Below are 63,345 nucleotides of genomic sequence, written 5' to 3' on the forward strand. Positions count from 1 at the left end.
ATGTTATGGGACTCTATGATGCCAAACCGCACGACGGGAGAAGCCAGCAGAAATCTACTGCCACAAAATGAATGAAATTAATAAATTATACTTCCGCACTAATTATGTTATTTATGTTACTTGCCTCTTTCAAACTGGACAAAAGTGTCATCAAACAACTAGAAATTTGAACACTGTAGAGAACTTCGAGCATGGATGCGTCCTGCTGTTTTGCACTTAGTCCACGCGGAGGGTTATATATGAGTTATGGCGTTACGCCCTTGATTCCCATGTGAATGATCGTTGCACGGTTGACCAAATCGCACCGACAGCTCTTTGTCATGCTCTGTTAGATTAGTATGAAGGAGGATGGTGTTTTGGTATCTAACAACAAAGGACATTTTATGGATATTTGGTAAATAGCTTAGGGCTGTATTTTTTGCAGATCGATTATACACAGCCCTCGTTTTTTTTTTGTTTTTTTTTATCACAGATAGAATTATTGGAGTGATATTAACCGACAAAAAAAATATGCTTACGCTCATTTTTTGGTTCAGTCTTTTTTCCTTTGTAAGCCCTCATGACACGTGATCACTCATCGAGTGTCGTCTGCTGACCATGATTCAGAATGGCGGCTGTCAGTTGCTTGCTTTATTTTTCGAATACTCTGTGAGGCCAACTCCCTTATCATACAAAGTAACTGGTTTCAACTTTCTTACCATAATTAGTACAACCAACTGCGTTTATATAATCTTGTTTCAAAAACCTGTGTTATTGCTTTGTCCTTTTCAATGCACAGCACATTGTATTTAGCGTGCAACTTGCCAGAAAATTTTTGATCAGTTCAAGGCCAAATTTTAGCCCGTCAGTTCACCAAGAACAAAAATGTTTAACCTCAGATTGACGCTTTCAGATAATTAGATATAATTACGCATAAGTAAATAAAGGGAAACTCAGGACATCCCTTTCCTCCTGTAACAAAGCGGATTAATGCTGTTTTTTGGGGGTTTTCTTTTTTTTTTTTTTTGTTTTTTTTGGGGGGGTGGGGGGTGGGGGTGTACTGCAAGGATAGAAAAGAAAACGAAGTATTTTTACAGACGTTTGCACGGAACGATATTTGTAGCTCTTCAGAGCTATAAGTTAATTTGGCATAACTTCTTGCATATATGATGAAAGTATTTAGTTCGCACTTGGTCGCAATGTAGCCAGACAATCGACCACATAATTTCTTTGTTAATATATGATTTCTTTCTGTATATATGATTTATATCTAAATTATACATAATTTCTTTCTATATATATGCTAAAAGTATTGACTTCGGACATTTCCTGTGTAGATAGACACTCAGCCTCAGAAACCAGCAACCATACTCCCACCAGCGATTGAGTCTCTCACTACGCTTTATTTACATCAATGTGTCTACTAGATAAGATTGACCTTTGTAGCCTGTGTAACACACGTAGGCTTAGCCTCACCACTGATGTCCTGGGGCCGACAGAATCAGTATTCGTCAATAAAATTGTTTCGTATGTCTGTTAAAATAGATAATATGCATAGATAATATTTAAATTTGGTTTAAATAAAAACAAATGCTGTAACAGAATGTCTGTGTCTTCCGACATCACTTCCTGCCTCATCACCATGACCCCAGTGATCTCGGAGTTGTTCAAGATCTCTGCACAATATTTCCCATATGGTGGAAGCAGTGATGTATACCCAACGTAGAGATTGGCGCATGCGCTGTAAGTACGATGACTAGCAGCCTGAAGAATTGATTTCAACCAGTGTCCCCCATGTTTAATTGCCTAACGCATGGGTATCCACACGTTCTTTGTCATGTTTGGATAAGACAGTTTTAATTTGAACCCAGAAAATAAGCCGCCTGATATAACCCGTTCTTAATCTCAAAACTCCCACAGCGAAATGATATGGCTGTTTGATGTCCGTGAGCTCTTAAATCTTAAGTTGTATTTACGTAGAAATTTGAACCCAAGTAAATATTGTAAGCAATTTTAATAAGTCGAATGTTGATTCCTTTTGTTGCGACTTGCTCGTGTGAAACGAACATTTTTACGACGAACTGTACTTGATCTCGTCAGTGATGACGTCATACAAATCACGCTTGTAATGCTCAAATGTTTTCAAAGCTCTACCATTAAATGTTGGGACTATGTAACAAAAGTATAAAAAGTGAAAAAATTAATCTGTTAAATTTAAAAGAAAGTCTGTTGTCTAAGTGATGTTAGATAATTAATATACTTATTAAATATTCTATTAAATAGAACACACGTATTCTGTTCCTCCAACAAAAGGATTCTCTCATACTAAAAGGAGAGTAAGTTGAATATGACAGAATATTGTGTTATAATAACAGAATACATTCTAGCATCACTCGGACAACAGACTTTCTATTAAAATTCACAGATTACCTTTTTGCCATTATTAAGCCACATCAGAATACGCAGAGGACATGCATTCATATTTTGATATGACCCAACGGTAACCAACATCTCTGGACAAGCTTCGTAACTATCCAAAGTACTTTTATATGTTTATGGCTTTGGGTGAGAACAGCGGATAATATTTGATCAGAGCATACAAGTGCGTACCATTCAAAGCTCATGTACACAGAGCCATGCGGAATACACCTCGTGCAGGCACGTGGGAACTCGGTTACTGTCTAGGTCAAAGACGATGCGAACTTACGCCTTTCACGGTAAACAGTTGATAACAAAGGTGGAGAGACAACTTCTTCTCGTATGGAAGCCTTTTGCGGACATTCCTTTTTCTAGACCTCTGTATCAAATAAAACGCTTGAAAACATAGAGAAATCAAAACTAAAGGTTATAAAGACATCTAAGTACATGGTAGTGTCGCTGTCCACGCCCAGAAGAAATCCCCAGTAGTTTAGAAAAAGCAGTGATACACTGCGAAGATTTCCGTAATCTCCCTTTCTGCAGTTTCATATGACAACTCCCTATTTAGTGTTATTCTGGCGCAGTTTATCAAACATCTTATGAGATGGAGTTTGGTTTGAAAGCCGATTTTTTTTCCCGATAATCGCATACGGATCGTTCATATTATAGGTCCACAACACATGATCAGTTATTTATTTTTATTCCCTAGGATTTTCATACAATAACAGATTGTTTATAAAGTACACCGTAATAAATGAGTTGATTCAATTTAGGAATCAATTTCAGCGTAAAATTTAAAGCTAATTAAAGCAGTGCCGGTAGTTAAAAACTCATCTCGTGTTACAGAATTACAGATTGCCATCATTTCATGGATATAAATTGGGAGTTTCAAACAGTTCTTGTAGCCTATATTGTTTGTTTCGCTTGCGCTCTGTTCATATACAGAAGATAATAAACAATATGAGCGACCACACAAATGATTCGATAGTATCTTGTCTTGTCCAACATGTTAGACATACAATATAAATAAATAAATAAATAAATAAATAAATACATACATAAATAAATAAATAAAATACACAACAAAAGAAACATAGAAATGAGTACTTAGTCTATATATCTTGCGGTGATACAGCTGAACAAGTAACAAACATGACGTTTAAGACCAAAGCCAACAAAAGCAATTCCATGCCATGCAGCCATAGCTCTTTAGAGACGACAGAGTAGATGTATTTCGATGTGTGTATTTTCCATTTCATCTTTCTTGTACATACAATGTATTTTTGGTAAAGGAAATATACCGGATTACATGTACGGAGAGCGTTTTCAGTAGTGTTGTATTATTTTCCATAGAATTTGTGCATTATATTTCTCATGGGTGTAGTCCCGTTTTTATATATGTATCTACGTATATGAAAAAAGAATACAATGAAGCTGACAAGGATTAGATTTGCATATCACAAGGCTGAAAACTTCTTACTATGTTTGGTGGAATCCGGACAGTGCATAACAAAGGGACATACGTGCTTTCAAATCGGGTTAAATTGCAATACAGAGTTATTATTAAGGTGAGATGTTGACTGAAGGCGTTTCTGTGGGTAAGGTAGACCATAAAAAAAGCAAAAAGCAAATCTATAATATACATCAGACACAAGCAGACAAACACCATCCTTACAAAATCATATTCAGCCTGACATACTTCAAATAAAATGGGATTACCTCTTTTTCTAAAGTTGACCCTTTTTGCAGCTGCAGGGTGAAGCGGTAGAGCTAGGACAGCAGCGTGGGAGTAAATACATACAGTTCATGTGGAGCGCTGTAGGCGTTTGCAGGAAAGCAAACTTCAAAGCTAGCGAGGTGGATAACAGCAGATTAGGTTGTGGAACAGTGTGTTAGTTTGCTCGCTAACGTCGGTCACAAAAGTAAAGTTAACTGCTTGTAGCAGACACATATCAGCATTGACACATTTTAACACAAGGTGGTCATGTGAGTCTTGATTCAGTCACAGCAGACTGACACTGGGCACATGATTATTTGGCCCTTCTTTCTGACATAGATCCCCGGGCGTAGAAATACCAAGAATTGCCAACTTTATGCTGAGCTTTAGTCATAGTTGAATTCGAATCAAAGTCTCACGAGGCGAAGAATATAAGCTCTTGGCCATGGCTATGATGGTACATCTTATCGTTTCAATTTTGACATTGTAAATTATCCTTACTTGGACAGGAATATACCGAAGGGCCCTGCATGTGGCGTGTAAATATCTCGACTTGTAGCATTTGTTAGAACCCGTGTGTTGTGTGTCCATTGTAATCAACGTCACAAGTTATTACTGCAAAATCTAGTATGTCCAGGTTATGATATCAAACGCCTTCACTTCAAGCTTGTCAGCTTTTACGATGAGTGTATTTCTCTTGTAAGTAAATATGGACAGATTGTCCAGAGTCTCTGGCACTCTGCTTCACTATTGTGTCTAATTCCGCTTAACTCTACGGGGCTTTAAATTCATCGTGTTGAATTAGGTCGCGATCTGAATACTGATTTCACTCATACCTAGCGCTTCTCCAACGTCAGTGAAAACTGCTGACTGCTCCTCTTTGCATGATTCCGCCCTGATTTCGTACTGTATATACTTTCTTACCTCTTTGCATGTTTAACGTCGGCATTGGCAGTGCAGATGAATACTACTATATCGGTATCAGCAGACAACGTTTCATTAGAAAACTTTCATTAATTAGTTTTTGTTTCAAATTTTTGTCGCAATGGAGTTAAATTTAGGAAAGTTACTTAGTATACACCACGGGAGAGGTTATATGGCGGCTAGCCGGGTACGTATATTTTTACTAAGTGACCGTCTTTTAACATATTATAGTAGATCTTCATTATGATATCCGAGAAACTGTGTAGGTTTGCTCTCAAAAGGGCATCTTTCAATATTCGCCCCACCTGTAAAGTGTGACCACATTACCCAGACCGACAGAGCGCACCTTAAACTGTATTACATGACCCCTTCGTCGGCTCTAAACGAGAAAAAAAAACGAAGAAGAATAAGCGTTCATCTTTAAACCAAGGGACACAACTCTTGTCATGAGATAACCAGTAGCCATCGCTTAATCAAAAAAAAAATATAAAAACATGGCCACTTTTAGCCTCAGAGTATTTGTTGGACTTAACGGGGACAAGTTTACCTTTGAACAAACGGGCACCTGTCGGTTTGAATAGAGAAAGCGGAAACTACTGTCAGTAAACTTTTCAGCAAACTGGATGGTCTCATTTAACACAAGCTCACGAACTGCATGAGCTGTGCAATATTGGTCTACAATACAGACAGGCAAGTTCATCTGTGGCGTACACGTAAGTTGTCTTTAATTCTATTTAAACCTTACCCCAGTAATGATTTTTATATCATTTTTTCAACATACTGGTTTCCAACGTTTTCACTGTTGATACTGCGGTTTAAGAGGTTTTTAAGCATAGACATTTAGGGATTTAGCACGTCAACACGGCACAATGACTCAGGAGCCTCTCACCAATGCGGTCCCTGTGAGTTCAAGTCCAGCTCATGTTGCTTTCCTCCAGTCGTAAGTGGGAACGTATCTGAGCAACCTATGGATGGTCGTGGTTTTCTGTCAGGTTTCCCCCCATCATAATGCTGGCCGCCGTTGTGTAAGTGAAATATTCTTGAGTACGGCGTAAAACACTAATCATTGTACTACTAGTACAAACGAATACCACTAGTTAAATAGCGCATGCTGATTTTACCTTTACTCCATGAAGTGTAGAGTGTACATGTACACTGTACATAGGCCTGTCATAGTAGAGATCATTAGCGATCGTTTCCTTTATGTTAAAGAGTTGAGCCCGATCCTAGAAAACATATAAACTAAACAACATTTTATGTTAGCTTCATTTATAGAAATAAATGCAATTAACTAAAAATCATCAAGCTTTAAAAATTGGACAAAAATGGGCAAATTTTAATTCCACTTTTGATTAGGCCATTGGCTAGGATACCGACAGTTCAGCAAACTCTGAAAACTGCGATTTGTGTCTATTGCCTACGCTTCACGTGTAGCCTTAGCCAAGTCTTCACTCGGATAGTCTTTCCGTTTAGACCCGATTTAGGATGGTCGAATTATTATCACCGAAGTCTGATTTTTAAAGAACTCCCGCCTACAATCAGGTTATGTGCGCCGTAAACGTTAGTGCCTCACATCCGTGAAATGCTGTTTTACAAGCCCGCACACATGTATCTATCCATAGCGAGCGACTCTATAACCCTAACATCCAGTCTATTGTATCGTGACAAATATGTTGATGTTAACAAGAAGAAAAAAAGGGTGTGTCGAAGCGGGAAGGATCTAGAAGGCTTGGCTCTATGTTTGTAGCGGGTCTTTGTCAACACGTGTAGGCCTTAACTTGCTTGTCATTGTATGACGCCGGCCTCAGTGGTGCCGGACTGTCATTATGTAATGTAAACAAGGGACTCAAGGGAGATAACTCTAAACGATAAAAATGCATTGTAGATGATAAAGCACGACCAACAGAGCAATAAATCGTATCGAAGCTATCTTTTTTTTTACCTATTTTTTTGTTTGTTTATTATTTTTTAGTACCACTGTCAAAATCACCGTCGTGTTATAGCCATACTGGTACTGTATCCACTGTATTTAACTTCTAAACAAGTTGTCTGCAATCTTTTCAAGAGAGGTCGCACACTTTCCAATTTTTTAACATCGGATGCTCACATTGATCCCGCGAGAGACAGATACGTGCAGGGGAAGGGATATTCATCGATCCCACGAGAGACAGATACGTGCAGGGGAAGGGATATTCATTGATCCCGCGAGAGACAGATACGTGCAGGGGAATGGATATTCATTGATCCCGCGAGAGACAGATACGTGCAGGGGAAGGGATATTCATTGATCCCGCGAGAGACAGATACGTGCAGGGGAAGGGATATTCATTGATCCCGCGAGAGACAGATATGTGCAGGGGAAGGGATATTCATTGATCCCGCGAGAGACAGATACGTGCAGGGGAAGGGATATTATTCCCACTTTTTTTGTTTGTTTGTTTGTTTGTTTTTGTTTTGATTTTTTTTTTGCGGTTGTTGTTGTTTTGTTTTGTTGTTGTTTTGTTGGGGTTTTTTCTTGTTTTTTTTTTTCAAGTCCAGCTCAACCTAGCTTCCTCTTCGGCCGTACGTGGGAAGGTCTGTCAGCAACCTGCGGATGGTCATGAGGTTTCCGCCGGGCTCTGCCCGGTTTCCTCCCACCATAATGCTGGCCTCCGTCGTATAAGTGAAATATTCTAGAGTACGGCGTAAAACACCAATCAACTAAATAAATAAATTAATTAATTCGCAATTACTGAAAATATCATAATTTCGCAGACATTAAAGCCTAACGGAATGTTAAATATGTATACGGCGTCAGAGGAACATACATGTATATGCATTTTACTCTGTGTTTCTACACGTACCTAAGGCAGATTGTCACTGGCTATGTCATCACAAAGGTTGATATTTCTTTTGTGACTTATGGTAAAAATGTATATCGAATAGGATCTGTTTTTTTGTTATGAGTTAAAACTTGTTTGCAGAATTTAATGTTGTCTTTTTCCAGCTGTGCGGGTGAAAAGGAGTTTTCCACAGGCCGAGAAACACCTGACCCGACATATATTTTTATTAACAAGATTTCAGGTTTTGATACAAAACTGACAGATTGTTCGGGTCTAGATCTGGCCAGGATCTGACATACTTGTGTAGAATACCTCAATAGTATTGTGATAGGCACATAGATGACGCTCTGGGATCATTTCTCATCTCAACAAAGTGGCCATAGTTAGCCTTATCAAGTATAATATGCAGCACACAGTAAACTCACTGTTCAGGCTTATCTGGGCGTAAAATGAAACACCGGTACACCAAAGGTTCTGTCACTAGGGATGGGATTAGCAGTTTCTCGTATAGAAAGAAGGCCAAAAGCGTGGTTTTCTTGAGCAACAAGTTGTGTATACAACAATTCTATGATCCCTTGGTATGTTTTTTTTTGTGATTTCATTGAAAGAAATGAGCTGGACTCACAGCGACCGCATTGGTGAGAGACTCCTGTATCATTATGCCGCGCTATGGCGCTAACCTCGGAGGTCCCAATTGCGAATTAAGATTTGTTACGTGTGTACATATTGTCAGTAGTAAGTGATAAAGGTGTGAAACCTCTAAGAATTTTTTAAAAGTAATACCAGAATTCGGGAACACAATAGGAAATACGACGATGCAGACACTGCTACGAAAATTTAGACTTTAGGACGAAAATTCCTAGCAGATGTCTTTTAACTTGTAAACATTCGCCACATACGAAAATCTTAGCTTTTACATATTTCAACATAATCAGAGTATTTCCACCTAACAGGCCTTCGCTTATTTATTTATTTTTCTATTTATTTTGGAGTTTTACGCCGTAGTCAAGAATGTTTCAGCGGAATGGTGGGATAAAACCGGGCAGAACCCGGAGGAAACCCTCGGCCATCCATAGATATCTGGCAAACCTTCCCACCTACGACCTGAGAGGAAGCCAGTATGAGGTGCATCGTTTTGAACTCACAGCGATCGAACTGATGAGAGGCTCTTGAGATAACCTCTAAGCCACGGGGCTCCATAATAGGCCTTCTTGTTTACGCTAGCTTTAATAAATCCTTGCAGGGCTTAATAGCTGAACTCCGTCTGGGTTATGCAGTTCAGTCTTACTTTATACATTATGCAACACGTACGCCTCATGGCTTCAGAAACAATCCAATTGAGAAAAGGGTCCCTGGGTGTCCAGACCCTAAGCTAGGTCTGAGGCCTAGCAAACCCTGTGGCTGTTAGGCATTTCCTTCCTGATAAGGGGAACTTGAGTAAAGATTTACCTACCTTGGTCTATGGTTGACATTATACGTCGGCTCTTATTTACTTACTCTCTATATATTAGTCCTTGACTTCCAGCTTATATCAATAGCAAAGGTATGGTATATAGTACATATACGGTATGTATACATAAAACAGGGGTAATATACTAAAGTAAATAGTAGCCTTTTTAGGTTTATTAAACTCCGAAGAGGACATCAGAAACTTTTTCAAGTGTAAGTCAAAAGTCACTTTGACCAACAGTGTTCACACACTTAGATTGCTGGTTATTTTAAATGTGGGTGCCACTATAGCTTCAAAGGAATACGTGTATGTAGTTTTATACTGAGCTATTGTATTGGTTCTGATCGACAATTCTGTGCGGGCAAGACAATGTTTTGCAATGCTATTCCTACATCCTAACATTCATTGTGATATTTGCCAAGTGACAAGGCAGCAGCTAACAGATTAGTTAGTTAATTTGCACACGTGATACACGTATATGAGCGGGACGATTGTGTTCTATCACCATGCCTTAACGTGCATATACATGTTATACACATTAAAAGCGAACAAAAACTAAGTGAATCAATTTGCTCTTGGGTGCAGTTATCATGCAAGCAGGTGTTTTCAGGTGAAGTTGTATTATGGATGATAATGTAACAGCAATTTTTCTCTGCGAAGAAAAAATGTGGGCTGCTCTTGCCGTGACGGCTTTTAACAGCGATGTACAGGTCTATACGAAGATCGCGTTATCGTTCTTTTTGTGGTTGTTGCTGTTATGGATGGCTTCCTCTTGGGTGGGTGTATTTTTTTTAATGGGCATTCACGTAGTTCGTGACAACTTAGGCCTCATTTCACCAAATTCCAATAACAGCCCACTGCGCTCAAGTTTGTTCATTTTACGATGAATATTTGTTTGTATGTTTTTACATAAAGTGAGAAGATGATGTGCTCAATATTCATTTTAATTTGAAATTTGCACAAATGTATTTGGATTACAGGACTAAAGGCGTAAGTTTTGAATATATATGGGTTTTTTTATTGCAGACTGCAGTATAATTTTGGATATCAGCTTGCATAAATCTACAACACACCAACACGTACAGAAGGTCGGCGCGGAGCTGCTTAAAATCAGGTAGGATTTTTTTTATGTAATTTCTAAGCGCCTCAGATCTCCAGTCATCCATGGTTTGATAAGATCCTATTTAGAAGCGTACGTCACGTTTCTGGTCATTGTACCACCACTATAAGCTCTGAGTTTCCTTGTTGAGTAAGCCTATGTTGCCTTGGGTCCTCTCTGCATAATGCAATCAGGGTGGTGCTGGTGTGTGGAGGGCACTGGTGGGGGGTTGGGGTTGGGGTGGGGGGTTGGGGTGGGGGGCGGGCGTAGTGGAAGGTGTATTGAAGACTTGCCTTGGGGTTAGGAGGCAAGATTCCGTCGGGGCGCAATAGGTAGATGTATAGGACACGCTTGAAGTGTGATAGCATAATGCTGGCTCGATAACTGAGTTTGTTTATGCAGGTATTCATGGTTAGAATGAATACGCATACTGTATATAGTATGCACCGCAGTGCAATAGTATACAGGCACATCTCTCAGCGTAGGTAACATCATACAAACTGTACACACTCGACCCAAATTCGCACCTTCGGAACAATCAAGGACATATTCGCGTTTCACAGCAATAACCTTTATCTCATGGACGTCTTGTTTACCTCCCTTGTTATATTGAGAGTATCGACCCAGCAGTATCACCTGTGTGGCCGACATTTTACCTGTGTTAAGGCGTGCAACCCGGTATATAGGTGTGACGGCCATGTGAGACATGATGATCTAGTACGTCTCATCTACTATGCTTACTATACGCTTTGTAATTAACTGGGCATAGCTTTTTTTTCACAAGACAACCGGAGATAGATCGTATTGTGTCACGGTCATTATATATCTCCACGGAACAGCGATCACCGTTGACATCGTCATACAACAATTAAACAGTGCACCGCGGAAGAAGACCAAAAAAAAAATGACGTTGAAACAAATTGAACGGCTTTTCTTTACCTTGTCAGCGTGTGATTTATCAAATCACAGGTTAACTGATCGCCGTGCATGTCAGTGAGCACGACTGAACTACCTTTACAACGATTACAACGATATTTCACGGACAAAATGATCGTATCTTTCTGGATTATCTTCCTTCATGTTCGAGATAAATTCTACGAACTGGCGGTTGGGAAAAGACACAAGAAATACGTAAGTGGTATATATGTCGTGTGTAATAATTTGAGATATAACAATAGTTAGTTAGCCATATTTGAGGTGAAAATAGCACAATAAAACTGCAGAAATAAGGTCATATATAAACTTCTATTATTATTATTATTATTATTATTATTATTATTATTATTATTATTATTATTATTATTATTATTATTATTAGAGATATTGTTTATGTCATTGCTGGGTATCTCAAGTGCCATAAAAATATAATTTTGTAGATGGAAAGGTAAGATGCACGTTGACCCCATTCCTGTCATTAAACTGGAACTGTCATTTGACTGGAACTGTCATTTGACTGAAACTGTTAGATGGTTGCAAGTGTCACATGACTGGAAGTGTCAGTTGGCAGGAAATATCAGTTGGTAGGCGATATCAGTTGAATAGAACTATCATCTGACTGGAGATGTCAGATGACTGGCATTGTCAGAAGATTAGAGATATTAGTTGAATGGATCTGTCACTTGGCTAGAACTGCCGTTTGACTGGAAATATCATTTGACTGGAAATATCATTTGACTGGAAATATCATTTGACTGGAACTATCAGTTTGATGGATCTCCCATTTGACTGGAACTGTCATTTGACTTTAAATGTCATCATTTGACTTGAACTGTCATTTGACTTTAAATATCATCATTTGACTTGAACTGTCATTTGACTGAAACTGTCATTTAGAACTGTCACAGAGTTGGTTCGATCGGCCCACATACTCGAAACACGAAATTTTCGTCCAGAATATTAAATTTTTTTCTACATTTCTGTTGTCATCTGTAATTTTGGAGCTATTATTCCAAGAAAAAAATTTGACCATGGAACTGTCTTTATTGAGAAACTAACACGGTCGAAATTATTGTTTTGCCATTTCCTGCCTGTGTACAATGCCATTTATAGGCATTGTACACAGGCAATGTCGCTTCATTTCTACTAATAGGTATAGATATTGTACAACATGAACGCAGCTGTCAATAAAGGATGCGAACCAGTAGTGATCCCAGAGGCCTGGCAAAATATCAATCACTTTTAACAGATCTATGGTAAACTTGTTTTCTACCTCCCTGTGCAAGGAGCTCGAAAAGTTAGAAACTACCGCCTAAGTGTAATAATATATATATAGAAAACTAAGAAAGTGTTTTTGCTCTCCTTAATCCACGCGTCTGTTGCAGATGTCGAATGACCCTCGAAACGATCCGTTGCAAAAACCATTTTCTCCCTGTTGCTACAGGTAGAGCCGCGTCTACTGTTTTTTCTTTTCTTTTTTCTTTTATTGTTATGTGACAATGTTTTGCATTTATATTCGAAAATGGCTAGAATTTGCGCAATTGTAATATGAAGATCCAAACAGACAAGAAATGTTATCTAGCAAGTGCTAGCAAGGCTCTGCATCATTGCTGCCTAGACCATGCTGATGTTTGATGGTTTAGAGAAGTTTATGATTTCGAAGCCAAGCCGTTTTGCACGGCATGTAAACATTTTACTACACATTAAAGGTATAAATATCCACAGAATTTATTACCACAACATTCATTTCCTTTATTTTGTCTTATAAAGGCAGACTTTTTTTCTCTTTGTAAATTTTCTTGTTACCTGGGAAAATTTTATTTATTATGTAATTGAAAAAATGAATTTCAAATCAGGTGATCTATTCTTAGCATCTTTGTAGGTCACATATATTGCGATCGTTTTGTTCTGATATTCAATCCGTACGTGGGCATTGTGAACACTGTATGGAATACTGGGTATGGGAAGATATTTGTCTCGTAGGCCGATAGCAGTTGTCTTTTTGAAATCTACGAAAGTCGCAAGTATGAACAAAGCACTTAAAACCTTATCGAAGAATTTCCGGAATTGGTTATGTAGTGTATAGATCTGTATATTAGGATGTTTAAACAACTGGACGGCAATCATATATACATGTAGACAGCGAACCATGACTGGTTTACAGTGCAAGCTTGGGATGGCCTTATACATATTGTACTTGAAAACACCATAAGGTACAGAATTTGTAGTCGGAATATGGTGATGTAGAAAGTAGAAAAGGGGATCCTTTATTTCTGCATTAATAGTTATACAGCTTACAACCTACAGATATGCATGTGTCGCTTAGTCATAACTGTTGTAGAGGCGCAAATACATTTATTCAACTGCTGCTGAGGTTCACACATATATATGTTTGTGATTTACCGTTGTTGGATTGTAAACACGTAACCGTCAGTTATTTAAATTGCTGTTGGGGTACATACATGTACGTCAGTTATTTAACTGCTGCTGAGGTACACACCTATATGTGTCAGTTGTTTAACTGCTGCTGATGTACACACATATGTGTCAGTTGTTTAACAGCAGGTGAGGTACACACATATATGTATCAATTATTTAACTGCTGTTGAGGTACACACATACATGTCATTTATTTAACTGCTGCTGACGGGCACACATATATGTGTCAATCGTTTAATCGCTGCAGATGTAAACACATATATGTATCAGTTATTTAGCTGCTGCCGACGGACACACATATATATATATGTCTGCGATTTACCTGTTGTTGGGTTCCACACACGTAACCGTCAGTCATTTAAATGCTATTTGGGTACATACATATACGTCAGTTATTTAACTGCTGCTCAGTTACACACATATATATGTCAGTGATTTGCCCTATTTGTATATGTTCAGCTGAAAAAAAAATGTCATAAAGTGCAGGGATCACAATTACACCAATGCATAATAAAGACATTGCTAATTTTTCTGACACTGTTCATTAGTCCAGCATATTTTTTGCATTCAGGCAGTATTCTCCACGTAGAAAAACTATGTATATATTTCACGCAGCTGATACAAGTCGAGTTTTTTTGCCAGAAATTTTTGATTGGGTGATAATTGAAGGAGACGCCTAACATGTAACGAGAACCGTGTTTATATTTTACAGCATAGCAACTGCACAATGCGGCAAGCAAGAATCAATAGTCTGTATAAAGATCGATAATTTGGAACTAAAGAGCTAAACGAAACCTTTAACTAAGAACAAATCGATGATTAATTGCAACGTAACATTTACCGCCAAACCATAGCTACAGGTAAACAATCCAAGATGTTCGGAAGCATTTAACGTTTTATTTTAGAAGTATTTTCTCCTGTTCAGTTAGCTACCGCTTTGGCACCCCTAGTCGATTTAACTGGATTCGCTATTTGCATTATTTGCAATTTTGATGTCGCGTATTGCAATGTGGGCAAAAGATGTATAAAACGAATCAATCACTACATTGGGGTTATGTCAAACAATGTAAATAAACACACATCTGAGTTGAATCAGACAGTGTTTCTGTTTGTTCCACTATATTTTGGTGTTATTCTCTAGACGCTGTAAAAATGAAACATATGTGTTTTATTTACTTAATTAGTTATTTTTTTGTTATTTGAAAGAGGTTTCACGGCGTACTCAAAAATATTTCACATATACAATAGCGGCCAGTATTGTGATTACAGGGAACCGGAACGTTCGTATACTAGCCGTCAAGCAAAATGTACATTCCAGGTCAATAATCACAATGCCAATTCCCAAAAAGACTAATCACACAGAAAAGCGTTTTATTTTTCGCAGAATGGGGCGTTTTAATGTAGAAGTTACATTAGAGTTATCTGCCCCTATTCTGCAGCTAATATTCATTTAGCTTCCAGTTGGTGAATATTACACTAGTTGACCACATGCAACACTGTGACCTTTTAAAACAAGGCGCTTCTCTTATCACATCTAAACGAAGGTTGGACAATATCCGGTATAACATTAGGCTAGCCTCGGCACTAATTTTACCATTATCTAGGTAATCTGGAAGTGTACACCCATAGTATATAGCCAAAAATGTGCATGGACCTGGCAAATTTCAAATGACTTACCTTTCATTTACCATTGCTAAAATGTGCATACCATAAGTTTTCAATTAACTGCACCACAAGTATAATGCATATTTCGGGCACATCAGTTATTTCTGACAGATTATTTAACCTTTTCTGATAAGTCATTATGTGCCCCAGCTTGAGTAATACAGTCGTGCGTTCAAATTCGCAACAATGTGTTTTAATGGCGTGCTTAGTTACATACTAATGAGAGAAAATCAAAAATAGTATCACTTTCTACAGAATTGAAGAGTTCTGAAAGAGAGCTCACGTGATAAAAGGAATCTCGTGCAGGAGCAAAGTCGCCACAGTCAAGCAATATGTGCTTGACTGTGAACCGTTGATCACAAGCAAAGCAATGAGGAGCATCTTCTCCTTTCAACAAATACCCATGCGTAGCACGTGTGTGACCGATACGACACCTCCTCAAAATGCAAGGGCGGAGACGATGCCGTGAAAGGACCAACCAACTGACGAATATCATGCAGTTTGTTGGTTGTCTGGTCATCCCATTGAGCCTGAAACAAGCGCTTGATATAGGAGCAAATAAGTGAACGCAAGTTCGAATATGGAACGTCAGTTTGGGTAGTAACGGAATGCAGAGCCGCCTTTGCGGCTTCATCTGCAGCAGTATTCCCAGGGATACCCATATGCCCGGGCACCCAACAAAAGACAATGATAAAATCTTCATTAAGTCGTTTAAACATCTCCATGATAGACAGAATGTCTGGATGTACAGGCGAACTAGCCCATGTACATACATACACACACACACACACACACACACACACACATACACACACACACACACATATATACATACATACATACATAACACTTTTTGTCACTCAGACCCTGCACAAAGATAACAACACAGGTCCGGTCATATAGCCGAGCCACACTCTTCCCTTATTATCACATTTAACAATTGGAATAGGAAATTGGAAGGCGGGTAAATTGGCAATGCAAGATCATCTGTTGATAACATTGTGTCGCTTGTCAGCCCAAAGTTGCCAGAGTACGTGAGAAGAAAAAAAAACGGGAATGATGGGAAGCCGGTGGACATACCCTAAATCGTCAACATAATCAACCTGAAATGTAAACATTTCACTCAACTGTAAGCCATAATTCTCAAAATTTTGGAGATTAACATGTTTTTGTTCAAAAATAATAGAACCTAAGGATTTTGTTAAAGTCATAAGCTCAATAACAACCCTCTAAAATGTCAGAAAGTGAACAATCTGAGATTCGCACTAAAACGTACATTTACAGAAACAAATAAGTCACAAAATGTTAGTTTTGGTGCTCAAAACTACATGCTTCCAACTGGATATCATCCTACCTTCGAAACAAAACTTAAAACACATTTTTAAGACCAACTCTCAGAATCAGGCGAAATTTCATGTCAGATGTATTGTTAAATTTGTCGGAGATTTACGGTAACTTTGTGTTCAGCCACTAGTTATGAAAGGTTAACAAAACAGGTGACGACATTGCAGCTGTTGTCATCACTTTCTGGACCATCAGTCAAGTGCAACCAGTCTATATTGTTAGCCCTGTCAGACGCCTTATCGCCAATGTTCACATGAAATCACGATAATGGACTCTTCCACTGCACATGCATAGTTTCACAAGAATTAGACAAAAACAGGCATACCACTACAGTTGTCAGTGTCATTCGATTTTCACAGCACATCAGGTAAGGTTGGTGTTTTACTTTTATATATATATATATATATATATATATATATATATATATATATATATATATATATATATATATATATATATATATGTATGCGTAAATTTGACGACAGCATTTATCAAAGTCTCTTAATTCAAAGTGATTCGTATTTAAGATGAACGATATGAGTAGCAAGTCGAAGTTAAAATTGAGAATACCAGTTTAAATTCCAGAATACCAATTCGTGTTTCGTAATTGTGTTTACGTAATGCAGATTCAGCTTTTTATCCGCAAGAAAAGCAGAAAATATTTTGATACTCTATATGTAGCTGTATAAAGCACTAACAAAATACAATGTAAAACGAAAGCATTTGCGAGAGTGCATTGTTGGCAAACAGTCACACGTAATTGGTAAAATACCGACCTCTTGTCAATTTACCTCAGATATTTATTTATGTATTTATTTAATTGGCGTTTTACGCCGTACTCAAGAATATTTGACTTATACCACGGCGGCCAGCATTATGGTGGGAGGAAACCGGTCAGAGCTTGGGAAAAGCCACGACCATCCGCAGGTAGCTGAAGTCCTTCCCACGTACGGCCGGAAAGGAAGCCAGTATGAGCTGGATTTGAACTCGCAGCGACTGCATTGGTGAGAGTACCTCAGATATGGTTTTACTTTAAATGTTAATCTAAATACTTAAATAGGAGCAAATCATCCCTCAGAACACCCACCCAGCCTCTGGAAAATGCAGTGATGTTAGTTGCATTTTATAAGACGTCACTGGGCTAGAATTACTCCAAATGCTGTGTTGATATCGCATTTAATAAACATATTACGTGACAGTGTCAGCCCGACTGTTTCCATTGTTTTACTCCCTCGTTTGTCCTTCTGACTGAGGACTCGGCGTGCTCAGGAAAATCCCCAGTGACAAACTATTGTCCCAATGTTCCAATTCCTGTTTTGTTACGTAAACAGTCTGACAGTAGGTCTGGATATGTTCTAGCACTGTCCTGAAGAGTGTTTGAAGGAGTTTTCAAAAAGTGTTGATGTAAAAATGGGCCATGTTAAGATGATACCTAAACTAGCGGGGACTAAACAGTTACGTACATGTATTTTAATGCACTGTAAACAATCCATTTGTAGGAAGTGTGTAGATCAACGGACTATTTTCATGTATACTGTTCATGATGGTATGTCATAGCGATTGCATGACATCAACCTGCGAATGGTCATGGGTTTCCGCACGGGCTCTGTACGATTTTCTCTCACCACAATGCTGGTCGTCGTCGTATAGATAAAATATACAATCAAATAAATAAATATTGTTACACCAACACTGAGAGCTGGAGAATCTGCAAATTCGCTGTTTAAGTCTAGGTTTGAACACGCACCCTTTATATCAGTTACATGTGAAGTACCCACGATAAGCATTCCTGTATTCCGATAAGATGTCCTGGTTAAGGTTACCTTTCCTACTTTGTACGCATTTCAAGTCCGTCTTTCGATAAAAAAAGGCCTGGGTATGGAGTTTAACCATAATTGAATAAATGAACCAATAAATAAATGTGGTTCATTTCAATTTTCCTAAAAATTTCTTATGCGTTGTTTGCCTTGTTTTTATGTTACTGTTTATTAAATGTGATGGCAGCACATTGGACATTGGACCAGTAATCCTGGACCAGTGACATCGAAGAAATAGCAGTTATCGTCACTGTATTTATATTACATAATTCTGTTTAATTCGTGAAGCTAGGGTTGGGGGGTTGTAAGTTGTTACCATTCACGCATTTACATGAATAGAATACACCCCTAGCTGACGTAAACTGACAAGGGCCAAGTTGTTTGAAAGTGTATTAGCTAAAATTGGTATTAATTCAATTTTATAATTACATTTTTTAGACAAATTCAGCAACCAATACAGCTGACCAATGTCTAAAGTATAACAGCAGGAGTCTTAGTTCATATTTAATATACCGTTATGCAATTGTTTTTGGGTTAAGTACAAAACTGAAAACTTGGTTTAAAGTTAAATCCGGTATTAAGTCTTCAAACAGTTTTGAACAACCGCGCCCAGAGGTCGTGTTTCACCGGTTACGTGTGACCATTTGCCAACTTCCACACTGTCGTCACTGCACTGGTTATTCGCACATGTTGTAGTGCTAGGTTGTTTAGCATATCAGGACGCCTCGCTAGCTCTTCTGTTGTCATCTCTCTATCATGGTGCGTATGGATGAAAGCAAAACAAATGCATGTACAGTTTTAGGTCTCTCAAAAATATGGTCCGAACAACCGGTTGGAAACATTGCCTTGTGTAGAAGAATAAATGCCATATGAAGTCTTATGCATTTTATTAAAAAGCATATTTTTGCAACCTTTATTGGTGCACTTGGTTTCCTTCATTATTAAAGTGACTTTCTAGAAAAGTTTATAGTAGAATTATATACGTGAGCACATTCTCGATCAGGTTTGATTAAGCTGCCAATAATTTCCTAACTACATGATCAAAATTATAAAATCAAGGTACGCTGTCCGTCATTTGTTTAAATGTACTCGTACAGTTGCCTTTATAATTTGAGTAAAGCGGAGCAGGAAAAACCTCCAAACTATTAGGATGACTACGGTTAGGAAGCATTCTGGGCATGCGTCAAGTCGCTTTGGCACAAAAACCGGGCTGTTCAAATATTTGAGTGAACACCTTCGCAAAATTCCACTGTCGGGCAGTGGCGTATCCAGCAAAACCAGTATTTATATGTCTTTGTGTGTGGCTGGACATAGACAACTGGCTTGACCTACCTATAGGCTAGGTGGACACAAAAAGACAGGCTGATTGTAAACAATGTATAGCTTACTTGTTCCTGTCACCGAGGCCAGTATGTCAAGCGAACTAAAACCTTTATTGGAATACGAGGATTAGTCTCAATATTTGATAAGCCTGACCACCTACCATTGCTTCTGTACTTCTACAGCATGGGTCTACATGTTGTTAATAAAGCGTGCATGGCTCATGAGATGGTGTGCAATAGACCTTTCTGTCGATCAAGAACATGCAATTACGTCTACCGACACAATGCGTACAAATAGTTAGTCTTTCTGTGACGTCATGACGTCACAATTGCTTGCACCGGGAATGGATAAAAAAGTAAAGTTGTCACGAGAAGGGGTGGAGGGACATCGGGTGTGTTTGATGCATTCACACAGAGGTCGTTTAGATAAAGACCCGCTCATTTCTGGTTATTCTGTATACCTAGTTTAACTTTAGCACTTTTTCTCACTTGGGATGTAGATGGTTGCCGTTTAGTCATTGGTACACAAGTCCATTGGTACACAGGACCATGCTAGTAATTATGTGGTTGTTTTCTGAAACTTTTTTTTAATAATGGATTTTCGAACAAATTATATACATGACACATTACAATATATGTCATCAGAACGTAGCAGAACATACCAAAACACTATTTCTACATGTTTTAAATATTTTGTTTTTTGTTAGACTGTATATGCTACTGCACATATCGAAGAGGTTTGGACATCATATGTAACATATCTGTGTAATTTGAGTCAGAGGCATATGAGCGGGGGAGGGGGGGGGGGAGGGGGTGTAATTTGATTTGCTCTGAAACTTATTTCTGATAACCTAATTAATCGTAATTCGCAGTACACTGACATCAGCTTTTACTGATATCCTAAGGAAAGAGAAAGACTTTCCAATCTATGAGATCAAATGGAAGAAGATGGCGCCCTTTACTATAGAAGATTGTCTCTCAGCTTCCCTTGCAAGTTTTAAAGACTATACAGAATAACCTACAAGACATTTTCCTGCAAATGTCACTTTTGCTGCTTGACATTTACCTGGACTCTGCAGTAGTTCTGTGACATGAAACGTGCGCAGAAAAAGGGTATTTCACCGCTGACAATATATATGTATCCTCGTCTACTGTTCTCGTGTCATGTTCGCCTTCACGCATATTTGCATACCAACAACTTTCGCTCTCGTTGCTGCTGGAATCTTAGTGACAATAAGCAATCGACGTCACTCGTGTGACCATTTGGACAGTTGACGTCATTCGTATGGCCATTTGGACAGTCGATGTCACTCGTCTTCCTCCAGTATGCTGTTCATATCTGTACGTCGAGTATAGCGTTAAGTAACCAACATATAAATGAATAAATTAATTAATAGAGAGATAAACAGAAGCATCTATACCTGTGCGTCCAAGTGGTAAAGTCGTCTGGTGACTGAGAAGTTCCCGTTAACAAGGTCAGTCCGTGTGGTCCATTGCGGGACATTGCCAATCTAAACAATATAAATTACCTCAACGTGTAAATAAATCTGTAACTGCGTATATAACACGCTCCATAATATGCACCTTAACACAGTTTCGACAGCGTAGGATTTAATAAATCACCAAGAAAAAATCCATCCACCGATAAATAAGTCATTGCTTGTGGCCTATGTATAATTTATTGCATAATACATATTACAACTGTGTTGTTTTAACATCACAGGGTCTAGTAAACCGCCGTATATCTGCAAAAAAGTAAGACAACCCTGGCTTCTACAGTGTGTCTCTTTAAAAAGCCACCTTTCCAGTTCAGCATTTCATACATCAAAGTATTAATATATACATGTGTAACTGACGGCCTAAATGAATAGGTTTATTTTTAAAGTTTATTTGACAATATTTATTTAACAACGACTGGGCTAAAGAGGAGCCTTGCCGCCCCATTTAACCTGCAGGTCTCTCACTATTCCTATGCTATTTATTGCCTCTGGGATTACAGCACGGAATGTGGATGGGCAGTGTTGTTAAGACAACGTAGGCATTTCCCCACTCCCTACCTTTGATCTTTAAGTGTGTACTGAGGGCTCCCTAAGCACTGTACCATAACACATATCTTAATGATAAATGTAATTTTGCTTCCACCTGTACCAAAATACCTTCAACATCATTATTTCTCTTCCAGAGATTTGAAAAGATACAGTGGCATGATAGCATCAGTGATCTTAATAAAACTGATACAGAACAGAGCAAATGTCTCTTTAAAATTTTGTTATAAAAATAAAAATAAAAATGTAACTAACATTTCCTGTTTAAAGGGAGGAACGTAGCTTATTCTCATGGCTAACCTATTTATAACTCAGACATTTAAAACTACTACATGTGTAGGTATTTTGGGTGAAGTCAACCATGCTCGACAGGGTTTCAGTGACCCAGGGCAAAAAATAGATGGTATATTCTCATGGACTCGTACATTTACTGTACGTTCTGAATCCGCAATACCTGTACTTGCATATGGCCCTGTCCAATGTACGGTTACATTAAGCCCTTAATTATATTATCTTTGCGTCAAACGCTTCTATTCCTTTTACCTTCAACTGTAGTACCACACACATATGATTTACATTCGTCACGAGTAGTGTAACTCCAAAAAACGAATACTTCATTGTGCCTCAGTACTGTGGAACTTTGCTCATCAAGTTTTCATTTTTAGGAGTTCATACTTACTATATTCACTGTGTAAAGATGATATCTTTTGGCTTCACAAACACGTTCCGTTATGCAAACGAAGCATTCATGGAGATAGTTACGTCGCCTTTACTGTGTTACACGTACGCTTACGTAACTGTATATGAGTTTTTGTGAAACGGGTCCCTTTAATAATTCGTAGGTAAAGTACCCAGTAATATAAGATAATCATGACATAACTGGCTTTAATAAATGCGGTAACACTTTCATTTACACCTGTTATTTTTGATGTATGATGGCTGGTTCGTGTGTTGTTGTTTTTTTTTTTGTTTTTTTTTTGGTTCTTTTTACACGTTTATTCATGACAATATCAGATTTAGTGGCACATATATTTCCCTAACAACATAGTGCGGAAATTGCTGCCAGCCAATTTTCTCTCCATTGCCTTTTTAAGCAGGTTGACATTTGACAGGCCCAATTTGCTGACAGTTACCCTACATGTCAACTGCCTTAAAGGGAATAATAGAGTTCGTAAAGTGACTCAAGCGAGAAAAATGTTTTGAAGCCAAATCATCTGAGGCGAGTTCGATTTTATACCATATAGAGTCATAGCCATTGTCAAAGTTGACCTATGCTTGCTAAATTAAAAACATTGTCCGCGTACTTCCATTGAAGCCATCGACCTGACTTGTTATTGAAAGCTTGTTAACAGGAAGTCTCTCGAACAAATTCTGTCAAAGATATTTTTCATAGGTCGCCATGTATGTCATTCAGGTGAAATATTTATAGAGAAGATCCGTGTACAATTGTGCACACCTCGACCTGTGTGTGTTTACCAGAGGCCTTTAGTTGTTAGACTAGAAAGGCGGGGCATTCCTCCACGGTCAATGATGCGTGGCGACTCAAACCTTCTCCGCTCCTCGACGGACCATGTCCTGTGGAATGCTCACAGCTGGTGATCCGTTGACCTGTCAAACTGGACCGTTATACGAAAGACATTGACGAGGACACTTCGAGAATAATCGCATAAGAATTGGAAAAAAAACCAGTAACAAGCCCTGTCAGCAGTGATAAAGATCGAATAGGCCTGGTTTGTGGACGAGTTACGGGCTAGTCTCTTTTTCTAGGAGCCCACGTGAGTAAACAAGCCTTGTGGCGAGGCTCATTTAGTCGTGCGCGGACCGCTCACTGAGTTGACGAGGAGCGAAGAGGCAGGACATTTTACCGCCACTTTAACACTCTGCGTTGTCGTGAAGGACTATTAACAACCCTCCTGTTAACCAGACTGTCACGAGGTTTTGTCCGTCCTTCATTGTCTCGTGGAGACAGTGGTACCTGCCCATGGGCATTTTAGTGAACGTGTGATTTCTTGTGATTTAACGAATTGCCAGCCTTGTGTGGGAAACGTACCAAGGCTCCACGTTTTGCCAGATCCAACATGAATCGCTCAACGAAACCAACCATGAATGGGCTACATATCGAAGTCAGTAGTTCCCTGGTAGAACCGGGGTACCGCAAGAGTCAAGTCCGCCAGGTACGCTGAAAAAATTTATGAATAACCACAATATGTTTATGATGTAATTAATTAATAATTGTACTTGTACCAAGGTGACGTGGAAAACGGTGTATTTTGAAAGCTCAGTCGTTTATAGGTGTGTATATCGGCATCTTGAGATACACATATATTCAGCTAAGTTCTTTCGTACTCGCGTTGTCTCATGTGTTATTGCACCGAACGTGTTAAGAATATAACGGAATATTTTACTTACAGCTCAACTTTATATATTTAGGCCCGTTTTATAAGACTTTAATAGGCACAATAAACAAAAGAATAGCTAGGTCTGCATCATCAATGTGGAGAGCTTATGGTAGCCAAATGGGGTTTGTGCACAGCATTAGGGCATTGATCACTTTGTGAAAAGTGCAAAAGGTATGCATACATACAATGTTGGTTAAAGGGATCTTTGCTTGTAAACTGTAGGCCCAAACAACATATTGCAAGACTGTACTACAGCAAACTATATAGTTGAGACCTAAGCTAATATATATTCATTATGCATGAGCAACGCCTATACATTCCTACACATGCTTGCTTCTGAAGCAACTTTTCGCCAGAGCGTCATATATTTGCCCATACTTATTCTCGACCTTATTTGATATGTCGAGATCTTTGTACAGTCATGCAGTATGGAGAATCGTTGATTAGAATCTACGCCTTTAGTCTTCCAACGTTAAATGATTTAGACTGATCACTATCCAAAGATTCTGGGACGTGCTAGCCATGCTAAAAACCATATCACCAATTCTTGCTGTACGTCATTTGTAGAGGATACTTAAATATGCGATACTGGATTTGTATGACCGTATGTTCATTTGTAGATGATAGCGTTACACATGATCTGATGATGATTTCAGATGTGGAGAATATGTGTTAAGATGAACAATATCTGTAGCCATAAGGCGGCGTATGGGTATTGCCGTTGTCGCTAGTCTATGCGCCTATCTACTTTCTTTCGACGATGTAGTAATGAGGTCAAATGTGAGGAATGTGTGGTAAGTCCGTAAAGGTGCGACAGATGCCCCCAAGGGTATTACAAGCCCCTCACCACGCGAAGTTTTCTGTACTATAGGTATATCATCTTTTCCTAAAAAAAAAAAACACAAAAAACAATTAACAGAATAATTGAATGCAGAATCAAATTACGTGGCATAAAATCCTCAGTTGAACTCAAGTGGGACGGTAGATATACCTATATCTGATTTGTAACGCCGCCACATGAATGTCTTATACTCCAATAAGCAATTAAGTCAAGGGTGAATTCAGGTACATGTATAGCTGTAGCTCAGGTATTTCGTGCTCCTAGTGACATACAGGTATAGGTTAACACAGCCTGGAGTCTTATCGCTGTTCACCACGCACTGTAAGGCTGGCAAGTTTTGCATAATAGCTCTGTCCAGATTGCATGCATACCATATTGCCCTGAAATGTAACACAATACCGCCCGGAAGATCAGCTCATTAAGTTAACCTTAATGTTGATCAGTCTTATTATTAATGGATGACGGCGAGGGGATATGTTACACAAACAGGCGTAGTTCTAGCGAGCAATATAAGGTAACCGTTAACCGACGATGTCTCATATTGTTTAAACGTAAATCAATTAACAGCTGTTAATTAACTAAAACATGTGCATTGGTAATGTGTTCAGGAAGGTTTTTGTTCCGAAGACAACCAACTCAGAGCTTTAATCGTTTCAGGAAAACAGGCATAATGAATTTATGATAAGGCGTCTTCATTCGATATCATTTTCAGTATTCCACATGCATCCGGGCTGCGTGGCCGAGGGATATAACGCGCTTCAGTTTAAACCATGAGTATTTATAACCAACAGTATGGTGTTCTAATCCAGCTGCCAGTGGCTAACTAACGCCATGGGACATTTCTCAAGCTGATCGTGATGACGAGAACAGTGTACCTTTATGAATTAGCCGGGGTACAATCTTGTACCTTCAACAAAGAAAATAGCAATCCAACGCGACCTACCACCTTAAATGTCAGGGACGGAGGAATTTCGGATGGCTCTGTTATATAAGAGAGTTTGACGAAGTGAGCGAACTGGTTTAGCAAGCTTCCCCGAACACAGCTATATAAACGACTCTATATGCCAGTCGGATCTGAAAAGACTGGGATCGTCTTTATCATGAGTTGATCACACTATTTTGCATACATGTATATATCAACATACGGAGGCGTGAGGGATATAGAGGCATACAACATTATATCCCTGTAGACCTGTACGATGTGTATAACCTACATGTCACACAGGTGCGCTGATTTTACTTACTATTTATGTAGTAAATTTGTCGACTTCAAAACCTCAGATATATATGCCCTCACTTTCGCATGGTACAATGCTATACCACCACATGCAACTTGCACTTTTCTGTATAACATATCACAGTGAAGTGACAGCATTTTGTTACGTTGGTTACGGGAAGGGAAGTAACACTGGCAAAAAAGTTTTCAGTTCTATCTAAAACAGACAAATTTCGGATATGTTTTAACTAGGTGCAAACTAACAGTCCAGAAATTTATAGTGCATCAACAACCTAAAATGTCCGTGTGGCAATATTGCCCAATCAGTGCTCTTTCACACCTCAGTACGGAGGCATATCTTGAACTCAATTACATGTGTAACCTACAGTCTAGACTATTATAGTCCCAGCTTCAGTGTACTGGTACTGCGGGGGTTATGTTGTTCAAATACTGGTTTTAAGGTCACTTCCTTTGTGGATACTTCATCGCGTCAAACCGGCGCTCACGCCATATTTCATCGGCATTTTTTTATTTTTTTTTCTGCCGTTAAGATGCCTTGATTTTCTGTTTACCTATGCACAAGTATGCATTTCTGTAACAACATATAGCAGTTAATGAGTCTTACAGATTCTAGTACTGAGTTGTAATGTAGTATAAAACTCTGTGGTTTAGAAATGGCTACAAGAAAGTAAAAAGAATGTGTAGAGAAACAAAAATAACAAAAAATTTTCCCTTGCTTCCTTCTCTGCGACGATGCAGTCTAATACTACCAGTTCAGTGGCTGATGACCGAAGGATTTGCATTATAGGCCTAAAACTATGTCAACGTACACACACAAGTGATGGGTTGGAATCCATAGACAGTCACTCAAGAATACGCCCGTCCTGTAATTATTGAGGAAGAGGAAGGGTGGGGTACAATGGGCACACAGGGCGCATAACTCTTTTTTTTTTATTTCTTTTGCCCCGACCCGCTTGGTGAAACACACCTGTATGGTGCCCCCGCCAGACTTGTACAATACAATGCCAGCACGTTATCGAAGTGTACCGACTTGCTAAGGTCTACGATATATCGACTGAATATCCGCGTACAAAATAAAAACCAAAAGATTTGGGGTTAAATTTACGATGACCTATATATATATATATATATATATATATATGGTGAACTGTGATTGAAGTTGGGAGGATGGGAGGTAGTGTGTAGGTACAGGAAAGGGCAATCTGTCACTATTCCCCTAGATAATGCGCTTCCCGCTAAAAGGCGTCTTGGTTTTGCCGTGAATTCTATATGGTCCCTGAGTTTTGTGTAACAGGTGCCGTGTTACGTGTATATGTTCCCCAATTTATTTTGATCTCGATGTGGACAAGTGACAAAGTGTTGATCGTGTTTAAATATGTGCATAAAATATAGATTTGGTCTGTGTGAAGACTTGAACAGCAGGCTTGTGCAGTTTTGTACACATATGTAGGTAGTGCCTCCGTATATGTGTATATAAAAGGCATATCCAGAGACGAAAATGTACATGTCCTCATATTTGTACCAGGCCTATCCAAAACAGGTAATGTGTTTTTAACCATGACAGGCACATCTACAGTAAAGACTGTATACAGATCTTTACAGGACAGGTAATGTGTTTTTAACCATGACAGGCGCATCTACAGTAAAGACTGTATACAGATCTTTACAAGGCCTATCCAAAACAGGTTATGTGTTTTTATCCATGACAGGCACATCTGCAGTAAAGACTGTATACAGATCTTTACAAGGCCTATCCAAAACAAGTTATGTGTTTTTATCCATGACAGGCATGTCTACAGTAAAGACTGTATACAGATCTTTACAAGGCCTATCCAAAACAGGTAATGTGTTTATATATATATATGTACAACAAGCTTATCCACCATGAACATTACCAACAGGCTTTGTGTCCTCTATCCACTACTGGATATGTGTACACTACATCCGCATCTTATTCAATCCATGTTGCATTTATGGGTTTTAGACTAAACTGCATATACCTGCACATATAGTTGAAATCCGCCGAACAACTGGTCGATTCTTACTGTAATTTTATTGATAACAGGTTGTACCCATTAGGCCACCCTTGTGAACTATGTATTAAATAAACTGTTCAAAGTTGTATTCGTTCCGTATATATCCTTAAATGGAATGTCTCAACATGTCCTCAACAGGCCTATTCGAAACAATCAGTGTCCAAATCCTCTATAGGCTATTTCAGCACATGCAGGCAATGTGCCCATGTCCAATGCAGGCCTATTCAAAACAAGCCGCATTGTGATCGTATCCATTTTAGGCTCTTTCAAAACAAGCAATACATTATAGGTTTATTCAAAACAAGCAATGTGTTCATATGTATTATATGCTCATTTAAAACAAGCATTATGCCCATAGCTATTTTAGGCTTATTCAAAACACAGCAATGTGCCCGTATCCATTATAGGTGTATTCAAAATAAGCAATGTGACCATAACTATTATAAGCATATTCAAAGCAAGCAAGGTGTTCTTATCTATTACTGATTTATCAAAATCAGGGAAATGTGTCTAAATATATCACATAATGTGCAAAAAATGGTGTTTCCTTCTGCTATAGTGGCATTAAAACAATATAATGTGTAAATAACAACCTGCGTGATAACAATTTACATACTAATTTGATAAGTTTACAACTGACAATATGTAAAAGGTTGGGTATTCGAAATCCAGGACATGCTCTTATGACACCTGTTCATCTTTATCATTTTTCACCTTAAACCATCTTTGTTAAATCGCCTCTGGTCCCTACTAGAGCAGTAATTAGGAGGAGAAAAAATTAGGAAGAAAAACTACTTAGAACGAAATATGTTAACACATTAGTCTTGCAACTCTTTTTTGCACACTCATTGTCTCGACGTTTTATTGCTTTCGTGCTTTTGTGAAAACTGTAATGTTCTCTTCCAGATCGTAGCAGTGTGCATTCCGTTTAGCAAATCAGTAGATTTATTAATTGATATTAAAAATACCGCATGGCGCGATCTACACTTAGCTATCAACAAGGTGTGAATACCGAACCGCACCTTATGGCGCTTTTACTAAGAAATATCTGACGATGCGATCACCATAAGATAACGAAATCCGACACATTACTGTCAGAATGCCAGAACGGCTGTATGGATCAGTGATTTGCTATAAAACACACCTATCCTGACAATCCATGCTGAGTACCGAAGTGACAGTACAAGCACCCTGCCACGAAAAAGGTAAACGCTGCTGTTAAAACGTACTTAGTCAGTAGCATAATGGCTCAGATTTTTTGGCGTCTGTTATGTATTGTGTTCTTGGAACAGTTCCAGATCTTTCACTAGGACACGTTTTCACAGAACGCCGCCGGCAGTTAGGTGATGACGTCATAACGCGAAATCTATTCTTAACGCAGTGCTTTGTTAGAGTTTTTCTCCAATTTTAGCGTAGTATACCATGTTCTTGCTACAGCCAGACGTATACAGTCTATACCTTGATTGAAATCTTCTGCCAACACTGTTTGTTATTTGAGTATTTAATAGTCAAACATCAAAGACTTAGAAGTCTCCTTTACGCCGCCATTTTATCAGATTACATATGTCATAGTGCTTAGCTTTGTCCAGTAGCTCTTCAGGGCATGACATTCCAGACACATTTTGGTACACACAGCCACGCATGTAGGCATCCCGAACTCCTCCTTTTTAAAGTTGTCTGTCATAGACCTTAAAATCCACGATTCTCACGATATAAATGTATTTAGCTGAAATGCACGTTAATCATATAGTTGGAGTGAAACCCTGACGTCACAATGAGTATTCAAGAGTGGGAAAGGAGGCTTTTCATTAAACAAGGGTACAACATGGCGAGACTTTCAATCTGCCTCGAATTAGGTGAATTTTGTAGAAAAAAGACTATTTTTATAACCGTTTTTCTCTCTAACGCAAAATTTAGAGAACCTGAAAAAAAAAGACTTCCATACAGTTTGTATAGCTCTTTCATTTGTAGTATAGGTTGTATATCTATATGTGCTCGTTAGATTTTTGCTTTACGCCGTCCTGGTCGTAACTCAACTCGCGTGACAGTGATTGTGTTTGTTGGTGAGGATATTCAAACAGACCCCTAAATGGGAATGTATTTGGGCGTGTTCGCTCAATATTTCTAACCTACGCAACATGTTCCAAGCTGCTACATCTACGCTACAGTGATTGTGAATTACATGTACTTATATGTTTTCTTTACGAAGGCAACGATACGGAAACTGCGACGTGTTAGAGAAAAGAACAAAGTTCAGTGTGTCTATTTTCCCGTCCCACAACGTAATGCCTACACCAGATTTGAACACTCGTCCTTACCGACCAGAAGCTAGTACTGATCTCTAAAATGCACTCGGTCAGCGTGGAGATCTCGCAACATAAGAAGAGTACTTATGGTAATAGATCTACCTACAGGGTACATATACTGACGTTAAACCCTTAGGCCTAACTTACGTTTAGTGGCCCAGTTTACCTGTCACCCGACGCCGCTTTTTGTGTGCGTAGACTGGTGTTGACATATACATGTCGCCCAAATGGCATGGAGAGATCATCTTGGGTTCAGGAGTTGAGATGTTGACATGAAACAGTTATACGATACGTCGACGCAGAAACATCATTAAATGTGAACTGCGTTGGACAATGTCAGTAATTCGAAAAAGGTATATGTATCGTATGCATGACTAACGCATTGCTTTAAATAATTGAAAAGCAGGACATTTTGTTTGGTCGTCGGCAAAGCATCCATTATATAGTTTAAAACTGTATGTTTATCCCAGTAATTGAACAAGGCAACGGAGCAAACGAGAATGAGTTGAAACATCGATGTTATCACAATGCTCATGTTGGATAATAATGAGGTAATTATGATAATGCACCGGTGTCAGATGAGTGTTGCTATAATGCTATAATTGCTTGTGGGTAGCTATTGAGGAAACAGCCACAAACCAGTATCATCGACTTTATACGTTGTTAGAGTAAATCCAGACCGGTAGTTCAAAAGTGTATTGAAAATTAAGTCAGACTTATACCTTAATACCAGTCTTGGCCAATTAAACAAAGCCATTTCTGACTTTAGTAAAAATTTGAAATACGATCTGAAAGGCTTGCATTTGGGCTTTAAGAATGAAAATTTTTGTTCCCCTCATCAGTGTTATTTTAAGACACATGTATGCAAATTTCAACTTCTAGTACCAAAAAACTATGTGTCGTACAGAGTTATTAAATTTTGGCTCAAGTCAAATAGAGCTTTGTGGAATCGGCCTCAGGTCTCCGAGATGTTTTGTGCTTAGTACACCCGGCAGAACCTCGGTCTGTCCAAGAATGCTGCCAAGACTTCACACTTCACCTTTATGGTGCAATGAAATATCAGGACAGCCTTCATATAAGAAGAAGAATTTCAGGGTATGAAGTTTTCGATGAGAGACGCAGAAGCTCTGTCAAGTGTGCACATGTTTTACACTGGTGTGGCCCGTGTGTAAATCAATTGAAAAACGGCCTTTATGATATCGAGACTGTCGTATCCTGACAGTGTAATTCAATCTGTACAAACGGAAGACATGGAAGAGTTAGTTTATGAACCGGCTTCGCTACTCAACCGTGCAAACGTCAGTTAAATTAAATGTAAGACGAATGGCGTTTCTGCCCTACCAGTACAATAAATAATCCACTAACGGTACATCAGTATCGTTGATCTGCACAGACACCAGTGAAAATGTTAATGAAGTCAAGTACAAGAAGGGGTCACCAGTAAAGGTCGAATCTTGGTTAACGTGCACTCATTAAGACAGCTTTTTTGAGTGCTACATTTCAGCCTGTTGTAGCCACGTTCCACTTGTGCCGTGAGCTAGAACCCAAGTTCGGGGTTGTATCATGAAATGTATCACGAATGAAGCTGTGTGCTTTGTGTGTGGGGGGTGGGGAGGGGGGGGACCATCCATAAACCTATAATCACGCTGTCAATCACGGCGTACAATGCTAATCAAAGTATCATATAGATGAATTAAATGTTTTGTAAATAGCTCAGCGACGACGTTGGCGAGAGGCTTCTGACTATGTGGCGCTAGCAGACTAACCACTCCGCCACAGAAGCCGCCTGATGCTTTATTGTCACAGGGGCAACTGATGTGGAGACAGTACGTCGTAAATACCGTGTCACATATTAAAAGAGTTTCCATGAGTACTGTTATTAACAATTGTGCATCAGCTTCTAAGAGGTCGACATACTGTCTAGCTCTTATCATAGAGATCTTGGGCGTTTGTTTACATGTCATTCGCAGCTGCTTTTAAAAGCAAAAAAAACAAAAAACGATTGCAAATGTTATACAATCGCTTCGATTGAAACGTATATCTCCAAAACATTTTCATTTATGGATTTTCTCTCTGTATGAAATGCATTTGGATGTAACATTTCTAAGGCTCAGTATTAACCCCGATCAAACGGACCAGTATTAGCAATATGAACTCTGATGTCAGGATGCCACAGGAATTTATTTTACCGTCTCATGATAACATTGAAATGTACTCAAATCTTCTTAAGAAGAACGCCCATTTCAATACTATCAATAAAATTTTCCCTACACTTAAAATGTTTGCCGGTATTAATTATGGTAAACCACATGACGTCAGAAGATGATTTACTTGATTTTATCTACATAATAATGTGTTTATAATTATTTGTTAATTATAGCAGAAAGTCTTTGGCTAAGTGATGCTAGAATGTATTCTGTTATTATAACATAATACTTGTCATATTCAATCTAATATCCTGTTAGTCTAATAGAATCTTTGTTTTGAATTAATAGAATATGTTTGTTATTTTTAACAGAATTATCTGCTGCAATAACAGATGATACTCTAGCCTCACTCGGACAACAGAATTTCTGCTCAAATTAACGGTTTAATTTTTTTGCGTGTACATACATGGCTGTTCTTTGTTAATGGTGTCTAACTTCAAGGAGCATAGATATGTGAATGTGCAAGTGATTAACACGTGGAAATAACTTTTTAAGGGAATTAACACATATCACAACTCTGAGCCAGCATGACACAACGTGATTTTGTACCGTTATCACCAATTACATCTCCGTTTATAATCGGAATATTTGACTAGCACAATTACAATCTCACCTCCAGCACTGTATGTATTATAAGGAAAATTTGCCCAGTACTCAAAAACGTCAGTGGTATTGTTACGGTATCTCGATGATCATAGTGTCATCGTGTTTAGAATGCTAACTCATTAAAGCATGCATGCCAGTCGACAAAAACCGACATCACATACCCATTTATCAAGTAACCTATAGTAGTTACAACCCTTGCTTTCGTCAGAGCACTGAAGCACTGAAGAACACCGATATGTATTGGTTGCCTCTTCATTGTTTTGACCAAAGCAGTTTTAAGTGCCCCAAATGACAGTATCTCGTATGAAAAAAAAAAACAAATTGAGGCAGAATAACATGTGAAATGAAAGACTCTAAATAACTTGCAGGCCTTGCATTGATTTTTGTCAAAACATTACCATACACCTTGAGTATATTCAACCATGTATCTCCATACTTAAATAGACTTAGGCCGTTCAAATAAAACAGCGCTGTTGTACTAGGCTAACTGCCTGTGTAACCACATGATAAACGTGGTGTACGTCAAGGGTCATGTCTCGTCTCATTTGTTTACCTGTTTTCTGGTTCAAGCATACACGGATGAGCAGCTATCACATTGTCATACCCCCAAACTCGTCTAACTTGGTTGACTTGACTTGCCCTCTTCACAGAGAGATTAAAGGGATGTATATTAGCACGTGCCCACGCGCATTAATTACACAACAATGCTGCAGGGCATGACGTTGCGTCACTGACGGGCCAGCTTATTTATTTGATGTGGTTGTGAAGGGAGTTTCATCTATTGTTTTGCGTGATTTATGTGTGGCAGAGGCCGAGGTGAAGCTGTTTAGTCATGACTGTGAACTTGATAAACTATAGATACACATTGTAAGATTGGCGTGTTAATGAAATCATAGGATGGGTTAACGAGTGAGTAAAGTACCACTTTAAACCCTTTCCTTGTTAAGTTAAATGGTTAATGAACACCGGCGATTCTAAAATGATTATGTAATCTGTTACAGATGTTCACATAGTTTTGTGTATGAGTGTTATCACATCTCAATGTGAGGTTCGATGTGTTTGAGTTGCCATGGTTGTGTACATATTCTTGATAAGTGACAAGGACTCGTGAGCGCCCCCCACCCCCCACCCCCCTGAATTTCATACATTTTATTTATTTATTTATTTGATTGGTGTTTTACGCCGTACTCAAGAATGTTTCACTTATACGACGACGGCCAGCATTATGGTGGGAGGATCATACACTGTGCGTGGGAAGGTCTGCCAGCAACATGCGGATGGTCGTGGGTTTCCCCCGGGCTCTGCCCAGTTTCCTGCCACCATAATGCTGGCCGCCGTCGTATAAGTCAAATATTCTTGAGTACGTCGTAAAACACCAATCAAATAAACAAATTACTAAAAGATGTGTTTACAACTGAAACACATTCCTTTCGCCAAAAAAAATGTAGACATTTTGACATAAAGAATGTAGGTCTTTATTGCATGAGGCCCAAAACAATCCGCATGGATCATTGAGTTCAACTTAAAATTAATTAATACAATGCCATCAAGTACCATGTATACTGAACTTGTCGAAGATTTTCAAGCATGGTGGTAAGATAGTCAGCTGGGGGGAGAAAGATGAATGTGAAAATAGCTTATCAATGGTGTATGTTTGGAATCATTTGGAATGACTGACCCTGACCCTGGCTAATCATGATCATCGTCTTATAAGTAAAATATTTTTGATTAATGAGCGACTGAAAATGAATTAAAATAAATGATTATACTCCCGATGTGATTAGCATTCCGAATGCATGAGAAAACAACATAAATGACTATACTCCCGATGTGTTTAGCATTCCGAATGCATGAGAATACAACACCACATCATCGACAAGCATCTGTGCTTGTGTCTGGGTCAGTTAATAGCCTTCGTAGGGTCACTGGCATGGGTAAAGCACAATTGCACAGGTGTTCTGAAAAGCGCATCTGCATATTTATTAAATTCCACTCACATTCTGGCTAGGAAGTATAATTCAGCATAGTTACCGTCAAGCTCTTGTAAACAGCATAAGTACTTGGAAAACTTAGACGTGTTATGAGTTTGAATGATCGCTGTCGTGTTGACATAAGGTAAAATGTAGAGAGATTTTTGATAGAATTGAATACACGTCATTATACACAAAGGTAAGGAATGGGAAAATGGAAGACTTTGACAGGTTGAACTATGAGGTCCAATCGCAGCAGAAACACATCGTTTTCTGCTGTAGAGCTACAGTGCTTGCGTACTACGTAAGTGTATTTTGACGACTCATTATAGCATCACGTACCACAGGAGAGAACAGGAGGCGTGCATAGCTTTGGACCTCTTGTTACAGAGCGGTAAAAGTCTCCCTTTAAATACTCTGTAAACCCGTCTTAAAGACATTTTATATTATACTAAATCATGATGCTAATAACCCAATCTTGAGAGCCTGTTCGTCAAGCAATTCAGTAAAATGTTCAACCATATACCAATTTTGTTTAAAATGGTGCTTTGGCGAATAATACACAACGCTTGTCGACTCACTCAAATGTGTCAGATGCAACAGTAACCAGTGCATGGGATATTGTGATGATGAACACAGGACGCATGTTGTAATAAAGATGATTTCTTATTGATGATTCATTTAATATCAGTTAGATTATGTGTTACTAGATTCCACTGTGTCTGTTGATCGATCAGTGTTCCAGATGCACTAGTTTAAACTTGAACACATTGGGTGAACGCTTTGGCACTTGTTCATGCACATTCACATTTTATTTTCACAAAATAAAATTTTCTTGTGGAAATGTGCTTAAGTCAAGTTTTTGTGGGGATTGTATACTGTGGTTGATGTTTAACATAAAGTAATAGGAATACGTGTACATATTTATTTATTTATTTGATTGATGTTTTACGCCACATTAAAGGCTATGTCACTTATACGACGGTGACCAGCATTATATGGGGGAGGAAACCGGGCAGAGCTCGGGGGAACCCACTACCATCCGCAGGTTTCCGACAGACCTTCCCACGCACATCTTTTAAATGGTCTGATCCTCCCACCAAAATGGTGGCCGTCGCCGTATGAGTGAAATATTTTTGAGTATGGCGTAAAACACCAATCAAAAAAATACATAAATAAATAAATTAATAAATAAAGTGTATAAAATTCAGGGGGGGGGGTTAGTGAAGGTGGGGGGGGGGGCGCTTACGGGTCCTTGTCACTTGTCAAGAAGATGTACACTACCACGGCAATCATTTTAGAATCACCGGTGTTCATTAAGCATTTGACTTAATAAGGAAAGGGTTTAATGTGGTATTTTACTCACTGGTTCACCCATCCTATGCACATGAAGATATATACGTACACAGTTAAACACTTACGAATCGTGTATCATCGTGCACAGCCTTATATCATTGCTACATCAGTGGGACGTAAGTGCACCACGAGCTACATCCTGTTCACGCCACAAGCACACAGTCATCTAGAAATCTGCGGGTATCCACAACTACACGTTCAGGTTTGTACAGTACGCTGTATTTTGCTTGCGGCAAGATAAGTTTGGCTTCAATAATAATGACTGGCTTTGTTCTCAGAGATCAACAACTCTCGAATTAATCTTTCTATTTCTGGAAAATGTATAAGGTTTCTTTTTCATTTTTTTTCTAGAGAGACATGGCGAGGAAAGAGGTAGAAAAATGTCTGGAATGGCTCCAGGACCAAAAGGTAGGATAGAGTTATCTCCCGTTATTTAGAAGCCCACACCACCATTTAGTTTCGTCCAGGCTACTGGTTAAAACTATTTGGGTATGGCCTGTCCAGAAATTCATCAACCAACAGTCAGTCCACTCGAACTAAGTTAACTTTGGTTAAGTTAAACATTGCTATAGCAATATTCACTTCGGTGGCCTAATGGCTAGAGCAACGGAACAGGTCTTCTTTGCCTTGTGTCAGTATATATAACTGGTTGAGGTGTCATGTCTGGTGTCTTTGGTATGATACTTCAGAACTTTGGCGGAACTTGTCCCTGCCGTAGAAGACACCATATATGTACACACACCTAGTGACTCTTCGTCGTCATATGACTGAAAATTCAAATGAGTGAAATGACTTATATCAAACGATACCACCAACAAAAACCTCAAATTAGTCAGTCTTTCTTATTCTGTGTTATTTCAATGTTTAGAACTACACATGCACGTCTTCATTCATTTCACTTATTCATGTGTTTGATGCCTTACATCGCACTCAAGAATATTTCACTTATACGACGGCGACTAGCATTTCGATAGGAGGAAACCACGACCATCTGTACTAATGAATATTGCATTTATTCGACGGCGGCCAGTACGCTACTACGAGAAAACCGTTCACAGCCCGGGGGGGGGGGGAATCATGACCATCCGCAGGTTGGTGCCAGGTCTTCCCATGCTCCACCAGTGAGGATGAACTCACAGCGATAGTACTGGTGAAAGGCTGCTGTCATTGGCAGACTTACCACCAGGACACTACTGCTTACCCTTGTTTTACCTGACAGTAACGGGTACTTTTCTCTTAGCATCTTATCATTGAGCTGTAGCTTTGTGCACGGGGACGCACTGCCTTGGTTATAACAACAAGACATTTCACTTTATCGCATAGCATCAGCTATGTATTAATGTATTAGTGTTGTTCTACTGTATTAGAGTAGCAGTGTATTCTTTGTCTAATATTACCACCTCTTCTCCTTTCCGTAGACTGTACGTACGGTTTAAGATGCCTATCATTATAATAAAAGACTTACAGCATAGGGTGTAAAACCAGAAAATCAAAAATTACGTGATTAGTGATAAATGGTCAAACGTAACCAGTGAAATAGCCCTCTTATCTAGACAGAGATAATAATATGCCCACTCCAAACAATATATGTTCCAGATTTTGCATCTAATATTAGTTCTGCTTTGTGTTATGTTAGACGGGTTTGGAAACAGACCAGTTCGGTTGCAATAAGGCATCCGTCCAGGACGCAGCGTCCAAGCACAGATCCCGTCAGAAGATGATCCGAGATTACGGACGAGATGTCGACAGAGTTGTCCGATTGAAGGTAAACTCACCTGTACTTTTAGACAGGTGTCAACCCGCTTCTGTCTCTAACAACTGACGTTAAGTGTACAAAAAATATATAGCTTACCGTTTTCTGAAATAACAAAATTTACTCATTGCACAGTTAGCGTGAGTGTTCATGTAGAGACATCTACACACCAATAGGAATGTCCAAGAAAATATAAAAAAAATCCCCTTTTTCCGCTATTTCCTACTGAAAAAGATAATCCGAGTCTGGGATGAGCATATACGACATGCCTTCAGATTCTGTAAAATGTAATACATGAATGGGATAAGATTGCTATATTTGGTGAAAATGTGATGTTTCGTTTTGCAGGACTCTGATTGTGCGGACATCGTCAAACCTGTAGGAGCGGCGTATGAATCTCTGAGGGTAATGCCATCAAATCGTAATCTGTTGCTTTGTCCCAAATCTAAGACAACCCGCTGAATATATTCTGAAAAAATGGTTAGGATTGCTCATGAAATAGCCACGACTGACTCATAAGTAAGATCAACGTCGCTTTTGTAACTGTACATTTTGAACAATTGCACCCATGTTGGTTTGTGTTTAAGTGTTTATTTCTTAAAAATGACACGTGGCAATAGGTTAGGTCCAGTGTTTTACATTCTTTTTAATAATTTGTCAATAAATATGATAAAGCAGATCAAGCTGATTTCTTGGAAATTAGTAAAAGTTCTTAATGAAGAGTTGAAAACGGTTAAAAGTGATTCATTTAAAAAAAAAAAGTGTTTTACTTTTATTTCATCATGTTTGTTTTCTCGTTTTCCAGGCGATGTCTTCAAAACGATCTTCCTGTCTTGAAGTACTTACACAAATCGCTAACCTGGAAGACTTTGCAGGTGTAAGTTTGTCTTTATAGTTAATGGAAATTGGCTTTGAAACGGATCCCTGTCTACATGTGTATACGAACTGTTAATATATCACATGATTATTATAGCTAAAATGCTAAAACTTATTACCTTGAATAATATAAGTTATACCGAAGCTATCGAAAGAATGCAACAATGAAGTTTGATCTATAAGTCAGCTTTCACCATTCCTTGGCCCATTTATATCTATTGTGCCGAAATAGATAATCTGGACCAGCCCATCTGGACGTTCCAGCCAATGTGGACATTCCCAGCTAATATGGCCGTATATATGTCAATTAACTTTCGTAGGTCAGTGCACGAGTTCTTTTAAGAGCGTGCTGCCAGCATTCAATTTGATTTTCAATGATTGTTTTCCCAATAGGATCATTTTTGGATAATACCACATTTATTACCTTCGGCGTTATTACCCTTTCACTTTCAGTCGGCGGCAGCGGAGTTCACTGCCAGAGCTGTTCATTTGTCCAACTGCACCGAAAACAACAAAGAAAAGGCGCCTTCTCAAAGCAATGAGACTCTTGCCAAGACTGCTCAGGTATGTTGAAAGGTAGCAACGCCTGCACCTGTATTTGGTGTTAAGTTTAGCCTTACTCTTCTCAAAATAATTTAGGACGTAGCTCAGGGAATAACGTGCGCGACTCCAAACCATGAAGCAGACGATCCACTGGTGACCATAAATTGTCGACGAATCTCGCGTGGTTTTTTGCGCTCTCTTACGTACGTTGAAAACCATATGCCTTCCACCTGTACGACGTGCACGTCTACGCCACAACTAAGGAAGTTCACCAGTAACGTGCCAAAGATTTACGGTATAACTCTGGCATTCAGGTTTCCTCGCCCATAAAACTGACCGTCGCGTTGTTAAGTGAAACATTGTTGAGCATGGGGCTATTATAAACAAGAATCAATCAGTTAATCTAAACAATATCTCTCTCACTAGAACAATCAGGTTAATGGATTGTGGAATCCAGGCCTGAAGAAACCATCTCCCTGATCAGATATTCAACATTAATTCTATACCCTTCAGTTATAGGGACAGTTAACTTCACACAGAACGTTGTTGATTTCAGATGAATTACTCTTACATTTAATACTTGAAACTCAGATCTAAAATTTCCGCATATTTTCAGAGGATGGAAGAAGAGCAAAAGAAGAACGTGTAACTGTGTTAAAAATGATTTTAATTGACCTTTTTATATGACCTTTTCTTAAGAACGTAACTCACCTAAAATTGCCGTCGGAGTATATGCCCAATTCTTTTTGCCTTTCTCCATACTGATGACGACTTGATTATGTCGTCGAATTTCGTGTGTAAAATTCAATTGAAGTTGTTTGCATTTGTCTTTTTTATTTACAGAAATGCATCGTTGCCGTGAGAGATAACTGGCGGTGGATTCAACAGTCGATGAAATGTGCTGAGGTGCATCTAAAACACGCAGCCAATTATCAAGAGGTAACGATTTTAGTGCATCTAAAACGTGCAGCCAATTACCAAGAGCTAACGTTTTCAGTGCATCTAAAACACACAGCCATTTATCATGAGATATAAAATCTTCAATGCGTGGAAGATTCTTTGATCCGACTCTCATTGTAAAAATACGCCAAAATCTCCTGTGCTACATTGATAATATACTGGAAGTGGTTGGTGTATCAGGCAATTAAAAGGAAGAAAACATTATGCGCCAAAGTTACGTTCCACGGTAATGTCTTAAAGCAGCACGCGACAGTTTCTTCTCATGCACAAATGCATGTGTGCCAAAACAAAAGAAATTCATATATGTAGGAGAAGTTTCACGTGGTAAATTTGCTTTCGTTCAAAGAAGGAAACGTATTATTATACGCCGTTCAGCCATTTTCAGCCATGTAACACATGAGAAAGTCAGAATGTCAGCAATCTTAGAAAACACAACTCAAGCTCATTCAGCGATGACAATCGTCAAAAGTGGAGGTTCATCTCACCACCAGGTGTCACACCATTTGTAACTTTTAGAAGATGGTATATATACGTGTTGAAATAACATATTATCTCATTTAGCCGCAATAAAGAACTGAACATGAACCCACTTTCCATTTTAATACATCCTCCCTAATCCGAGCCACAATACCCACTAACGAACCATTATTTGTTGAAAAACTCATATAGTTCAGAACTTTTCCGTGTAATTTACATAGACAAATATGCTAACTGATTATTGAACTCTCGTTTGTCCAGTTTTTCCACGAGGTTGACGAATGTGAACACTGGATGAACACCACTCTCAGCCGCATCCACTTGTCCTTTGACCGTTCCAATCTCCAAGGCGACCGTGCTGATGCACGGGACATGATGAAAGAGATCAAGGTAAAGGGAGATAATTTGCTGATGTTGAGGTCGGGGCCTGAAACCTACGCTGATGAAGTAATCTGCAAATTTCTGAATGAAAGCTTCAAATCTTTTTACAATCTGCCGATGTTTTAACGAATTTTGTTTTTATTTATGTACCTAGAGGTTTCACGACCTTTTCTAGATTTTATATATTGATGCTGTGGTCACAAAAATAGGCTGACAGCGTGATCAAAGTTTTCATTAGCCATTTCCAACATTGTTTTAACTTGTCGACGTGGCCTTTCCAGGGTTTAATGAACCTGTATATATTTAATTATGGCCGTACTCATCATTTTCGGAATGGTAGTCAAATTTCGTTATGAAAAGATATATGGATACATTTCAAATACATTCTCTCTTTGGTTTACATATAAAAAAACACTTAATATGTCCAATGATACTTTATTTTCACTTTCACTTGACTGTACAGTGTATTATTCTACAAAATTTTTCCTTGTAACAAACATGTTCATTTCAATTTACGCTACTGAATCTCAGTCGTTAATTCAATGAACAGGTGGTAAAATCCCAGGTTAATCACAGAACTTGCGAGCCACAGGCTGCATTTGTAACAGAACCCTGTGTTTGATTCGCACATTTCAGGACGTCCTTTTGGCCTACCTCCAATGGCAGAGTCGGGTGGACAATCTGTTCGACAAGAGCAAAGACGTGGTTCCTCTTCCCGCCAGAACAAAACCCCTACAAGATCCCCGGCCTGTCGTGGCTCTAGCGGACTACAAAGGAGATAAGGTGAGAGTCTTCAGCGAAGCACTTTGATACTTCTTGAAGTAGCCCCAAAACTCTGTTAAAAGTATCTTATCTGAGTTTAGTAAGTAGATCACAATGGGCATTTTAATGTCAGAAACCCGTTGATCTGTTAAAGTGCGCATTTATTTTCATCTTAAATATCGGGACAAAAAACCCTGAATTACTTTGGCACAATTAGTCTGTGTGTTTCTGGCCATGTGGATTTAATTGTCTTTGACATCATATCAGTTGTACTGTTACTTAAAAAGAATAACTTTACCATTTCTGAAAACAGTACTGGGAAATAGTGCTCTTTTTGAACGTTCTTTCATCAATTTCCTTTGTGTGTATTTCTCATTAAAACGAAAGTAATTACAGCTTGAAAGCCATGAGGCAACTAATAAGTAAATTAGATACAGGCTTTTAACTCGTGTTTGTAGAAGAGTTGGCTATGTGCTCAGTCCTCGACTTGCCCTTACTGATACTTTTGTTTTTTCCAGTTTGAAATGTTCGATGGTGAAACATTGACACTTGTGAACAACAGAGATATGCTAACATGGAGGGTAAGTTTTCAGGAAAGATTTTTAGCAATAATTTGTCATAATTTATTTAAATAAGTTTTGACAATGTTTCATTTCGTAAGCGTCTCCATACATCATCGGCAGGAACAATGACAGACTTTATGAACTCACAGAATTTAAGAACTCATCATCGATGTAGTCATTGTCATCGACGTTATCTGTCTCACATCCTCCTCCTCGACATCCTCCTCATCATCATACAATCCCATCTTCATCAGTATTGGAGAGAGTGTGGATTCCTCTCATCGTCATTATCATCACCATTGTTATCATCATGATATACATCTTCATCACCGTCTTCCTCTTCGCCTCCACACAGGCCTAATCGTCATTGTCAACTGCATCTCCTCATTTTGTCATCATCGTCATTTATGATCACCATTTTTTCAGGTCTTCACAATTATCTTCCTAAGTGTTATATCTGAATAATCGTCAGCATCTTTCTTTCGTCATCATTTTATTCGTCACCGTAATATTTTTGTTAGGTGAGGAATGACAGAGGTCAGGAAGGTGAGGTCCCGTCTGTATGTCTTCTTATCCCGGGGCCCTACGGCCAGGCTGTCGACGCCGCTGTCAGGTAAGATGGCTAACCAGTAACTCAAACCCGCTACCTTTATTACCCGGTAATTAAGGACACATTTGTTTCATAAAATGTTTGGAATTTCAAGTCATTCTTAAGGCTATTTAAACTCTACCACTTGGCTCAGGCAGGTGAATAAAGTTAACCTGATATCACCGGATGAATGTTTGTGACAAATACCCTGACGTTGTGAGACAACTGCATTCGAATATGTCACGTCACTATCCAAAGTCTTTTGATGCGTTAAATCGCCATATCGTGTTTTTGTTTTTATATGCCAACCCGAAAGGTGTAAAACAATAGGCTGTTGTTGCAATGGAGAGCTGCATCAAGCCCGTTCTATTTATCATCACCATACTTTGAACATCCCTTGATGGGTTCCGCGGTTGTCCCGTTTAGGTTCATTCCCGAGACTTTAAACCCGCCAAACTTGGTATTTCCCCGGTTTGGCTGTCGGCTTAAGGTGACACGCCAAGTACTGATCCGCCATGTAGTGGTCAGCCAGATGTCAACTCACTGAAACCGCTTGGAGCGTCGGGTCTGAAGTCATAGGCATGGCGCTTCACTGAGTTAGCACTATACAATCAGCCGGCATTGCAATCGGTCTGCTACAAGTATTCCCTCAATAAAAAAAGAAATTATTGTTGTAATTAATTTTAAACCTCAACTTATCCCGCTGAAATTCCTCATCAGGGGAACATAACCATGGAAAGGGAGATAATCAATTCGATAGACTGTAGACGATACTTTGATGCAGTACATTTCTCTATGTATACTTCTTTCCCTCATCAGACTTCGACTGCAGCTTCTTGCCATGTGGACGACGAGCTTGAAGAGACTGGGGTATCAGATGATAGCCTTTATGAACCTGGTCTTCCGTGACTGGAATGATGACGAGGTATGTTTGATTCTTTTGAAAGAAGGGTCGTCAATCACGTAACTAGATGTATGTTTCTTTACATACGATATGTTTTTATTTCCAGCTTATTATCTCTGGGAGTATTTCATTGAATAAGACGTTTAACGAGTAAAATAGTTCAATTGTGCCTCAAAGTTTTCAATAATTGAATTGGCAAGTATACCATTCCAAATATTAAGGATTAGTGACTTATGTTTTAATGCTTCTTTGAGGTGATTGATCGAAGACTGTATGAATGTAATAAATCATCTATACTGAGAAACATTTCCCCCCCTTGTTAATTGCGTGCCGTGCAGATGGATAAGCGAAAGGTAGGCTGATAACTGTTTCGTGATCTGAATGTCGTATTTTTGATTGGTTTCCCATTTTTTTGTTGTTTTTATTTTAACTTGAGGTGTATGGTTGTCTGTGGCTTTTATATGTGTACAAGTAACAGTTTTTGGTAATTTTTTAAATTTTATGTTTGATGAATGAAGACCCATTTAAAAGCCTTGCATGGTTTTTGTGTCCATGGGCAAGACAATTTTGATTGAAAAAATGTAATTGGTCTAAGTTATTGAGATGTCCATAAATTTATAAAAAAAATAAAAGTCATTATCGTTTATTTAAATCGATCTTAAATGTGTACATTAATTACTCTACAGTTGGGTTTACTGTTTTTATATCACAGCAAAGTTTTACTGTAATTATTTCCGGGTATGCATTTGATTGGTTGGTATTTTTTGTCGGTTTTTGTTGTTGTTGTTGTTGTTGCTTTCAACGTGTAATTATGGTTACTGATTTTTTTATAAGTTAGTGTTTAACATTTGTCTTCACGGATATTTCTATCTATTCTTCGCTGTATGTTGACCAAAATGAAAGTTGTCAAAGTTTGTCGTCCGTTACTTATTGCTTACCATTAACAAACTATCGATTATGACAGTCGATGACATTAGCTTTACTGTAAGCGAAATATCAGACAATGACTCACAAAGGTTATTTGTGAATAAAGACATATTAAGTAAGGTTGAAAAGGTATTGCTTTTGTCTAATGTTCCATGTTAACAAACTTGTATTAAATGTCGGTAATGCAATACTAATGAAATAATGCTAAAATGACATTTTCGCCCCCTTTCTCCAAGGACTGAAATCCACATGCTATACAAACGGTAGATAAATTCAACAAAACTAATTTTTAAATGCACAACTAAATCTTTGAAATGATATTTATTGCATATCATGAACATTATTTCGTCGCTGATTTACCAAGGCTGGAAGACAGTTACATTACGCCTTTCACTATATGTCACGTAAATATGGAAAACTGGGAGGCATATTGGACGAACAGTAAAATATTGATTTTGTCGTTAGACTTTCGGTAATAAATAATTATTTAAACATTAAAAGTCTAAACGTGTCGTATTTTTTTAGTTCATGTACGTTCATTTTTTGAATGGGATAAAATCTTGACTAAAGGAGACGACAGGAATATTGTCCATGGTATTGGGCACAACATGCGCATGCCCATAGACCCCTAGCTCGCTGCAGGCGACCGTCAAATACAATATATCGCCTCTGGCTATAAAAGTTTATGCGACGTAACGATTCTTAAATCCACACGTGGTTTTCAGATTACCGCATTTACCATGCAGTGTGTACTTGTAGTAGGCCACTCACGTAGTGAATTATTAAAATTGTAAATTTTTTTCATACGTGCAAACAAATTATATATAATATATTGGTATAATATGTCAGGTATAATATGCATTATTTTGTCAGGCAAAAAATAATATATTTGTTTCTGTTATAGATCCAAAGCTTACAAGGAATTCCAGCCACAACAAAGGCAGAGTTATTGGACGTGTTACAGAAAATCGAAGACGATCTTTCCAAACACTGGAGCGAGTATCCGGACTTCCTGGAACTCCAAGAACGCATTCTGCGCCTGCGCATGATTCTAGAGGAAGCCAGCAGTGAAGGGCAGCCAGGTACGCAACCAGTGATATTCTGGTCAAGTGAAATGGACAGTATTTTCACTGAACAATCAATGAAGATTATATAAATAAGCACGACTTCAGTGTCTGTAGAAACTTCTTTCCCGTGTCTTTCCACATTCTACACGGCATGCCATACGATAAATTCAAACCAATTCGAAAAAATATTTAACACATAAATAGTTTAATTCTAGCGTTATTCTTGCTTCTTCCAGACAAGGAGTTGATAGACACCGTTGTGATCCAGATCAAACTTCTGCGGGATCTGCTGAATAAGTATAAAGTAAGTGGAATTATATCAAAATCTGTATGCTTTACACACAAACACTTTATATGTATTTACTTCTTCCTATAGGCGATGGCAATTATGTTCTATATTCCATGTTAAACAGCAAAAGAGATCCTGGATAATTTTTCCTGATTTCCCAGTAAATGAGGTAACACATCAGTGCTGTGCAAATAATTTGTGAAATACTCCTTAAAATATATTGAATGAGTTGAGTAATGAAAACACGTGTAAGGAAGTTTTGGTAACAGTTTCAGTTTGCTCCACAGGAAACTACAAACAAAGTTGCGGTAAAAATTTGATCTCTCTTTATATGTTAAAAATACATGACATAACATCTCCAGATTTCGTGGAATTCAGGATTGATGATATTCAGGTGTGGTGGAATTCAGTATTGGATTGTACCAGTCCTGAACAATCCCTCGAAATATGATTTCCACAGATATCATTTATTACTGTGGATTTTCCCATGGAATTTAGTAGAATTTGTGCACGGTCTTAAAACCCCACATTTCACCATTTGCTGATCATAAGCTTAACTACCACATGTGCCTAACTTTTATAGGATTTCTGGGCATACTGGGAAACGTACAAGGCCCTGGTGGAGACGTTGCGGGAGCCTAAGTACATCTTGATTGCTGACCAGTGGGACAAGCTGAAATACGTCACTACGGCCCATTTTGTCAAGTAAGTACCCATTCGGACCACACCTAAGTTATATGACGTCACATCACACTCTTCATAAGGTTAGCCTTTGTCAACGGGACATTTTGAAAATAATTATTTGTTCTCAAATCGTCTTTGATGAACCACATTTAGGCTCATTCTATGAAAATAGGTCTTGGAATTTAATAAGGACACATTACAAATTAATCTTGTCAAACAGAACACAATAGATGAAAAGTTTACAGAAAATGATCAAGTTCTTTTAACTCTCTTTTTCTGTCTTGTTACCGTTGTAGACTTTCCTAGTTCATTTTCACCATTTTTGTTATCTTTCCGCAGATTCTGGGATACAGATCTGAAGCTCGACGCGATACCGCATCTAGATAAGATATCTAAGGTCGATGGCGCCTCCATCACTCTTAACGAAACTCCACGCTCAGACATGAAGACTGAGGAAAGTATCTCTCTGTCACGACAAGAGGAGATCGCCGAGACGGACCAGATCACGAAGTCGTATGAAGAGGAGAGACGGACATTCCAGATCACTGCCGTCAAGGATCCCAGAGATGGTAAGGAGTTGTCCTTCCAGCGCGCCGTGATGATGGGCATTGTGGATCAAGCTCAAGGGCGTTACATCAACCCGGACAGCGGAGAAACCATCACACTGGCGGATGCCATGAACGAAGGAAAGATTACCGTCGAGTTCACGTCCAGACAGAAGATTAAGCAGGAAAAATCCGCCATCGGCCTAATCACGATCAAGACCCGCCAAGAGACCCGCCCGTTCAACATCGTCGGCGTCATAGACCCGGAAACCGACCGCACGATTTCCCTGACGGAAGCGGTCAAGAAGGGAATCTACGACGACCATAGAGGCGTCTACACTGGAGAGCACGGCGAGGAGATGTCCGTCGTCGATGCCATCGAAAGCGGCTGTGTCCTTGTGGAGTACAAAGGCGAGGGTGTCACTCATTCCGACGTAGTGTCTAAAACGTACGCCATCAACTCCGTGGTGGACCAGAAGCGGAAGACCAAGGTATCCTTCACGGACGCCATTGCTCTCGGGATTCTCGACAGAACTACAGGGGCCTACATCAACAACATCACGGGGGACAGAGTTTACGTGGGGGAAGCTATCAAACGGGGGTTCATCAAGGCTAGAATCATCAACAACCCGAAAAGTTTAGATATTGACCCAGAAAATAAAATCGTCGTAGAGAGAATTCAAAATGTCAAGAATAAGCTACTGAAGTCCATGAACGCCGTGCGTGCTTTCCAAATGGCCGCCAAAAATGCCAAAAAATAATATCGAATTGTAATATTTTGTACATTGTTATCAGAATCTCCCTGTATTTTCATCACAATTAATGGAAACTTAGTAATATTTTGGAGAAAACCAAAACATTTAGCAAGTTTAAATATACATTGGTTTGTGCTGGTTTACACAGAATATCATCACGGCAGTCCGAATTTCATTACAAGTCACCCTTCGTTTCTCGATTTCAGCTGATTGCCCTACATGTATTACCAGTACATTTAATTTTTCAGAATAATCCTTCAAAAACGCTTTATAATTCAAACATTACCGAGTTGTATGTCATGTATAGATGTATTTTGTAAAAAGAATCAAAATACGATATTTTAATGTCAAAGTAATAGCATTCACTCGGAACGATACTTCTAGGTGTGATAAATTTATGGTGCAACTTTGCATACTATGTGAATTGCAATGTCTGCTATTTTAATACACTGCACCAATGTGGAAGATTCTAATGTTTGTGCACAAAATGAACACAGATGAAAAGGTATCTGCCTGTAGGTCAAGTTTTATTTCGAACTGTATATGCATGTATATATGCATGTATATACATGAATACATGGAATATACATGGATATACATGTATATGTAACAAATATCTTTCCTGTATTGACCAGTAAAGATCTTGGAATGTGAATGATTTTCTTCATAACTTATTGTTTAATATGTCGTTGTACCTGTTTATAAGGATGTCCTAAAATATGAGTATATAAAACAAAAAGAGGAAATAAATGTTACTGACTCACCATTATTTTCCTTTCTGTTTTTCAAAGTTATTAATTCTAAGTAATGTCGTCATCTGTCAGAGAATATGTTTTACTGACTTCTTGTAAAAATTAGCCCAAATTTGCAATAGCTATGACTCGAGCCAGAGTCTGTCAACGAGCGAGCCCTGTTACTTGCATCGATTTACAATCTGTGCCATTTAGTTTAGTAGGAGGAGGAGAGCACCCTGAAAGTTTAAAGGGCTACATGTGTATGGGCGATAACTCAGGCATAAATGTTCCTAGGCTGTACGTTTAATTTGTTACAGAAGTTGAACAGGACTTAATCCAGTAAGGATATTGCTGCATTAACCAACAGGAAAACAAGTTGCCTTGCAATGTATTTTATTCACTGTGTAGGCAAAGAGGGTAGACACATTTAAGTTAGAATAAAGACAGTGCATGACTTGTATTGAATTCTTACAGTGTAAGCAGCATGTGCTTGTCATTGATTATTTTCATTGCCGTCTTCACGGTCTTGGAATAGATACTAGCTTCGGTATTCCTCTGTAGATAGCTCCACTTCAGAATATTGGTACAATTCGTCAATATAAGTTATTACCACACATGCAAGATGTGCAGTCCATTTACACTTAAAATCTTTGATGTCACCTTGTGATAATCGAGTAGATAGCGAAAGTAGATACTTCAGCAAAAAGCTATGATGGATTCTTTGAGTCTAACATAAATTTTGAATCCACTGATAATTAAATATGTATATTGTATGTGACATGGCATAAGATCCTCCTGCTGTAGCGGTACTTCTGTTTTTAAACCACCACCATGAGACTCGTAACATAACATGACCTGTGAAAATATGGGGCTACGGGGACTATGAGGTGGGGATGGACTTTAAACTAGTTCACAGCTGGATAATAAAACGCATGGAAACCAAGGATCTGCCAAATGTACTTTGATTATCGAACTTATAAAACATAGGCCTAAATGTTATTACCGCCATAGTATTGTAAATGGTAATTTAACCATGAGTACCAGAGGTACTTTAACACATAGAATACCTTGTAAAGATAAAATGGTAAAAGAAAAGGACATTTAATGATGTACTAGGCCTGGTATACAAGGATACTCACTAATACATTAAAACCTGTCATCAAACAATTTTATACAAGAATATTCACTAATGTAATAAAACATGTGCTGAAACAATGATAAAAAACAGTTTATTCACTAATGCTTTAAAACATGTACTGTTGACGTTGAAGCGCTAGCCATGGCTAGCCGGGAACCTTCGACCACCAGGGGGCGCTAGTATTCTGATTTACATGGCGGCAAGGCGAGAGACGGGGTTCGTTAGTTGATAGGCTCTGCTCAAGCCCCTTGATCAGTGAATAGCCAACGTATAATGTAATATCTAAAAACCTTTAATGGTTCACCGAACGACCTAAAAACAGAATTGTCGCAGTCAAATACCTGTTCAACTATCGCTTTTGTTTTGTTCATTTTTTTGGAAAGTGGTTCACGTTGTTCACTAAAGGAATTTTATTTATTTGATGTGCGTTTAGTGAATAAAGGGAGGTAATCAGTCCACATTTATTGCACCCAATATGCCTCACGGACACCAAATATACCGATTCGAAGCAAAGGTATGGTTCCTATGGCATTGCAAGCCGAAAAAAAGACAAAACAACCCATAACTATCTATTTTTGACAGAAGCAAACGTTAGAAAGATGGAAAAGGCATTTTACTGGAGTGGAGTATCAACGCGATGTTGATTACAGCCGTGCTGAAGGGCACTGAAGCAGTATTCGCTGCAGGAGTAGTACAGAATTGTACATTGCACATACGTCATAACATTGTGACCTGGAGTTATAGACTGCACTGCAAAACGGACAATATTCTTGCTTGGAAAGAGAACCGAAATGAAAGCAGAAACGAGACAGACGACTAGTGAACCTCACAGCATATGTATATGTATTTGTACGTACGTGGGAAGGTTCTGTCAGAGTCCAGAGGATGGCCATGAATTTCCCGCAGACTCTGTCCGGTTTTTTCCCATGCACCATATTGCTGTTGTTGTAGTGAAATATTCTTGAGTATGGTGTAAAACACCAATCAAATAAACAAAGAAATAAATTTATTTGTTAGCATGTACAAACATCGCCGGTACACAGAGACTGCAGTAACGATTAAGGAAGGTATACGTAACGGTATCAACGAATGGCATTAACGATTTCAAGTCCGATTACATTTTTATGCATTTAAATCACAAAATCAGAATGAAATCCTAACTAGGGTAAACTGTCAAGAAGCCGTATTTCGTTGGTTACGTGTGATCATTTGCTAACTGTCACACTCTCTTCGCTGCTCTTGGTTTACCCTCATGTTATAGGAAATTTCTTCATTAACTTGTCAAAAGGCGGCAGATAATGTCCAGACTACTCACCGCAATCGTAAAACTGAATATATTGATTGCACGATTATGTATTTACTTGATTGGGGTTTTTCACCGTACTCAAAAATAGTTCAGTTATAAGACTATTATGGGGGTAATAATACCGGGCAGAGCCAGAGGGAAACACACATCATCCGCATGTTGCTGGTAGACATTCCCACCTATACGACCAGCCTAAGCTGGACTTGAACCCACAGCGACCGCAATGATGAAAGGCTCCTGGTTCACTGTGCTGCAATAGCACGATAACCACTATGCCACAAAGGCCCTCATCGATCGATTGATCGAGGGCATAATATACTACTAATATACCAATATGCCGTAGATGCACGTGTACCAGGCATAATGTATACCAGATACACCATTGATCTACTAATGAAAAGCACATGGTCAACTTTCAGATAACACAATTTCACCCTGGGCTGTCCAGTAAAATAGCTTCCTGGGTATCTTCTTACCTAAATTAACCTACACACAACAATGTTTTCACACACTTTGCAAAGGCCAATTAGCAAACACTAAATATAAATGTCAGTCAAATACAAAAAGACAGAAAACATGTTATATAGGTGACATACCCAAAGCGCTGATACCTTAATTAACAAAGACAGACTTTATGCAACAAAAGTTTAAATTGGTTTTATCTGACAGTTATACTGAGCTTTTCGCTCTCCTGGCCTCCACTGAAGTAGAAAAAAAACATCGATTTTGGAAAACAGGAAAACATCTTACCATTTACAAGGTTTACCAAAACCTGCAGATGGTTGTGGGTTTCCCCGGGGTTCTGCCCGGTTTTCTCCTACCATAATGCTGGCCGCCATCTCCTCCCCCCACTAAGACAATCATATCTTTCATTAATCCTACAGTTTATTTCTAACGCGGACTTCAAATTAGAGAAATAATACGTATGACATTGTCCTTCAAATGAAACGATATTTTTCTCTTATGGAAATTTCAATTTCAGTCTGAAGTCCCAATTATAATGGTTGCACTGTATCAGTGCGTAAGTGTTGCAAATAAATGATATTTGGTCGTTTTGACACTGTATATAAACTACCAGGCAAAAGAAAGGTTTCACCCACTTCTTGAGCCCATAAAACAAAAACAAAGGCAGATATAAGAATTAAGAAGATTGGTTTATAAACAGGAATCATTGTGAAATATTCTCTCAAAAAGGCTTTGAAATATTGGCATTCAATTGATCACAAAACACAATGAAAGAGACAAGGGGTCAGAAGAAAAAATTACACAAATGTAAAGTTAACTGGCAAGTGCATGTAAAGTCACAGTATCCACAGAAATGAAGGACTACAGTCATCAGTAGCGAGTGTGGCCACCCTGGGCATCATTGCAAGCAAGCACACGCCTCCGCATTGACGTCGTCAGTCGCCGGATGACGTCAACAGGGATAACGTTCCATAGGTTTAACAGATCTTGCTGAAGTTCCTGTTGGTTAGTTTGAAGGAGGCACCAGCTGTCTCAAACGGCGGTCAAGGTGATCCCAGAGATGCTCATTGGGGTTCATGTCTGGTGAGTTGGCTGGCCAGGGCAACACGATGACGTTTGCGGTCTCGAGGTAGTCTGTAACAATGCGGGCAGTGTGAGGTCTTGCGTTGTCGTGTTGCAAGATCGATCCACTTGGCTGTCGTTGGAGGAAAGGAACGACGACAGGTCTCAGTACCTCATCAACGTATCGCTGGCCAGACGGATTACCCCGCACAATAACCAGCTGCGTCTTCATTTGGTCACAAATCCCTCCCCAAACCATGACGCCTCCGCCTCCAAACGGATAAACCTCTCTTACGCAGTTTGGCGCGAGACGCTCGCCTCTTCAACGGAAAACTCGAACTCTGCCATCGTTCCTGAATAGACAGAACCTGTTCTCGTCTGTAAACAGCACTCTCGCAAAGTCACGTCGCTGCCACCGACGTACAATACGTGCCCATCGCAATCTGCGTTGACGGTGTAAAAGGGTCAAGGCCATCCCACGGAAGGGGCGGTAAGGTCGTAAACCAGCTGAACGAAGACGACGCAGTGTTGTTCTGGGGCTGATGACATGGCCTAGTGCCGTCGCCGCTGTTGACGTCGCCGTGACGAATCGGTTTCGGAGGTGAATCTGCCGGATGTAGCGATCTTCAGCCGCAGTTGTTACCCTGGGTCTTCCCGATCTTGGTCTGTGTTGGGTCTGGCCTGTATGCTAATAGCGTATCAACAACCTCCTGATGGTGGTTTGGCTGCAGTTGAACGTTCTTGCAATGTGACGTTGCGAGACTGCCATGGTGGACACACCGATGGCCTGGTCTCGTTGCGCTTGCGTAAGTCTTGGCATACTGTTGGTGTTTTTTCGGTCACTGAATGTCTGCTCTTTCGAGCAAGAGTATTTATGCAACATTACCGCACGTGCATCACGAGTCATGCCTCAAAAGGACGTTTTGCATGTGGTCGCAATTTCACAATTCCAATTGCTGCGTTCGTGACGATGCGTTGTGGTAGAGGGAACGATGCAGTCATACACTAAGTCCTGCTTAGAATTAAACCCGGAACCGCGCTTTTACTTTTTTTATGACAAAAAATACGGTGAAACCTTTCTTTTGCCTAGTAGTTTAGAAGATGGATTACAATCTACCTTTATCCAAGTCAATAAAACTGGTTCAGTGACGCATTCTGCATTTATTTCTCTCTGCTTGTCAATATCTGTGATCGTAAAACGGTACGATATGGAAGGATATATTTCAAAAGCATATGTCTACATATCAAGTTGTTTTTACAACACCACCACTCCCATCCCATACGCCTACATAGGTTAGTCTTGGAACAAATCGGAGAAAAGGAAAAATCTATGTGTTCAAACAAACATTCGTTTACCAGCCGTCAAACAAGCAGGACGTTCCAGGTCAATAATCACAAGGCCAATTCACAAAACGACGTTTCACACAATACCACTAATAAAGTACTAAGAAAATACATAAGTACGAAATTAGGAGGAAATCGTTCAAAGAGAAGCAGATAACAGTTTTAGTAAGACACAAGGTATGCTCAATGAATTATACAGTGATCTTCTTAATACACAATGCACATATTCACGAAGTCATATTCACATCAACGTTACTGGGTCAACAGCGCTCACAGGGTCGTTGGAGATTTGTCTTCACGATTGTGGCAAACCACCTATGAGTCACTGCGGAAAGATAATCTGTTGCTTGCCAAATGTCAGTTCTTTACTCCGGGCTCCTCTTCTCGAAAAGCATTTTTGAGTGTGGCGCTTACCACTAACCAAAATAAATTTTTAACAGGTCGCCTCAGAATAATATTCCGTTTGTCTAGTCCATGGATGATCGCACAGGCGTTTGACTGGGAAGTGGATCTGTGAGAATGTACACATTAGGTGCGATGCATGATAAATGCGGTAATCAACCTCACAATTTGGTATGCTAAATCTCTACATGGAAAGCTGTATCGATTATAGGGTTTGTGTTAAGCCGACAACAAAAATACAAAGACGAAATCAAAACACTGGACAATACCACAGTTATTTATTTAAGCACTTCAACCCCACTATATCCTGGGATATACGTGATTTATATACCCCTCAATCAAACAATAACAATTATACCGACGCGCTAAAAGTTCTTTGTCTATACTGCAGTGACAGGTAACGCGACATAAGTTATTAACTGAATGGTTGATAAACGTTTTAGACTGGCACACAACTATTAGCGAATTAAAAGTTGAAAAAGGATCTAATCACGCTGACGCTCAAACAAGACTTAGCAGATAAACACGTTTTTGTTAAAATCAGATTAGCAATATATTTTATAATAATATGCAAATATTTGTAAATGAAAATTGTCATAATGCGTGCGTACGTGTTTGCATGATCATACCTGTTTGAAAGAAGTTCTGGCGGTTAAGGCGTCCGGAGAAGGCGGAACAGCACAGATTAGTTGACTATTGCATGGTAATATATAGAGTTTGTATTAGGCCTGTAGAGGAATTCGAGACGATAATTTTTAGCTGATGGATATAGTGCCCGTTGGACTTTCTGTCGCTTATGGTGAAGATAAGATACACAGGTGAGTGTTTAACAACTGACTGCTGGATGGTAATATGGCCTATGCTTTTATATTAGGAATTTCCAAGGGATACTCCTTAGTCAAATTGGTGATTTTGATGGAGGGTCCGTCTGTTTCAGCGATGTGTTATGGACTGAACAAACGAATTTAATTCTTTTCTGTTTACAATCATTTAGCACAGCTTGCCGTCACCTTGGGAGCCCCTACATTCAAAACACTAACCTGGTAATTTTAGCAGAAAGTCTTCAGTCTGAGTGTTGCTGAATAATCTGTTCCTGTTGCAACGACTTATTCTGTTAAATATAACACACATACATGTAGTCTATTAATTGAACATGAAGATTCTGTTAGGCTAACAGAACATTATACAGAATATGACACAGCATTATGTCATAACGACAGAGTACATTCTAGCAGTACTATAAAGGTGAAAGAATATATACTAAATATTATAATATAATAATTAAAAATAATATAACATGTGTGATAAAGTTGTATAAAGATTTAAGTGAAAGCAATCACTTTTTTGCTTAAATGAAAGACGAGTCAAAATTTTAGGGACATTTAACTCTTCCGGATAATGATCAGTTGTGCGTCTTTGAGGACATTTACCGAAAACACATTATGCACTCATCCGCGACGCTCATTCCTCTTGTTTTTATTGAGCTAATTATTTAGTCAATAATACCAGACTGTGTGTATCTTATTGATACAACAAACACGAGATGGTGAAGTCCAGTTGGTCAACATTAATATCCAGGCCTCGGTATCATGAAGCGATCTTAGATTTAAGTCAAAATTTCAAATGACTTTAAAATTGTTGTATTTTATGTAATAAGGTCAAAATATTGCTCGACAAGATAAATTCTGCGTAAGTTATTGTGTAACAAATTCCACCTAAAATAATGGAAAGGAACATACCAAATTTGATGACTGAAATTTGGATTTAAGTCTAATATCGCTTCGTGATCCCGGGGTCAGGTTGATACGGAAAGCTTTGAACAATCGGAGGATTTCATTAAGATTTGGTGAACTGGAGGAGCAGCTTACATAACATACCAACAACACTGACATACATACCAGAGATAGAGCACTCGAATTTATGAATCTATGTGTCGAAAAGACATTCGCACAGCAGTCGTCAACCAATAAGGAAGTTCCAGGTCAGTAATCCCAAGGACAATGCCCAAAGTAACGTATAACACACACCATCAAAGATCTAAGACAGTAAATAAAGTACGAAAAAAGGACTTACTCATTCAAAGAAAAGCAGTCAACAGTTTTCATTGATGTTAGGAAGACGTCATTATGGCTTGACAGAATTCTTTAAGTTCGATCGATTTTCAATAGCACGCACAGGCCTCTGATAACATACTGAGTCTTCAGTGATAGGGCTTCGGTCAATGAAAACGTATTTCCCATGAGATAGCAGGGCATCATGTTTATTATTAATTGACTTGCCATAATGTATTATCTGTTCAGATGTAAATACCTGTCTGTATAAGTCACTATTTGCAAAGGATGGCGCGTGCAGATATGTGTCAGTTTCACAGTAACCATCAGATGTTTTGTGAACTTTGGAGACCAGATAGCAGAAAAACGTTTTACAATTACAGTGGTCACGAAGCAAGGACAATGAAGGAAAGAGCATAAAACAGAAATTAAAATGTTATCACTTCGTCTTACAGGTTTGCTATAGTGTGCATAAGCCCCAGCTGCTGATGTCCGGAACGCTTGCGAAGAGGATGGTTTATCTTCAGGGTGCACGTCCACCAAAACCAGTTCAGTGCTGAACATTTCCAGGTATCAACACTTTAAACATGTTGCTTGTCAGTGCAATTGTCCATCTGATCGTGCTCAGTAAAATGTGTGGATCTTCATCTCTAATCAACTTAACGCAACGCTCGGGTAAAATCGAAACACCTGGGTACCCGTTGATTTACGGTAACAATTTACATCTTACTTGGACAATCAACAGTTCGACCCCCATGCGATTCTTACTCACTATGGTTTTCTTCGATATCGAAAACTCTGTGGGTTGTAAAAATGATCGTCTAGAAGTCAGGGTACATCCGGGTAGTCCGGGATGTATCCTTCCACCTGTCGTGTGCGGAAGAATGAATGGTTTCCCGACAACATGGAATACGGTTTCCTACGGCGTGCAAATCGATTTCAAGTCGGACACGTCTGTGACGAATCGAGGATTCAACATGGAGTACGAAACCCAAGACGTCGAAAGCAATGAGCTTTGTAACCTCATGCGAAAAGGAGACAGTTTCTGCGGCACAATTTACAGTGAGTACCTGGGGGATGGAGCAAGATACCCAGTAAATTTGAACTGTTCATGGGAAATAACGTCGAACGTTAGCCGAGAGCTACACGTTCAAATCAGCAAGTTCAACTTGGAATTTTTTGGAGAATCCTGCGAAGAAGATCATCTGAGCATTTACACAAAGAGTGATGAAGAAAACAATCACCTGGGAACGTTTTGCGGAAGGAGAGATCCGTGGGAGATTCTAGTCAATGGTTCTAACTCTATCCTACTGAGGTTGATTACCGATGAAGGGGATAACCTTGGCGGATTTCGCATCGAATATTTCAGCGCCGTCTCAAAGGCTGACGAGATTTTCTCTGATTCTGCGCAGCTACGCATCAAAGGGAGACAAAAGGGGATGCTTCACGTGCCAATAGCCTGGACGCACTTACGTGAGCAGAAAGCCGTGCTTCGTTGGCAACTTCAAGCCGATCATGGTTTCACTATCAGGCTCAGCGGCCGATTTCGATCACCCAACCGTAGTGGTGTATTCGTAACAGTGTACGACGCCCCGACTGACAGCTACGACGACGACAAGAAAGAATACCACCTCACGTCGGGAGACTCCTTCAGTAAACAGTCATCGGGATTCCACTTGGTTGTCAAGGCCATTTTTAATCTGACATCGGAGATGAAGCATCTTAACATGACCTACAGCACAGCGAACTACCTTTTATCAAACGATATTCACATTCGCTACCTAAACAAAGGTGACTACACGTTCGCCAACAGACCTAAAGTAACATTTAAATGCTGTGTTTATCATCAATTAGTCACGCTCCCAGATAAAACGATCGCATTTAACCTCAAAGAAAACGGTGTATTCGGGGCTCTTCCAAATGACGGAAGCTGTTCTACCGCTGGAGTGGTTGTATTTGACGGAGGTTTTGCCCCATCCCAGACCATTGGCCCCGTTTGTGATACAATACCAAACAGGGTCTACGAAACATTTCATAATTTCGTCAGTATGTCCTCTACCATTTTCGTATTTGTCTACGGCTATTCTAATACACCTGCTTTGATGAATTCCCAGTACAAACTAGAAGCATGGCCGACAGCTTGTGCAGCCAAGCATGTGACAAGAGCTTTTTTATCCTTGCCTACCTCCCACTTTCCCATGGAAGGAAGTGATGACAGCAATCTCACCTCTATTTCGATTGAAACATCTCATACAAAAGTTCAAAGCCAGGCCATTCTCGTGCCAGTGAAGATTCGCATTAGTTCCGTATACGACCCCGAAGGCTGCTTCCTAGTGTTTGTCCATCCGTTAGAAAACTCTGAGCCTCCCATTGAAATCACTGACGAAGGTCAAAACATAACGGCTACTTTGTGCCAGAAGTGGCCCATTAAAACGGAACCGTACGAGAAGTCGGAAGAGACGCTTCCAGTCGCATGGTCAAAATTTTCTCAGCAGTGGTCTTGTAGTGTTAGCGAAAATTCCACGGATGTTGAAGGAACCGTGTACAGAACAGAAGGGAACGCCAACGCCACGTGGTCACAGCGTCTTGTTCTCTTCAGACGAGGAGACGTAGACACTCATCTTTGTGGCGAGGCTCCTCGGTGTGTGGACAAGAATAAGCCTCAGATGCTGCTTTCCCCGTGCGGAATCATATCTCATTCGGGCCCAGAATGCACTTGGATCCTTCACGACTCCTCAGATGTGAGGCCTCATTACTGGATTGTCCATATTTTGTCAGTGTCGCCGACACAGAATGAAAATTGTTCCATAACCACAGAAGAACTCATCCGCGATGGAGAAACACCGATAAAGACAAGGTTTAGCTGCTCTGATCTCGTTTCGAATCGCCAGATAAGCTACCAAACAATGGAGCTGTACAGCTCTCTTGTAATATCCAACACGCATACGAATGCTTTAAAAATCAGATTTAGTAAAACATTTGTGTCTCCCTTTATTCTTGGTGAAGAACATTTAACAGGAACCAACAAATCTTGTCCGGAAAATAGTACGTATTTTGAAAGCTTCTGTTATGCGTTTCACCGTCAGAAGGGAAACTTAACATGGACTTACGCTGAAGAGGCATGCAAAATGAAAAATGGTCACTTAGTGTCCATAACGAGACGTCAGGAGCTAGATTTTCTTAAGCGTCAGTTGGGATCACACTGGAGTTATGATTTATTTCAGCCACCGTTTGGATACATATTTGTCGGACTGAGCGATTTAAACAGGGTAAGATATTTCAGTTTATTCACTGATGTATTGTACTGCTGATAACATTAACATTTTATCTTTAGGTGAAGGTAAGTTTTATAGTAAGAGACGCGGAATCGGGTCAAAACAGGAACCAATGTAGCAGTTTCCGGACAGCATAGTAGGCCTACGAAAAAATGAGATTTGTGACAAATCTGCGTTAAATACACTGCATGTTTCTAAAAGTCTTAATTTGATTTATTTTTTAAGCCGCACTCAAGGATATAACAGGTATTAAGAGCTTAAATAACAACCTTAGTGCTTACACACTTCCAGATGAAATGATACTATTGGCAGTTTAATGAGGGAACTAGAAATAAAAACTGTCAAAATGTTAATATTCCCCTAAGAGTGTAATAATCATACATCTCTGATAATGGAGCTTTTGAGCATTGTTGGAAATACTAGGAGAGAAATCTTGATAAATAAGTAATTTGGTTTTATTATTTATTTATTTGGTTGGTGTTTTTCGCCGTACTCAAGAATATTTCACTTATAAGACGGCGGCCAGAATTATGCTGGGTGGAAACCGGGCACAACCCGGGGGAAACCAACGACCGTCCGCAGGTTGCTGACAGTCTAGTCATATTATGAATAAATTGTGCGTTAGTAATGAAATTTAAGCAGCGTATGGTTAGTTAATAGCATATCTCGCATAAATACATTGGCATTACATAAATCGTAGGCGTGAGACCAGAGAGTACATATGTATCGAGAGCACCTCTAAGTGATGATTTTAAGGTGTGGGGGGGCCTCCGTGGCTCAGTTGGTTAGCGCGCTAGCGCAGCGCAATGACCCAAGAGCCTCTCACCAATGCGGTCGCTGTGAGTTGAAGTCCAGCTCATGCTGGCTTCCTCTCCGGCCGCACGTGAGAAGGTCTGTCCGTAACCTGCGGATGGTCGTCGGTTTCCCCCGGGGCTATGCCCGGGTTCCCCCCACCATAATGCTGGCCGCCGTCGTATAAGTGAAATATTCTTGATTACGGCGTAAAACACCAAGCAACTAAATCAATAATAAATGTTTTCGTGTGTGTGTGTGCCTTCCAACGGTTTCTTTATTTCGGTTCTTGCGTACTTATTTCCTATGTGACCATAACTTATTGCAAATGTCTTCAGGCATTTTAACGTGAAAGCCTGCGAGTAATTTGTGAACAAAAATTTTAAACGATTTGCCGATCTAAGCCATTGATATTTCTGTCATCCTTACAAACTTTTATTGTCACGCATTCCACATCTTCTGTTCTTAAGAACATCCTTCCAAGAAAGTATTTTGCCTGTCTTATCTTTGTCTCAAGACAAATTGTTGAAAGACAAAAAAACTGTAATAATAAATCTACGCATTATTCTTAAACATAGTATCCAGGGCATGCCCAAACCATTCGACATGGTGGCCGGTTTGGTTTCTGAATCATTTTGTACCAACTACGGGTAAGCTTTCTACTCCTGAATGTACATGTGTGTATCATGAATGCGCTCCCTATTTTGCAGTCTGGTGTATATCGGTGGCAAGATGGCAACCCGTTGTCTGTGGCGGACTGGTATCATCCCTGGGACCTTAATCACAACATCTTGCCTTTCCACCCAGCATTACCATTAACTCGTCAACAGTCCCAGCCTGTGGCGGACAAAAACAAACGCTGTGTAGCAATGGCTGTTGGCAATGTGCACTTTTCCACAAATTGGGCCAAGATCCCTTGTTTAAGGCCTTACGAAAACCCGTCGTATATTTGCAAATGGCCTGCAATTCAAGAAAATACAACAGGGGACAGTAAGCCTGCAAGTAACTCGGACACATTAAGAGAAGATCTCACAACGGCTTTCTCTAACATTCATCGCTTGAACAAGGCTAACGAGGACTCTATGACGAATGAACTGTTCGTATGCCCGAAACAATGGACATATATTGGTGAGCAATGCTATAGTTTGCTGTCTGAAGACATTCCGTTAGACGCGAATTTACCTGTCTGGAAGGCTAGACAGCTGTGCGATCAAATGGGTGGAGAACTTGCTCTTGCAGAAATCTTGTTACCAGAAACTCTTCTGTACCATTTGGAACTGTGGGGAATTGGGCAAGGAGATGGAAACATATGGGTCCGAACAAAGGATGAAAAACCAGGCTGCACGTCTTTTTCCGCCTTACTACAGGGACGAGTGGCACTTCCATCTGAAAAGGCGGCGTCTAACTGTGCTCTAGACGAAGGTCGAACTCAGTTTGTTCTTTGCGAAACGAATCCAGATGTCCTGAACATGACGTGTCAGGAGCATCAGTTCATGTGCCAAGACGGAACGTGTTTACCTGACATCCGCGTCTGCGATGGTCAGCCAGACTGTCTTGACGGAAGCGACGAGGAACTGTGCCGTGAGCATCAAGACGATTTCTTTTTCGCCTGCGAGGACGGTAATGTGATTTCGATTTCTGATGTTTGCGACTTTTGGCCAGACTGCAGTGACGAAAGTGATGAGATCGGCTGCCAACACAGAGCATGTGGTCCACAGGAATTTTCGTGTGGAAATCAGCAGTGCATTCCTATAGAGCAGAAATGT

The 63,345-nt window shown here is 39.3% G+C and overlaps 1 protein-coding gene across 1 annotated transcript; it reads left to right on the top strand.

The window, feature by feature from the left end:
* Positions 1–11,039: 11,039 nt before the first annotated feature.
* Positions 11,040–49,545, top strand: LOC135479068 (uncharacterized). The gene is made up of 16 exons (XM_064758785.1): positions 11,040–11,540; positions 37,287–37,343; positions 38,572–38,700; positions 39,037–39,093; positions 39,494–39,565; positions 40,018–40,128; positions 40,951–41,046; positions 41,806–41,934; positions 42,562–42,708; positions 43,206–43,268; positions 43,772–43,863; positions 44,659–44,764; positions 46,575–46,752; positions 46,974–47,041; positions 47,610–47,731; positions 48,050–49,545. Exons 1-16 carry the CDS (start codon positions 11,397–11,399, stop codon positions 49,014–49,016), a joined length of 2,538 nt encoding a protein of 845 aa, XP_064614855.1. The 5' UTR covers positions 11,040–11,396; the 3' UTR covers positions 49,017–49,545.
* The last annotated feature ends 13,800 nt before the right edge of the window (positions 49,546–63,345 follow it).

Source organism: Liolophura sinensis, chromosome 12 (genome assembly GCF_032854445.1).
Source record: "Liolophura sinensis isolate JHLJ2023 chromosome 12, CUHK_Ljap_v2, whole genome shotgun sequence".
Classification (NCBI taxonomy): Eukaryota; Metazoa; Mollusca; class Polyplacophora; order Chitonida; family Chitonidae; genus Liolophura; species Liolophura sinensis.

Coding starts and splice junctions, on each gene's coding strand:
- LOC135479068 (XM_064758785.1), top strand. CDS start 11,397: ATGTCAGTGAGCACGACTGAACTACCTTTACAACGATTACAACGATAT. Junction 37,344..38,571: donor AATGGCTCCAGGACCAAAAG/GTAGGATAGAGT, acceptor GTGTTATGTTAG/ACGGGTTTGGAAACAGACCA. Junction 42,709..43,205: donor CGGACTACAAAGGAGATAAG/GTGAGAGTCTTC, acceptor TGTTTTTTCCAG/TTTGAAATGTTCGATGGTGA.